This window comes from Barbus barbus, assembly GCF_936440315.1.
Source record: "Barbus barbus genome assembly, chromosome: 42".
Classification (NCBI taxonomy): domain Eukaryota; kingdom Metazoa; phylum Chordata; class Actinopteri; order Cypriniformes; family Cyprinidae; genus Barbus; species Barbus barbus.
Window position 1 is genome coordinate 4,787,358 of NC_136720.1, and position 72,089 is coordinate 4,859,446.

The 72,089-nt window shown below is 38.8% G+C and overlaps 1 protein-coding gene and 1 long non-coding RNA gene across 2 annotated transcripts; one reads left to right on the top strand and one right to left on the bottom strand.

Moving 5' to 3' along the window:
- Nucleotides 1-4,469: 4,469 nt before the first annotated feature.
- On the bottom strand, nt 4,470-33,361 carry LOC306861463 (macrophage mannose receptor 1-like; the record flags this gene model as incomplete). The annotated part of the gene is made up of 10 exons (XM_079403714.1): nt 4,470-4,496; nt 4,847-5,224; nt 14,313-14,413; nt 14,685-15,053; nt 15,236-15,580; nt 15,756-16,046; nt 22,564-22,941; nt 23,120-23,401; nt 25,666-25,968; nt 33,349-33,361. The coding sequence occupies 10 exons, from the start codon at nt 33,359-33,361 to the stop codon at nt 4,470-4,472; spliced, it is 2,487 nt and encodes an 828-aa protein (XP_079259840.1).
- Nucleotides 33,362-64,394: 31,033 nt separating this feature from the next.
- LOC306861385 lies at nt 64,395-66,709 on the top strand. Its single transcript, XR_013783468.1, has 4 exons — nt 64,395-64,477; nt 65,384-65,556; nt 65,688-66,273; nt 66,555-66,709. It is a non-coding gene; the product is annotated as an uncharacterized lncRNA (long non-coding RNA).
- Nucleotides 66,710-72,089: the final 5,380 nt, after the last annotated feature.

Sequence of the window (72,089 nt, forward strand, 5' to 3'; positions counted from 1 at the left end):
CGTTTTCGAAGAGTGAAACCGTTCATTTTTGAAACCGGGTCCCAGGGTGGATAAATTTGAAAACGCCGGTTTCATGTTTTCGTGTGGACGGCGAATCCGTATATTTTCTGAAACTATGACATCATCAGCCCACGTCTCGCCCCTAATCAGACACCGCTACGTCACATAATAGCGACAACAACAACAACAATGTCAGACTACGTGCCTGTGTTCGTGCTGCAGAACCCACTGAGCTCATTAGTTTTATTAAAGCAAAATCTTCTGCTTTGTGTGTTAGTTTGTATTCAGCGCGCAAGGTTTACGCACATGGTCCAAGTCTTCTTCTCTGTTTTTTGTGTATCTCTGTGGCAGAATTACAGCGCCATATATTGGTCTGGCATGTGTACTACATCGTTTTCAGTCGGTTTCAGTGATTCCGTGTGGACGCAGATAAACACACCTTGTTTACGGAATTTGAGGCAAAAAAAAAATTGGATAGGGAGAAATCTGGCTTCGTGTGGACGTAGCCCTAGTCTATTCAGTTTGTCCCTTGTCTGATATTGGCCATTTCTCAAATGGAAGGCTGCATCCTCCGGAGGTGGCTTTTGTAGGCTGCATACAGTATGTCATAAAGATATAATTTCAGAATATTAACAGTTAGAAATTTCACCATTATTCTTAGTTAAGTGTAAATTGTTGGAATATGCATTTTAACTCGTGAATGTAATGCTCTGTTAACTGAAATAAACCAGGCTTGATGATGTATGCAGCCTACAAATGCGGCCTCTGGAGGATGCAGCCTTCTGTTTGTGAAACGGCCATTGTTGCTATGTCCCTATGCATGTCTCCTGCCTGCAGTGTATGGATTTACCCTCTTGTGGATTAATTAAAGACTATTTGACTTGATCTTCTTCTTTGTGTGTTTATATTTCACTGTAGTATGACAGGTATTGTGATAATTCAGCCAATTTTTTCTTTTATTTTTACTCTCTTAATCAAAATAAAGTGATTTCATTAGAAGATAAAGAAGCTTGTGATGGCGATATATCTCAATCAGAAATTCTACAGGATATTAAGAGCTTAACAAATAATAAAAGTCCAGGCAGTGATGCTCTAATCTCTGAGCTGTATAAGATGTTTGACAAAAATGTATCACCTTTCTTACTAAAAGTGTTCGTGGAAAGTTTTTAATTGGAAGCACTTCCACCAATTATGACACAAGGACTCATTACCCTGATACCTTAACCCAACAAAGATAAAGAATGTCTAGAAAACCAAATTTTAGCTTCAGTTTTAGCAAAAAGAATGAAAGATGTCCTTAACACTATTATTGATGAATCACAATTGGGTTTTATGGAGAAACGCCACATTACAAATAATATAAGATTAGTCTTAGATCTTTTAGATTACAAGGATCTTGGCCCTAATGACAGTTTCCAGCTTTTCTTGGACTTCTACAAAACCTTTGATTCACTTGAGCACAAGTTAATATTTCAAGCTCTTGCCAAATTTGTATTTGGAGATCATTTTTGTAGCCATCAGGACATTATTTAGAAATAATAATTTCATATACAAACAAAACTTTACTGGATCCAAATCCCTCTTTTCTTTATACAAAACTGATTTGGAGATATATTTGTAAACTATCCAAAATTCTATTAATCTGAAAGCAATAACATATCTCTTTACTTGTCCTTTGTGTCCTTTTGAGATTTTTTTTACATGGTTGTTGTTTTTTTGTTACCCTGCCACAATATATCTGTCTATGTATATTTTTCCCTTTCTTTTCTTTTTGGCCTGTGAGTATGTTTTGCTTTAATGTTCATAGTTAAAAAAAAAATAAACAAAAAAAGTTCTTACATCCTGTCTGTGTGTGTGTGTGTGTGTTTTGGTGGCAGCATTAAAAGATGTTTAACAGTAAAGAGAACATGATACAATGTAAAATCTTTTTTTTTTCCATTTGTGTACACCATAAAATGAAAGGATTCATATGACGTTGCTAAAAAGGACATTATTTTGTGAATTTGCTGTAATGCAATGTTTATGCGGTTTAAGGTAAAAAAACAACATTATTTTCCACATACTGTACATTATTGTTGCTCTTTTTGCATTTAATGCACTTAAAGGTGCCATAGAATGAAAAACTGTCTTTACCCTGGCATATTTAAATAATAACAGTTCTGTACATGGAAATGACATACAGTGAGCCTCAAACACCATAGTTTTCTCCTTCATATGTAAATCTCGTGATTAAAAAAGACCACTGAAAAACACGCGTATCAGAACATAACACCGACTGTGACGCAACAGTCGCGATCACTACGCCCCCAACATTTGCATAAACCCGCCCTTGTTCTAAGCCGGCCGAAGCATCAGAAGCTCTGCAGGTATTGTAAATAAACAAGCGCGGACAACAGCGAAAATAACACAATAAATGTTATGTTCCAGGCCGTGCAGGGGGTGTGAAGTGCAGGGATGGGTTGGTGTCTGTATTCAGAAAGGCACAGAAAGCAAATAACGCGAGCCACTAAAGGGACATGGTTAGCTCCTTGCTAGCGGTAGCCTGTGACAGTACATACGATTTCACTCTCAGTAAGGAGAGATGAGGATGATGGCGAATGACTTACAGATCCTGAGCACCACTGACAAGCATCTGATCTTGTGAAATGTGTGGTAAGTACTGTTGCTCCATAATGTAAACATAGTTTGTGTGATCGCGTCTCTTGAAAGTGAACTATAACGCGATCGATGGATCGTTCAAAAGCAGTTTCAATGCCTCGCATATTAATAACGGCTCCCTGATGCCCGCGTTTTATATACAGTATAATTACCCGACGATATAACTGCGAGAGAAAGTATTTAAATATATATTTTCCTCTCTGTGCTTCCTTCTTGCTGACGAGCCGTACTGTGAAACAGCCAATAAGAGCAGAGCTCATTATTATTCATGACCCTGCCAAATAAGCCAATAACAGACCGTTTCATTCTAGGGAGAAATCCTAGGGTTGTAAATGGACATGTAAAATCGTTTCTGGAGATTTTTTGCCCTTACCTAAGCCACATACCTTCTGTGTAGATATCAGAGAACAATTTAAAATGCTGTATCAAATGCATTCTATGGCACCTTTAATGCATTTTTTTACATTTACATTTTTATTCATTTAGCTGACGCTTTTTTCCAAAGCAACTTACAATTGCTATACATGTCAGAGGTCGCACGCCTCTGGAGCAACTAGGGGTTAAGTGTCTTGCTCAGGGACACATTGGTGTCTCACAGTGGATTCGAACCCGGGTCTCTCACACCAAAGGCTATGTCTATGCTCGGCCTTTCTGAAAGGTGCCGATTTTTACAAAGCTCATCGTTCTGAGAACCGAGGCGTGCTCTAATTGGCCAGCTATCCAGTGCATTGTGATTGGCCGAATACCTCAAGCGTGAGACGGAAATGTAACGCCCCTCACTGTATTGTGATGCCGTGTCCCAGTGCGACAACACAAAAACAATAAAACCCATTATAAACAAGGCATTTGTTGCATCCAGTGGGGACATAATTACTAATTATAAGCCGTTCACATATCACGTCTTTTGCGCGCTTAAGTTTGTTATTTCAATCGGTATGCGCGCTCATAATGGAAGCATCACGGTGCGACGCGCACGTTTATTCCAGGCGCGTCATGCTAGCCGTTACTTTAGAGAGGGAGGAAGTCAGAGGAAATGGAAGTTCAGGAATGCTCTCAGCTTTCTGGAGCGATTTGTGAAGGAGAGGCCAACGTCATCCAACATCCCACAGATCTCAGATCAGCTAGGCTCTGAATGTAATGAGGTAGCTTTCTACAGAAGTTTGAAGTCAGAAGTTTGGATACTATTTAGAAAGTATGGGTAGTTGTCAGTATTTGGATAATTGAAATATGCAGTATTTACTTGAGTAAAAGCTAATACATAGAAACATACTTTATCAATCTTAAGTCATGATTTGTTTTTCTGCTAAAATAAACTTCCTTTTATTCTCTTAGGACAGTCAAAGTGAGGGCCTCATTACCTTGACCCTACTTTTTGTAGAGCCAGAGCTCCTGGCATCGACCAGCAGCAGCAGTCAGGCAGCAAACATCCAGTCTATGTGTCCTACACCTGTCACCCAGGTCTCTAGATGTCCCTCAATGGGAAAGAGGAGGAGAAGTGCAGAGCCAGACCTCTCTGAATTCCAGAAGAGCATTCTAAGTAACCTGAGTAAACCTCAAGACTACAATGAACTCTATTTCATGAGTCTCGTTGGAACATTTAAGAGACTTCCTCTGCTGAAGCCGAAGTGCGAATGAAAATCGAGCAATTTCTTTATGAAGCTGAGTTTGAGTAAAGTGTGGTGGTTGGGGGGTTTAGTCAGTGGAGACAGAGGTGATTGTCTAACTCAGTGGTTCCCAACCACGTTCCTGGAGGCCCCCCAACACTGCATGTTTTCCTTGTCTCCTTAATCAAGCACACCTGATTCAAATCATCAGCTCATTAGTAGAGACTCCAAAACCTGAAATGGATGTGTCAGACAAAGGAGAGATGCAAAATGTGCAGTGTTGGGGGGCCTCCAGGAACGTGGTTCATTATTGTGTTAATGTTATTTTTTATGTACTTTTTATTTAAATTTTTTTTAAGTGTATTTTTACAATGTTGATTAATACATGTGAATGTTTCTAAAACAATTGAACTGATCAATACATTATAATTCGAAAATAAGGCAATGAGGCAAGTTGTATTAAAATGTAATTAGTTAATTAAGTAGTATATTACAGATTAGTTTATTCTTTGGTTATTCATATAATGTAACATCAAATAATGTTCTCCTGCCATGAGACTGCACCCTCGGTAGATGAGAAATACTGGGTAAATTTCTCTCTTGATGGTTATAGCTTCGCGAGAGGAGTTGTTGCTACTCATCCTGTGGAGATCTCCCATTGCCCTTGCAATGGAGTCAGGTTCTGATGACGGTGCTTGTGGATGGTCCTCTGCCTGATCTACCCTCAGAAGGTTGTGGAGGATGCAAGTAGCCTTAACAGCTTTCTCTGCCGTTTCTGGGGTCATTCCTAGCACTCTTCTGTACAGCCGCCATTGTGCCGCTAGTATTCCAAATGAGCACTCAACCATTCGCCTGGCCCGGGAAAGCCTGTAGTTGTACAGCCTTTTCTCTCTCCCAATGTTCTGGCCAGGATGTGGACGCATCATGTGGCGTCTGAGGGGAAAGGCTTCATCCGCAATACGCTGGAAGCAAAATTGGGCGACAGTAGTAAACAATTTGAAGCAGTGAGACTTATAGCACGGAGGCGCCATCGCATGCTAAAAGCTACAACTCTGTTTACACGGCTCATGCAACTGGGTGTTTCTGAGAGAAGAATGTGGATGTTATGACGTCCTCAAGGGGCTGTATTTTGGTCCAATGTCCTCAAGAACTTTACCACCGATCAGTGGCGGCAGCACTTTCGCATGTCACGGACCACGTTTGAGTTTGTTCTGCAACTCGTTGAGCGAAGCCTGAGACAAAAGACTACAAACTGGAGAAAGCCCCTTGAACCACGCCGTAGATTGGCTATTGTTTTGTGGTGGTATGCTACCCCTGGCGAGTACCGCACAGTCAGTTGTCTTTTTGGTGTGGGGCTGTCGACTGTTTGTACCCTGGTTCACGAAGTGACAGCGACATTGAAGAGAAAGCTTTTCAAACGTTTCATCTCCTTGCCCAGAGGGGAAGCTCTTCAAAACACTGTAAAGGGGTTCGCTGAACGTGGGTATCCATCATGTGCCAGTGCAATAGACGGTAGCCACATTCCTATTATTGCTCCCCAGGAAGATGCTGCAGCTTACTACAACCGTAAGGGATGGCATTCAATTGTACTTCAAGCTGTTGTCAACCACAAGTTCTGGTAAGAATGTAGTCCCTAAGGTATTGTGATCATTACAGAAATTTATGTTTTCACTTGTACAAATATTAACTCCATGTCTCCTGAACTAGCTTCACAAATATGTTTGTGGGCTGGCCTGGCCACACGCATGACCCTTGTGTGTTGTCCAACTCTCCCAGAAGAACAGGGTGGCTACCTGTTTCCTCGTGAGGTAAGCAATATTTGATTTACTGTCATTTTTTGGGTGATTTTTTTTTTTTTATATCAAGATGCAAGTGTATGCAACCACATTGCATGAATAACATCTCAAGTTCAAGTTTATTATCTTATATTCATTAAAAGTCTGTTACAACATACAATAAAATTCTTAACCTGCAAAATTTACATAAACATACAAGCATTGACCAAACATAATGAGCAGTGTAAACATAAGATATACATATGCAAAGTCCTGCAAAGTGAACTGAATAGTCCATTGTTATTTCACATTTATAACAAAGATTGGTGTAGTAATTAGTAATATAAATATTATTTATAGTGAGAAACTATTCATAGTGTTATGTCTGCCTGTTTTTTTGAGCTCTCCTGTACGATCCTGAGCTGTGCGGTTTCTGAACCAGACTGTAATGTAGCTGGTGAGGACGCTCTTGATTGCACAATTGTAGAAGCAAGAATCTGACTTGCCATTCCAAATTTCCTTCTTCTAAAGAAGTGCAAATGCCGATGTCAATATTGAATTTATGCTGAATGTTCTGTTGAATAGCAGGGGAACAGGTTTTTCGGTATTTGGGTTGTCAAGTAAAAAATTTTTTTTAATTTAGGAAAGGTAAAAAAGGTATGTTGACCCAGGTAGAGGCATACATTTCCTACGTTATTTTTTTAAATGAATTTTAATATATGTTTTTATTATATTTATATATATTAAGATTTAAGATGGTCAGAAATTGTTTGCACTGTAGCAAAGCGGAATAGCGTATTGCTTTTTTCTATAGAAAAAAGAAAAATGCCCCCAGATGAGGATGAGCGCTCTAACGGTATTTTTTTAAATTAATTTTAATATGTTTGTATTATATTTATAAATACATGTTCATATTTAAGTTGGTCATAAATTGTTTGCACTGTAGCAAAGAGGAATGGAATATTGCTTTTTTTCCATAGGAAAAAGAAAAATGCCCCCAATGAGGCTGAGAGCTTCACAGGTATGTGTAGGGTTGGGCTGCTGGTTTGATCCACATGCTGGGTTGTTTTATTAACTCAACTGTGGTTTAAAAATTACTCCACCCCAAAATGAAAATTTTGTCATTAATCACTTACCCCCATGTCGTTCAAAACCTGTAAAAGCTTTGTTCGTCTTCGGAACACAATTTAAGATATTTTGGATGAAGACCGGGAGGCTTGTGACTGTTCCATTGACATCCAGAAAAGAATGAAACACACCGATACAGAGAACCAATCAGCTGTGACATGATAATAATGTCATATTGAGTTAGATCTATCAAACTGCTCCATCTAGAGTCAACTGTGGTTGCCAGAATTTTACCATAAAAAATACGGTAGCAACATCCTAGGTTGTATGTGTAAGGGAACTGTTGTGTGTGTGTGTCATGTGTTCCTGCCTCTTGTGCCCATATTTGGTTTGTTTCCTGTCATGTCATTAGTAGTTCATTCTGTTCAGCTGTGTTTGTCTTGTTAGCTATGATTTACATGTGTATTTATAGTTCTGTCTGTTCAGTTGGATTTTGTCTGGTCTACTCGTTAACCCCGGTGTGTGATGTCTTGCCTTGTCCTGCCATGTCCTGTCCTGATGTCAGTAAAGTGTTATTTGAGTTTATATCCTCATCTGCGTGTTCCTGGTTCCTCCCTCGTGTGTGCACCGTGACAGAAGACCAGACCAAAACAGTAAGCGGCGCCCCTTCACCTTGTTTTTTTTTCCGTTTTTGAAAAGTTTTTTGTTTGTTCCTGTTCTGTTTGTCCCTCGCGGCATGGAAGTCGCCACTCGTCCTTCTGCCCTAGCCCGCGTCAAGTGGGCGTGGGAGTTCGGCAGGATTGCCGCGAGTCCGCGAGCCCTCAAGTCTGCCGATCGTGGGAGAAGTTCGCCGCCGCCCGCGGCTCCCAACCCGTTCGCGGGAGTTCACACCGCTTTCTGCGGCTCACCGACCCCGCCGTTCGCGGGAGATCACGCCGCCATCCGCGGGGAAAGCCAACCCGCCGTCGGCGGCTCCCCCTAGTCACGCCGCCGTTCGCGGGAGATCACGTCGCCGTCCGTGGGGAAAGCCAACCCACCGTCAGCGGCTCCCCCTATTCACGCCGCTACCCGCGGCTCACCGACCCCGCCGTTCGCGGGAGATCACGTCGCCGTCCGTGGGGAAAGCCCACCCACCGTCGGCGGCTCCCCTGTTCACGCCGCCGTCGGCGGCTCCCCTGTTCACGCCGCCGTCCGCGGCTCCACTGTGCACGCCGCCGGTCCGCCTCTGACTCAATGCCCGCCGGTCCGCCTCTGACTCAATGCCCGCCGGATTGCCGCTGACTCAAGCCCACCGGATTGCCGCTGACTCAAGCCCGCCGGATTGCCGCTGACTCATGCCCATCGGCCGCCGATACCCTCTCCGTGGATCAAGTCCACATGTCACGGCCAGGAGAGCCGTGTTTGTTTGTTGTGCCCACAGAAACATTTTAACTTACCTTGTCTTGTCCATGGAGACTCGTCTGGGGCAGGCGGCTCCTTGAGTTGTGGCCATGGAGGCCAGTTGCAGCCGCTTGCCCCCCCTGTCGCAGAAGTGGAGGAGGTTGCTGAGGGACCCTGTGAGGGCCCCTGACTCCTCGTCATGCCCAGAGGAAGACTCAGCTTCCTAGCCAGCCCAGGAGGGCTTCTGGTTCCTGTGGGATGTCCTGTTTGTCTGACCCTGGAGGGTTTCTGTCGTGTTTTTGTCTGTCTAGCCCCGGAGGGCTCCTGATACCCCCTGGATTCCCCATGGAAATTTTGGAGGGGGGTAGTAGAGCTCTGGGTGGAGTGGGCGGGCCGTAGGAGGCCACGGCCACGAAGACCACCCGCCATGGCTTCCTGAGCTCCCAGCTCCGCCGGGGCCTCCGTCTGTTCTGCTCTGGAGGTCCCCGTCCTGTGTTTCTGTGGCTGTCTGTCCTGAGGGGCCTCCAGAGCGCCCACCCCCCCTCCCTGATGGAACTGTTAAGGCTCGGGACGAGCCTTTCGGGAGGGGGGAGTAATGTAAGGGAACTGTTGTGTGTGTGTCATGTGTTCCTGCCTCTTGTGCCCATATTTGGTTTGTTTCCTGTCATGTCATTAGTAGTTCATTCTGTTCAGCTGTGTTTGTCTCGTTAGCTATGATTTACATGTGTATTTATAGTTCTGTCTGTTCAGTTGGATTTTGTCTGGTCTACTCGTTAACCCCGGTGTATGATGTCCTTGTCTGCCTTGCCTTGTCTTGCCATGTCCTGTCCTGATGTCAGTAAAGTGTTATTTGAGTTTATATCCTCGTCTGCGTGTTCCTGGTTCCTCCCTCGTGTGTGCACCGTGACAGTATGGTTTTAACTTAAATTTACAGTTAATTACAGTAATTTCATTGACTGATAACAAGGTTAATATACCAACTTATTGAAGTAGGGATGCAACGATACCATTTTTTTCAGATCCGATCCAGTATCGGCCACTTCCGATTCGATACCAGCGCAGTTTTTAAAAAATATTTTTAACAATGTTGAATTTCTACACTTCTGTGTGTTGACCTGATCGTCACTCTTTTGTGTGTTAAACACAATCTACTAAATATAGACAACTTAATTTTAATGAAAAATAACAAAAGAAAAAATATATTATCATAATCTATGACAAAAATACCATTATAAACTAGGTTAGTTGATCATTTAGCAGGAAAAGTTATTCTAGAAAAATAATGAGTGCACAATTTTACAAAATCTAAACGTAGTGAAATAACATTATTTAGTGGGGAACAAATAAAAGTGAATAAGTGTAGGACTAAATCTGGTAAAATGTTACACATTGCTCTTTGTATTGTTGTAAAATACATTTTCAGTAAAGAAAACGAGTAAATGTATTTATATAAATATAAACTATAAAATGAAAAAACATTTCTTTTAAATGTATAGCGTAATCAAGGCAACAACATGTGATAGATGGGAGTCCTGTCTATCATGTTGCTACCTCCATTACTGTGCTATATACATTAGATTATTAATAGCGTCACGCAGTTTGAATGCTGAATGGAGGATGACAGACAGATGCAGTGGAGAGAAGAGTTTATGTGAACTTGAATTTAACGACTTAAATATTCATCTGTACCTCACATTAAACTATGGAACGGCTTCAGAACACTTGGACTTTGTCTTTATGGTGCTTCATAATGTTTTTGTGCTTTCATGGGGCTTAACAATATCCCAGAATAGTATACGCACAATATCGGATTTGGATCAGTCTCATCTGACCGATACCCGGTCCGCAGAAAATAGCAGTATCGGAGCCGATACCGATACTAAGTATAGACCCTTTTTCTGTTAGTAAACATTGTGACGTTTTTCTGTGGGCGGAGCTTAGCTGGAGGCAGAAAGATTCCACTGACCGCTTCACTAACGCTAGCTATGAAGTTTGTTAGCTTGTTTTTTAACAATAACTGGAGAAAATCCGATTTCACCCACATATGTAAGGTCACGCACTGTCCAGGACTATTTGAAAAGGTTAACTTTAATGGACGAAACCAGATCGGCCGACCCGCGCACGCTTTTCCTCGAAGCATGGACGATCTGACCGGATTCCCTCCGGTTGACTGACTCACATCTAACCTGTGTAGTTAAGACAGACTCACAGTGTCTATCTAGTCATGAAGATGTATTTTAAATTTCAGCAGGCAACTATTTTTACAGAAACATTATTATTCCAAGCCACAATTACTCATAACAATACAATTACAAATGATTAAGCTTATAGGTTTGTTGTTTTACACACATGCACACAGACATTATTTCATACACAACATAATCGTGAGATGCATAAGAAATCTATAGACGCACTCATAACAACAAAAGACAATACTTTATTGAACCTTTTCTGACAAGAAGTGTGCGTTGCAAACGCGAGCATTTTGACGGTCGTTTCTGTCCAGTCCTCTGGTTTTATCGCGATTTAATCACAGTCGTCCGTTTTTGTCTGGCAGTGGCAGCAGGTAAGCAATAAAATTTCAAACCAGAGCCTGTACTATGTCGATTCTGGCACCCAACATCACAACAAGACTATATTTAAAGCTCCTTATGTTGCTGAATCTGCACTGGTTTGAATGGGCCGCCTCCAGTTCTCCCTCTGTTTTGCCTCCAGCTTGTGCTGTGACGTAATCGTGACGTCGACTCAAAAAGGGTCTATTGGATCGATGCATCTCTATATTGAAGTACTGAAATAACTAATAACCACCAAAAGCAGGTGGTGATGAGAGTCAGATGATGAACCAAAGCCTATCACAAGCAGCTTTTACATATTAACTTATATAGAAGGTGCACAGTTTCTTTCACACAAACACTAAACACCATCATGGTAACACACATGAAACTTAAATAATGCAATAAACATTAATTTAATAACATTAGACGTAACATACAACCCTAATGTACAAAACTGATCAGAAAAAAGAAACCGTTATTTCAACAAGAAAACATCATATTTTAAATGTAACGCAGGGAATTCTGGGATTCTTCTGTCAATTTATGGTTATTCACTGTAAATTATACATTCTTTTTCACTTCCAAAAAGGTACACTACCTTAAATTTAATGTTATGTCCAATATAGTTTTTCACCGTATATAGTAGGAACTTACCGTTAACCATTTAACAGATTTTTACTATAGCATTTTTACAGTTTTTTACCATTAAATTCATGGTCATTTTTTACTTTCTAGTGCCCGTGTGTTGATCTCCTATGTTTGTGCATGCTATCAAATGGATTATACTTTAAAAGGCTGTGAGTTTGTGTCACGGAGGGTCAGGGAAACAAGGAGGCAGAATCTAAATGCAGCTTATTAAACAAAAAAAAGATAATCAAAGAAGGAACTAAGAAAATTACAGTATTGTAAAAATTACATGGAGCTGTGTTGCCACAATTTAAGTGTCACCATTAGTAATTATTGTTCCCTTTTGAAGATGTCAGGGTTTGTAGTGGTTAGAGTTTTAAAGAATGTCATGATAAAAGTTAAACCCATGTATTTAAAAGCTTATTGTCTATTGTCTGCGTTAAACATGTTGAAATATTTATTCAAAGAGCTGCTACAGGACACTCATTCCTGCTAAAAAATGTTGTCCAGAAAACGACTGAACTTGAAAAGAAAGGCACGCTGGATGCAAATTATTAAAATGTTAATGCAGCCTCCTTACCGTTATTCCCTGGCACATTCATAATTATTACTTCTGCCGGTGTGCCGTGGCAAGCTGTATGCCTGTGCTTGAGCGCTTATTAGGCTATGTAGCTAGGCAATTAAAAGGCTCATTATAATGATTTAAATTGTTTATTAATAAACGTGCAATTAGTCGACTAATACTTAAAATGAACGACTACTATTCGATCAGAAAAATCCTTATAAATTTGTATTTGTATAGGCTACAGCCCCTCCAGTGTGTAATTGTTCATATCATGTATAATGTTTATTGTTTATATCATGTAAAGCCTAATGTTTCTCATATATATGTAATTTGATCTTTTTAATAAAAAAAAATAAAAATACACAAAAATCCAATAAGTAAGGCTTTCAAGGCTATTTTATTCACTTAAACATTGCATGAAGTTATTATTTATTGTATTTTTTGATTAGTCCGCAATGTTAGCGATACTAACGTTACCTGCTTGACGGATAGTAATGTCTACAATGGACACGACCGCTGTTGCGGCACGACCACAACAACTACTAAAACATAGAACTCACAAAACAACCACAACTTACTTTCAGTATTTCAAACTTTATTTAACTTTACACACAACTTTCAGTACCATTGTTATGCATAATTTCAAAACAAACACAAAAACATCTTATTTTCTTATTCAGATCATACTGATGTCATAAATCATTGATATGAGTATAACATTGCTTCACCTGATATTGATCAGACTATATACAGCTCCACTGTAAGCCCAATTTCCCATCATTCTTATATTAAATTCAAGCTAAATTCATTTTGATACTAAACCCTTCATTGAGTTAACAGGTCCATTAAAACAACATAAAACATAATGAAATAACATTTTGGGGGGACTATACTCTAAGTATTGAGCCCACAACTGTATTGAAAACTGCAAAGTGTTGTCCTCCTCCATCATGGATTGATCTTGCGATAGTCTCTCAAATTCAGGGTGACGTTGCTGGGAAGTCCGAGCTTCATCAATTTCTCTTGTAACTGAAAATATATGAGCTTCATGACATTCATGCACTGACAAGATATGTAGTCACACTGTATCAAATTTATTTATTATTCAAATTTAAAAGTATTTATTGTTTCCTAGAAGGTTTTTCAAATGAAATGTTTATATAAAAAATTATATGTAGTATCAATAAACTACAAGTAATATTTGTATATTTGTTTATGTAAATCTTCATTGCTGTAGATGAATGTTTCATATTGACTTTTGAGTTGATTACCTGTATAATCACAAACTCTTCAATCTGAGACTCGGACAAATTTTCGAGACTTGTAAATTCTACTCGCATTCCCATCACTGATCAATGTAAAAAAAAGAAGAAAAAAAAGGATGAAACAGTTTACACTTGATGTATGATGTATTTGATAAGTAACACCCACAATTGTAATAGATTTTATGTTGACTTGCTACATGGAAATTTTCTGTTGGCGCAATTAAATAATGTGAACCTAAAACTCTGAGTTTTGAAAAATCTTTACAGTGCTTTATGTATTGAAGCCAGCAGAAACAAACAATCACACATCTAAGTAAACATACCATACTCATCTGACAAAGGTGGGTTGATATGATGGTCATCAGGTTCACCAAAAACAAACAGAAATATCATATGTTACACTTATGATACAGACTTTTGTTTCTATTTATTTTACAGAATCCACATTCATATCCACATCGTCATTGTTGTTTTCTTGTTTTTGGGTGTAATAGCCTAATGTTTATTCTATTTAATTCTAGAAGGTATATTTGCTCACCACTGTAACAGAAGAAAGGCAAACTGTCAAAGCATCTCTCATCTGTCCACTGACCAAAGTGTTGTAAAGACACAGCTGTGCACTGTTGAGCTCCCTGCTGTCCTGGGACATGTGCACCATTATCTGGTTGTGTAGCATCACTTTGTGTTAATGGCAGCCAATATGTGAAGGAAGAGCTACTCTGATCTGACCACAGTCTGTTTCGGTGCAGACCAATCCATACATAATTAGATTGTCCAATGCTCAGTATCTGTTGACGCTCTGTCTCATTCCTCACACTGGCCAGATCAGTGTATTTCTCTCTGCAGTAGCTCTGAGCTTCAGCCCAGGTCCTTCCCTCGTATTCCCAGACATACTTCTGAGAGGAGTTTTCTCTACCTAAGATAAAAACATAACTTTAATAAGTAAATGCATTCGTTACTTCATCTGGCCATCCATCTTTTAAATGCATTTATATCTACAATACACCTGCATTTACAAAACACACAATTTTTTTGGTTTTTGATCCAAATAAGCCAAGACATGTTCCATAAATCTTACTTACAAGGACAGTGATGTTTGTTGAGACTTTGACTTAAAGTTATAAAAGTGATCAAAGTAAACGCAGTATGTACATATAAGAAATACATTTTCAATTGAAATGTCTTACCATCATAGCAGACAAATGTGTAAGAATTGCCACATGAATCATCAAACCAGTCTCCATTATTATCCATGTAAACACACAGTTCACTTCCAGCATTGTTATTAGGTTCATGAATAAAGTTTCTGAAATCTCTCTCTCCTTCCTGATAGAAATCATTGTCTTCCAGTGACCATCTCCAGCTGTTCACATCATCATACAGTCCAATCCAGGCTAAACCATTGAAACTCCCATTAACTGTGTTAATCAGTCTGTTCATTTCCTCCATGTTATCAATGGTGGCCAGATCAGTGTAATTCTGTCTGCAGTATCTCTGAGCTTCAGTCCAGGTCTTGGATTCATTCACAAAGTGATACTGACGGGACGATGCTGATGCTATCAAGGTGGAGAAAAAATGTAATGATCCAAAAGAAACATGTTTGATTCAATACCTTTATTTGATCAGTCTGTTTATTTTGTGGTGTTCTAATATATCTTTTTCTCATTGGTTGTTTCGTCTCACTTTAAAAATCGCAGAGGTTATTTAGTTGTATTTATTTATTTTCCTGGTTACTCACCGCTGTAGCAAATGAAAGGTAATGCAGTGTTGCAGTCTTCATCAGTCCAGCTCCCAGAGTCACTAAATGACACTGCAGTGCAGTATTCACTGGTTCCAGCATTATCTGGCTGTCCTGTCCTCCAGTTACTGAATGAAGAGTTGCTCTGATCTGACCAAGATCTGGTTCTGTACAGTCCAATCCAAAGACCCGAATTATATGGAAATAAAACCTGAACCCTGTAGTTTTCAATCTCATTCCTGATACTGACGAGGTCTGTGTGATGTTCTCTACAGTAACTCTGAGCTTCAGTCCAGGTTTTATACTGGTCAACAAACACATAACTTGTACTCGCATTCGCTTGTCCTGTGGGAAGCAATTTAAATATGTGATTTATCATGGAACCATAAATAATTTGTTCAAATGACTTCTTTAAAAGTCCAACAGCAGTTCTCACCATCATAGCAAACAAAAGGATATTGAAGGTCGCAAACGGTTTCAGCCCATGCTTCATAATTAAATGGCATGTATACACACAGACTCTGTCCACCGTAGTTCAGTGGCTGCTGAACAAACCAGCTTTTAAAACCTCCCTCTAATGCTGCATTTTCCAGTGACCATCTCCAGCTGTTCAGATCATCATAAAGTCCAATCCAAGTTGATCCATAGAAAGAGCCACGTACTGTTTTAATGAGTCTGTTCATTTCCTCCATGTTATCAATGGTGGCCAGATCAGTGTAATTCTCTCTGCAGTATCTCTGAGCTTCAGTCCAGGTCTTAGACTCAGACACAAAGTGATACTGACGGGTGCATGAAGATTGTGTGCAGGTTCCTGTGAATTGTTTCACAGCACAGAAAACAAAGAAGAAAAAAAGTTGCCATTAGCTGGTAACTGTATCAATAAACCATGATATTGTGAACAAACTGTCATTGTACAAATTAGCTTTTAATTCATTTCTTGTCGCAAATACAATAGATTTTAAAACAGTTTATATAAAACATGAATAAAGATGAACTTAGATCATTTAGAAAGAGCAAATTCACATTTTAAATATCAAGAACAGTTTGTGGTGAAGGTTCCTTTCGAAAGCTACAATCGATGCTGCGCTGCTCAGCGCATTTGGAACGCCTTTAGTCGTGACCAGCTGTGAATATTGTGTGTAACACGTCGATAGAATTGACCGGGAGGTAATATAGCCTCGGTCGATGACGTCATCGGCGCGCACCCGCAACACAAGGCTATAAAAAGATGAGCCACAGGTGCATCATCAGGTCTTTTGTCTTCAGACCATTCTGTGCATGTGTGCGTCGAAGAAACATTCAGGTTTGCAAATCTTTTTTTTCTCTCACGTTACAACAAAGAGAAATGAGCCAACAAATCAGTAAGCGTTGTGTTCCTCCATGCTCCCGTCCCATGTCTGAGCTGGATACACACGATTATTGTTTTGTTTGTTTGGGGGAAGAGCACGCGGTTCTGGCTATAGAGAAAGGCGGGTGCGAGCATTGTGACCAGCTCACAGTTAAGATGCTTCGCTCCCGTCTGAACTATTTCCAGTCCGCACCCGCATTACCATCGTGGGGCTCTCGTATGGATCTGCATGACGAGCAAGAGACAGGTCCGTCCCTTTCGCTTGCTGCGTCACCAGATCATAACATCCCTTCTCGTGATCTCGAAGTGCACTTCGGTGCTTCTTCGGTTCAGGAGGGGGATGATATATCTCTTGGTTCTTCAGATCACGAGCAGCCAGCCTCTGAGCATTCCTCTCGCGAAAAGAAATCTGTCGAGGAATTGCTAGAGGTGGTTACTCGCGCGGTGGCCAGGTTACAGATTGACTGGCCACGTGAACAAGAGACCCCCCAAACGTAGTAAGCTAGAGGATAGGTTTCTGTCCAGGGGCAGGGGGGAGAGACCACAACATCAGTCTCTCCCCTTTTTCGAGGACCTCCATGATGAGCTGTCTAAGTCATGGAGTAAACCATATACTTCTCGCGTCTTTGTGCCTTCGACGTCGACTTTTTCGACTATCGTGGGTGCGAAGTCGCGGGGGTATACGGAGATGCCTCGGGTTGAAGAGACGCTCGCGAGCTATCTCTCGCCCGAAGCCGCATCTTCGATAAAGAAACCTACCCTCCCCACTAAACCTTGTCGTATAACATCATCACTAGTGGGTAAAGCTTTCCAAGCTGCAGGTCAGGCTGGTCAGGCTGCACACTATGGCACTGTTACAGGCATACCAGGCTGACCTGTTGAAGGATTTGAGTATGAGCAGTACCATCGACGAGGAGGCGTTCTCTGAGCTTCGTCGAGCCACAGATCTGTCTCTCCGTGCGACCAAGCAAACGGCCCGTTCCATCGGCCGTTCAATGAGTGCTTTAGTCAGCACGGAGAGGCACCTGTGGCTGAATCTGACAGGTATTAAAGAGAAAGATTGTGTGTTTCTGTTAGACTCCCCTGTTTCTCCCTCTGGTTTGTTTGGCGACTCCGTGAACACCGTAGTGGCCAGATTTAAAGAGGTGAAGAAACACGAAGAAGCATTCGTTCAGTTCCTTCCTCGCCGCACTCAAGGGGAGGGGCCGTCTGCCACCCAGCCCCGCGCCGGTCCTTCAAAAGCTAGGGAGGTTAAAAAGCAGAGCGTGGCGGAGCGTGCTCCCCCTCGTAGAGACTGGGGACAGGCTCGCTGCGCTCAGCAACCTCCCAAGCCAGACCTCAGGACTATTATTAACAAGAAGCGAAAGTCCTGATGGTCTGGCGGGGGTAGTCCCCCGTGGGATGGGGTGCGTTCAAGATCTCTTCGCCCCTTCCCGCTACCCTCACAAAACCACTCCATCCCCGCCACCTCGCGTGCTTCGGGGGGCAGCGGTTTCCAGCGAAATCTTAGATGTTCCGTTGTTTCCGGCTGTCATTCCGGACGTGGAACATCTAACATCCCCTCAAAAGGAAGTATTAAAATTAATACCACTCTCAGAGAGTCTGGCAGCGTGGAAACTTCTGCCAGGCATTTCTGCGTGGGTATTAAGCACAGTGCAGATAGGATACAGAATCCAATTTATTCATCGTCCTCCGCGTTTCAACGGTGTGGTTTTCACTTCCGTGAAACCGGAGCTGATGCACGTACTGTCACAAGAGCTGCAAACTCTTCTGAGCAAAGAGGCCATAGAACATGTTCCTCTTCCAGAGAGAGAGTTGGGCTATTACAGCAGATACTTCCTGCTTCCCAAAAAGGATGGGGGGGTGCGTCCAATCTTAGATCTTCGAGGCTTAAACCGTGCAGTCAAAGCGCTCAAGTTCAAGATGTTAACCGTCAAGACGGTCGTGACACAAATTCAACATCACGATTGGTTCGTCACGATCGATCTGGAGGACGCATATTTTCACATAGAAATATTGCCACAACACAGAAAATTCCTGAGGTTCGCTTTCGGGGGCGAAGCATACCAATTTCGGGTTCTTCCATTTGGCCTAGCCTTGTCACCCCGCACATACACAAAATGCATGGATGCAGCACTGGCTCCATTACGACTCCAGGGCATTCGCATTTTGAATTACATCGACGATTGGTTAATATTAGCACAATCGCGAAAGATGGCGCTCCAACACAGAGACATCGTGTTAGCTCATCTAGTTTCTCTAGGGTTGAGACTCAACACCAATAAAAGTGTTCTTTCTCCTGCCCAGAGAACGACTTATCTCGGGATCGTTTGGGATTCGATAACGATGCGGGCACAACTATCTCCCGCTCGTATCGAGACCATTCGGCAGATCATGAGCAAAGTCAGGCTAGGCCAAGATCGCACTGTTCGTCAGTACCAAAAGATGTTAGGTTACATGGCTTCAGCATCCACGGTGATTCCTCTGGGGCTGTTACATGTTACGATCTCTGGTCTAGGTCAGACTGTAACATAAATAACACTACCACTTCATCTGAGTTGATCATTTTATTTCTCTTTCCTTGTTTTCTTGTTCGTATCTGTTGCAATAGTATCCGCCATTCTCGGCTAAGATACACAAACAATATATTCAAAACATACGAAAACAATCAGAAGCGAAATCTTCAGGGGTGAGCTAATGCCAAAAATAATAAACAAACAGAAACTAACTTCCCCACAAAAGAACTACCTTCCCTACAGATCAAAATAAAAGAAACAAAACATACAATCAAATTCCCTATCTCCTTATCTGCCCAATAAACAGGAGAAAAAGTAATGGCCTAATGGCCTACAAAAGAAACAAGGCACTCACCCCCTACTGCTCCACAACACAGTGACAAATTTACAAACATGGTTCAACAAGACATCAATGTCCTACGATAAGGCTCACACAAGTCAATAAAGGCACTCGGCTGGAACAGACAACACAATCTGTCGCAACCACATAGTCACCAACTAGCACAGTATCACAACAACCTTGAGCAATCAATCAAAGAGGCAGAGAGCTCCCTCCAGTGGAATGCCAGGGAATTTATAGTCCTGGCCTCTTCTCCGGTCCAACCACCAGCAGACTCCCATTATGTCCAGGACCAATCCTAAAAAGGAACGAAACAACAGCAACAACAACAAAACCAACATATAATGCATTAAGTCATAGACGTAACATACACATGAGACCGTTTCAGTTGTGGCTGAAGCCAGAGGATTTCATCCAAGAGCCAATCCTCAAAGGCAAATAAAAGTGACGCGCCGTGGGCTTTGTACACTATCTCTGTGGCTCAGACCCCGGTTCCTCGCCTTGGGTCCCACTCTAGGGGCGCCGTGTCGTTGCAGACTGCTAACGACGGACGCCTCCCTGATGGGCTGGGGAGCGGTCTTAGATGGCCGTCCAGCTCAAGGGGAATGGGAGGGCCATCAGCTCGATTGGCACATCAATTTCCTCGAGCTGATGGCCGTATTTCTGGCTCTGAAATATTTTCTCCATCAATTGAGGGGCTGTCATGTCCTAGTGCGGGTGGACAACACAGCAGCAGTCTCTTATATAAATCACCAGGGAGGTCTGCGCTCACGCAATCTGAACAGAATAGCGAGGCAGATTTTTCTCTGGGACCAGGACAAGTTCCTGTCACTCAGGGCAGTTTACATTCCAGGGCATTTGAATGTGGGAGCAGATTTACTGTGCAGGCAGACACTACCGACGGGGGAATGGAAACTCCACCCGGAAGTAGAGAAACAGATTTGGACCAAATTTTGCAAAGCGGAGGTGGACCTCTTCGCCTCACTACAGACAGCGCAATGTCCCCTTTACTTCTCTCTGAGTCACCCAGCTCCACTGGGTCTGGATGCGATGGCGCACACATGGCCCAAGATGCGCCTGTATGCGTTTCCTCCAGTTTCTCTGCTCCCGGGCGTTCTAGCCAGAGTTCGCCAACAAGGGTCTTGCCTCTTGCTGATAGTGCCACGTTGGCCGAACAGAGTGTGGTTCTCGGAGATAATATCTCTCCTGGACGGCTCGCCGTGGGCGATTCCGGAGAGGAGGGTCCTTCTGTCTCAGGCGGAGGGCACGATATTCCATCCCAGGCCCGACCTGTGGAATCTTCACGTTTGGCCCCTGATGGGAACCAACTGAGGTACACTGGGCTTTCGCCTGTGTAGTGGTATTGAGACCATTCTGAGTGCTAGAGCTTCCTCCACTAGACAAATTTATGCCAATAAATGGGGTGTTTTTGAAAGGTGGTGTGTTTTACACAATGTAGATCCAGTCAACTGCCAGGTTGCTTCAGTTCTGGACTTCATGCAGGAGAAATTATCAACAGGCACATGCCCTGCTACTCTTAAGGTTTATGTGGCCGCTCTTTCGGCTTGCCACGCCTTGGTAGACGGGGCGCCACTCGGGAGACATCCTCTGCTCTCTCGCTTCCTTCGGGGGGCCAGGCGACTGAGGCCTCCAGTAAAAACCAAGATCCCTTCATGGGACTTAGCTACAGTTCTCGAGGGTCTGGTTGAAACCCCCTTTGAACCTATAGAATCAGCGTCTGATAAACGTCTGACTCTAAAAATTGTTTTTTCTCATGGCACCGTTCACAACGCCGGAGCAGGAGAAATCTCATAGACTGTGTCCAGTCCGTGCTCTTCAGGCTTACATCCACTAGCACTAGCCAGTGGCGTAAGTCAGAGCAACTGTTCCTCTGTTATGGTGGTAGTAACAGAGGAGCAGCTGCCACCAAGCAGACCATGTCTCATTGGGTCAGGGATGCTATTGCTATTGCTCTTGCTTATGAGGCGCGCAGTCAAGCTTCGCCTATAGGTCTTAGGGCTCACTCCACCAGGGGGGGTCGCCTCCTCTAGTGCTTTGGCAAGGGGTGCCCCCTTACAACAGGTTTGTGATGCGGCAGGTTGGTCCTCTCCGCACACATTCATAAGATTTTATAGTTTGGATGCTCATGCCACTCCGGGCTCTCATGTCCTTGAGTCAATGTCACAAGCTAATGTCTGAGGCCTTCTTGCGTTCTTGTGGGCACACCTGCACAACCGTGGGGTCCAGACATTTCCAAGCACGGCGGCGTGGGTATTCTCGTTCCCAATGCGCTGAGCAGCGCAGCATCGATTGTAGCTTTCGAAAGGGAACGTTTCCGGTTACTTAACTGTAACCTTGTTCCCTGAGAAAGCGGAACGAGATGCTGCGCTGCTTTGCCGTGCTGAAGATCTTCCAGGACCGCTCTTCAGACAAAATATCCTGATGATGCACCTGTGGCTCATCTTTTTATAGCCTCGTGTTGCTATATTACCTCCGGGTCAATTCTATCGACGTGTTACACACAATATTCACAGCTGGTCACGACTAAAGGCGTTCCCAATGCGCTGAGCAGCGCAGCATCTCGTTCCGCTATTCGGTTACAGTTAAGTAACCGGAAACATTATACCTGACAGCCTGCTCACTTTTATCACTGACTCTGAGTCTTGTGGAAGTCATTTGTGACAGAAGGATTCACACTGAATTTGGTGCAAAATGGATGCACGACATTGGAGGAGTTTGAAGAAGAAGAGTGAAATCTATACTGCTGTGCATTTGCCCCTAATTAACAGTTGTTTGTTCCCTATTTAGTGTACTTGATTATGTTTTGTTGTAAAAAAACAAAAACAAATAATAAATGTGTTCTATTTGAGGTCACCATTATGGTGATTAGTCACTTTGGTCATATTTATTTGTTATATATCATTATAATCATTATTAATCATTATAATCATTAACATGTTAAGGTCTACCAACATTTTACAAAACGTTTTCTACAATAAATTTCAATATAATTTGAATCCACATATTTATAGGCCTTTAGCCTAAATTAAACATGCTGAACACAGGTGCTAAAAGTCTTTCTTATTCCTCAAATAATGACATCCAAAAAAGCAAGATAACTTACTGCTGTAACAGAAGAAAGGCTTGTTGAATACACAGATCTCATCTGTCCATCGGCCTGAATATCTGAATGATACTGCAGTGCAGTGCTGATACCCATTCTCATAAATTTGATTGTCACCATTATCTGGTTGAGCTTGCATCGCAGGAATTTGAGGCCTCCAGTTTTGATAACTGGTATTCTGACTGTTTGACCAAACTCTGTTTCTGTTCAGGCCGATCCAGATTTCATTTCCACCTGCTGTCTCAAAGATCCTCTGGTTCTCAGTCTGATTTCTCACATTGGCGAGATCTGTGTAATGATCTCTGCAGTATCTACGAGCCTCTGACCAGGTTTTCCATTCATCAATTCTGATAAAACTCTGTGTGGCGGTTTCTCTACCTGATATGAAATATGAACAATTTATTTGCACATCAGCTCTCATTGAAAAAATGTTTAATTTATATTAAAAAAAAAAGTTAAATGTCCTTACCATCATAGCAAACAAATAGCAGTGGGTAGTCACACCACATATCAAACCATTTCCCATTATAATCCATGTAAACACACAATTCGTTACCCTCTCTATTGTCCGGTTCATGTTGCCAGTTTCTGAAATCTCTCTCTCCTTCCTGATAGAAATCATTGTCTTCCAGTGACCATCTCCAGCTGTTCACATCACCATACAGTCCAATCCAGCCTGAATCATTGAAACTCCCATTAACTGTGTTAATCAGTCTGTTCATTTCCTCCATGTTATCAATGGTGGCCAGATCAGTGTAATTCTGTCTGCAGTATCTCTGAGCTTCAGTCCAGGTCTTAGATTCATTCACAAAGTGATACTGACGGGACGATGCTGATGCTGACAATAGAGGAAACAAATAATTAATTTATATATTTATTTATGAGAGTATCCTAAATATTTCTAATGAATTCAGTGGACTCCGATCTGAGCATTTTGTAACGTTTATGCATTTTTCTCATTTAATGAAATCTTTACTATTATAAATTATATGATCAGCATTGAGTGAAAAGTTGAATTAAAAAATGAACACAAATTTCAGAATATATAGTATGGTTTATTTCCCTTTTGCTTTAAATACAGTAGCCATTTAACTGCATGAATTTCTCAAGATTGTGTCACACTTGATCATGTTCTCCAACCTGATTTGATCCAGAAAGCATATGCTTCAATAGAACAACATCTGGCTTTCAGTATCACAAATTTGATCATTGGCCATGTGAATGATTATTTAACATCATATCATTTATTTTAGTTATTAATTTCAAAAGCTTTGTTTACTTCCTGGTTTAAATTAGACTTTGAATCCCAGATATTAAAGATAGTCTCAGGCCAAAGGAATTATTTATTTTTATTTTTATTTATTTTGGTCCCTGTAATGGTCACTAAAATCGTTAATGGTCACCAAAATATTTTGGTTACCAACATTCTTCAAAATGTATTATTTTCTGTTTTGTAGAAGAAAGAAATGCATACAGATTTGGAATGACATGAGGGTGAATAAAAGATGACAGAATTAAACATATTGGGTGAACTATTATACATTTAAAGGCCCCTTCACACCAAGAATGACAACGGTAACTATATTAGCACCCACACCAATGCATGATAACGTTCTGTATAAGAGCACAGAACTTATGATGTCTGCCACTTTAAATGCTCAAACTTCTTAAAGTAGAGTGGATTCTGATTGGCTAATTGTTAAATTAAAAGTTTTTATCACCCATCATCTGGAAAAATCATTCTAATATTGATTCCAACTATATTGTTACTTATCGTTGTTATTGTTAAATACAGTGGCCGAGAGAGCTCAACACGTGCTGCAACTGAAAACACATGCAAACAGAAAAAACACCTTCATCAGTTTGACAGGACATGTGCTGCAAATACTCACAATGCAACCAAATACAGAAATGTGCTGCAAGAAGCACAGACCACAATGGAGCCCTTACGAAAATTAACCATGGTTTTACTACAAATAATAATAATAATAAAACATGGTTACTACAGTTAAACCATGGTAACCACGAATTAACCATGGCATTCTACACTTTACCATAGTTAAACCATGATATTCATAGTAAAACTGTGGTTATACAAATGGTAGCAAATACTTAAAATAAAAAAACATGGCTACTACACTTTTATTCTGATAAAACCATGGTTAATTTTTGTAAGGGAAATGATTCAAGGGGACCCCAACAATGCTTACGAAAATGAACCATGGTTTTCTTATAGTTTTTTTTTTTTGGTGTATTGATTACTATTTTTTTAAGAACTGTTGCACACATACCATGGTTAAACTATGGTTAAGTGTAGCAAAACCATGGTTAATTTTCATAAGGGTTCCGTTGTGGTCTGTGCTACTTGCAGATAATTTCTGTATTTGGTTGTGTTGTATTTGTAGCACATGTGCTGTCAGACTGATGAAGATGTTTTCTTAATTTGCAAGTGCTTTTTCTGTTTGCATGTGTTTTCTTAAGTTGCAGCGTGTGTAGCTCTCTCGGCCACCATAGTTACAGTTGTTCTGTGAATTTCCCTATTCTCATGGAATTAAAATTATTAGAATGATCTTTAGGCTTGTAAGATCTACTGTACTCACCACTGTGGCAAAAGAAAGGAAATGCAAAATTGCAGTCTTCATCAGTCCAGCTCCCAGAGTCACTAAATGACACTGAAGCGCAGGATCCAGCAGTATCTGGATGCCATGTGCTCCAGTAAGTAAATGAAGAGTTGCTCTGATCTGACCAAGACCAGGTTCTGTACAGTCCAATCCAAACATTATAATAATAAAAATCTTGTAATAAATACTGGATCTTCTGGTTTTCAGTCTCATTCCTGATACTGATGAGGTCTGTGTGATGTTCTCTGCAGTAACTCTGAGCTTCAATCCAGGTTTTAGACTCGTAAATAACAACATAAGTTTCACTGGCATTTTCTCTTCCTGAAAAATATAAATAAAATTTTGTTCGGAGAAAGGATGGTTTAGTTGTTTTCAGTTTTGTTCACCATCTTATGCTCACCATCATAGCAGACCGTAGCATGAAACGCATTGGAGCAGCTTGCTGTATACCATAACCCACTGCTTATATAAACACACAGACTTTGTTCTCCATAATTGATTGGTCCTGGGTTATTCCAGTTCCTGAAGTCTTTCTCTCCAACCTTAAAGAAGTCACTGTCCTCTAGAGTCCATTTCCAACTGTTCAGATCATCATAGAGTCCAATCCAGGCCAAATCAATGGAAACATCATTCACTGTGTCCAATAACTGGATCGTCTGTTGTTCATTTTCAATGGTGGCCAGATCAGTGTATTTCTCTCTACAGTATCTCTGAGCTTCTGCCCAAGTCTTGGATTCATTCACAAAGACATACTGAGAGGCACACAGTGTGAGGGTAAAGAAACCTGTTAAAACACAAAATTGTCCATTGTCAGACACTAGAGGCCACAATTTTGTAACGTATTGCTACTTTGACTGTCGGGTAGAAGTCTGCTGTGGAGCTCGCCTTAGTGTGGGCTCAGCAGAAGTGCACATCGAGGGTGCAAAGGGGGCATTTGCGAGCACCTTTCTGAAAGCTATAATGTGATGAATGGGACACCTGAATTCATCTCCTGAACTTAACGGTCACGTATACACAGCAGCCATTCGAAGTCTGCATGAAACTTCATTTCTATAATATCCGTGATAACTGACTATTAATTATCCTGATGGGTACAGTATCAGTATAAGGTCCAAACCACATAAATAAAAAATAGTTATCTAAAAGATATACAAATACACCACTGGGACTCTCAAAAAGATCTGTACATTCAAAACAAGAAAAGAAAGAAAAATCTCTTTCTATAACGTGAAACGGTATCAAAATATGAGGTCAAAACTCCCTTTTTTTTTTTTTTTTAATTCCTTCCTTCCTTGGCCATAACAAGTGTTTTGTCTAGATCTACAACCACACATGAACCTTACTTTATATCATACAAATATAATACATAATATTTTTCATAAGAAAGCTTGACAGCCCTAACATTAAAGTTTTATGTGTTTTAGTTCATATGTGTCAACTTTTGGAGACATTAGTGCATAAATGGGATCAAAATTAACTTCTGGCTTCTTTTGGTTAGTTTTAGACTGGAAAATTAAGGAAATTAAATGACACATAAGCCAAATGGTTGTAACTGCACTGGCACATCTGACACATTAACAAGAAAGAGCAGCAGTAGTTCCGGTAGCTCAGTAATGATTTAAGATTTACAAATAAGAAATGCACATTCTGAAGACAATAAATTAATTAATTTTTTAATGTTATAAAGCTGGCTCATCTCAAACTGCACTGATTTTTATCCGACGAAATGCTCTCCAGAATGAGAATGTGCCTTACTTAATACCTTCTGCCACCAACTAGCAAATCATGTTTATGGCTGACTTGATATGATATGATATATGTCCAATTCCAACTTGTTTCAATGTGTCAAAGAAAAGAAAACTGCACTCATCAAGCCAAAAATAACCTGCACATTCTTATCCAGCTTTTTCCTGAACAACCAATGGGTGCCACCATGATAACTCCCTAGTTAAGTTCAACCTACTTAAGTTCCCCTCTCTGTACAGGTCTTTGCCAACTATTATGTTGTTTCATGTTGCTTGTGGTTCCCTGTGTCTGAATTGAGCTTCATCTTCTTGGATTTTTATTAAGCGTTATATTGGACTATCATCGTCTTCATCGTTCCTCTTCTACAAGAGCGTGATGCATGCATCCAGAACGTGATAACAGAAAAGGCAAGAGAACCACCTACCAAAGTATAATTTAAACTGGAAATCAAAATCTAAATATTTTAAACAAAGAAAATGACAAAGTTCTAAATTCTGGTCACAAATCAAAAAAGCCCATTTGTGACAATGAGCCTGTGAAAAGGACCGAGTTTCCTGCTACCATTGCAGTACACACACTTACACACATACATAAGAAAAAAAGGAATAATTTGGCAAGAATGCAGAAACAGAAGTATTTTTCAGTGGTCGACTGCCGGACCCCGTCCCTCCACATATATTTTTAAATAACCAAGATAAAGATTAAAAATAAGTAAAAACATTCCATACCTGAGAGTACTATCAGTGAAAACATGGCTCTGGAGGAAATCATGCCTGTTTTATTGTATTTTTAAAGTAATTAAGCACCAGTTTTGTCAAAATTGTTGTTGACATCAAGTCCCCTGTCTTGCTCACCAGTTTATGTTTGGGGCTGTCTTTATATTTATTGCAAAATGTGGGTGGGATCTTCTTTAAACTCACAAAACCTGTTGGGTCACCCAAGCAGTACGAGTTTGTTCAGCATAAATTTACATAATAAAGATGTAATCTGTATCTTAACACGACATAAAAGCATAAATAGACATGCTGTAAATTGAATACATGAATGGATTTCTGTTCATTAAAAAAAGGCACTGGATCTTCAATAAATATGAAACCAGAACTTGATATCATGAAAAATTAGGGAATCATATACCAAAGTCAAGACCAGACAACACGCAATTAGTCAGGAAGATATATATATATATATATAAATAGTGTAAGTATTGCATGTATATATGTGTGTATGTACTGTATATATATATAATTTTAAATAGAAATAGCAAATCAAAGTAACACCCACATGAAATCTTGCAAGAAACACAAGACCAGTACAACAGGAAGTTAATTTCTTTCAAAAGTTTTTTAATGTTATACCAGGTCTCTTCTGCCATTCTATAGTTAAATACAATAATAATACAGAGGAATATATGTATCATATGTCTGTGAGCCATGGTTGAGTCTTAACAAATAAAGAAATATGATATACTGGCTTGAATGTAGACTATGTTTGCATGTTTTAGTGAAAGAAACCATCCAATAGAAATCATGCACAGATCGTTTCAGAATGTGAACTGTCTGAATGTAGTAGCAACATTACTCTCCTAAAATGGAGCAGCATTTATAGAATTTTAGTTTGGTATTTGCAGCACCAGACCCATTAAAATTTTTTTTTTAAATCAACAACATTGCTGTGTAACTCACCACTATCTTTTACGTTGTTTTCACAGCTATTTTTGACTGGTCTGTAAGTTCTTATTGCATTAATTTGTACTAAATGATCAGGCTGAATGTGTTTTAAAAGAGAAAGCAACTGTCTGCACTCATAGAAGGCAAAACCAGAAGAACAAGGTGCCAGAGATTTTAAACAAACCCTGCGAGTTCACATTACTGGCTGCTATATGAAAACGAAAAGTGAGGAACACATGATATCATATAAAAACGATTATCTCAGTCCTTAATCAAAAACACCTGTGTATGTAAGACATGTCCCTCATGCACCTGAATCTAACAGCTTTATTGATGCTCTGAAGTAATAAGTGCATCATCAATGTTTTTTTGTCCTGTACGCATGACAGCACTAGAGACAAAATTGTCCCATCTAGGGATCCAGCTCTTAACATTACGTGAACTCACAATGAAACGGGTCTTTAAAAATGACAAATATAGCCATCATTTCATATTGTGCTACTTGATCTTCAAGCTATCGCCACGTAAGCAAGTTCACAGGTTTTGTCTGTTAAAATAAATATAGACTCAAATCAATTATAAAGGAATTTTGTGGTTTCAAATCAAGTTAAGCTCTACTAACACCATTTGTGACATGCTTTTGATTGTCACAGACATATCTGACAAATCTCACATCGGTTTTAAAAACAAACAGAAGTCAATTGAAGTTTTATGCATCACAGAAGGTTTTAAAACACAAATGTTGTAAAAGTTGTGCGAACCATCCTTTATAAAAATGATCCTGAATACAATTAGATTGTTGTTTACAACATGCTTGGACACACTAGATTTTTTCATCATTAACTAAAACTATTAAAACATTTATAATGATTAGAATTAAAGACAGTAAGACATCGCAGGTGATTTGGTCATCTTATAATGAATAGGGTTTTTTATGTATGATATAATCCTATCAACCAAATCTAACATGGTTAATTAAATTATGTTATTAAAGGCCTATGTGTCCTGTATTTATATCGACTGAACCAGCAATGCCATTAATTATGAATTCATCAGTCTTTTGCTCGCCAAAGTCAATTCCTGCATATAAATATTACGCCAAATTGGAACAGAAAATCGTGCTATACGCACTTTCATGAGATCGGGTTAGTGTCACGTCGTAAAAAGGATCAGGAAGCAGTAGCGAGGGAAACGAGAGCTTTATTAAAAGCCAGACAGAAACACAGGTGGAAACACAGGATGATGGTGATTGACGCAGGAACCTTGATGGACACACAGATGTCCGAAGTGAAGAGATAATCCGTGAGTGCTGAGTGATCCGGAACAGAGAACGCCAACAGGAACAGGAAACAGGTGACCACACTGGAAGACATCAACAACGATCTGGCAACGGATAGAAGAACTGGTGAGTATAAGTAGCTGAGATGATGAGCTGCAGCAGGTGCTGCAAACGAGACACAGCCGAGACAAATCAGTGGTGATGGGTGTCGTGGCACGCCGGAGTTGTCTAGTCTGGATCTCAGTTGGTGCAATTAGAAAGGCTCAAAACAGCAGAGTTTCAAATGTGAAAGAAAAGACTTTATTATAACAAGATAACAAAGCCGAGAACACAGCCACCACATCAAACTGCTTCTCAGTTTTGTGAGTGTCAGTACAGGATATATATGCTTTTTATTGCCCATATTTGGTAGTTCCTGTTTTTCTTATTTGGCCTTGTCTATTTTACCACATTTAATTACTAGTCCACCTGGTCTAAATTCTAATGGTGTCATCCGTTCATATTCGCCATTTTTTAAAAAGTAAAAGTTCTTTTTCTACTCCCATTGGTTGGCAGTGCTCCCAGAAGACATTCATCACAGTTGTTTACACGTATTTGTCATATTCTGGAAGTCACCCAAAGTTCCTCGGGTTATTCTAAGTTCACAGGCAACACCTGTACCCTTGACCGTCGCACATCCCTCAAAACATTTTATACTCAGTATGACCAGTAGATGGCACTCCAAGACCATTAATAGTAGGATATCACACCTTGCATTGGCAGTACATGTATTACATTTTTAAACATGTCTATTATTTTGAATAAGATAATGTTATAGTGAGTAAACAAAATATACAATATATTATTCCCCTCTTTGAGACTTACTAAGTCTCACCATCACGTCCATTACCTAGAGTGCAGTTCCATGAGTCCACCCCTCAGTTTATACCCTCTTTCAGCCAATGTGTGGCCTCTCATAACCTCTTATCAAATGGTTTCTTCATGATACCGCACTCCAGAGGAAGCCAGACCCAAACATCTCTCCTCACCCTTGACTAGAGGAGAGTAAAAGAATCTGTCTTCCCATCTAAACATACTTTTGGGGAACAACAATTCAATCATCGATATGTGTGTAAGCGTGTGCACAAAATGTTCAAGCCTTGCCCATGGTTATCATGGTCATGTAGAATATATGAGTGATTAATCAACACATCTGGAAAATCGATTTAAAACACTGGTTTGTCCCTCACAGCCAGAGGAACTCTAGGCATTTCCGGTAGCCCAGAGCGCTATCTGGTGATGTTATCCTTCGTTGCCAGAGGAGCTTCCTCCAGCCCTATCTGGTGTTGGAGTAGATGGTGGGTTTTTAAACCCCAGTTGAATCTACTCATGTTGCCAAGCACTGAAGTGCTCGTCGATCCTTCATTCTTCCTTTCTGGCGGCATGTCCCAGTGTGTACAGCAATCATTGTTATAGTAACTAATGGAATGTTAGTGTAATAGCATAAAAAATAAGTATAGAAAAAATACATATTGATCTCTGAAGGCTGGGCTAAATGAATAAACACTGTTATTGCACTCCTGACTTGGGTCAGACCCTCAATCACCTTTCAGATACCAATTAATCCTTCTTTGTCATTCCCTTTTTCTGGTTGCAATGCCTCATAACATGGACAATGACCTGCTTCAGACCCTTATCGTTCCCTTTTTCTTTCATTAATCACATTATACATTTAAGATTAGCAAATAAATTTCAATATAAATGAAATATAAATGATATAAGGAGTAAATGACTTCAGGAAGGGGCATATGCCAAAGGAAAATACATAGTACCCCTATCTCTCTCCCTACACTATCCAACACCTCTAATATATCTACAAAAGTGAAAATAAAGAAGTATATAAAAAATTAAAAGGCACCCCTTCCCTACCACTCCGTTGTTCTTTCAGGAAAGGTTTCACAGAATAGTCTCTTCCAGGTCAAAGTCGTCTAGTTCGTCCAGTCCAGGGCCCACAGTGTATCCGTGAGCATATCCAATGTCAACTCCGGTTGGTCTTACTGATATGCTTAGCATCTGTTTGGCTGCAGCACTGGCCAGCATGGATCTGATGAAAGGTATAACACAACAAAACAATACAAAAAACACAACAATAGCAATAGCTATTACGATGCCCACCTTAATCAACCACCCTTTCCAAGACCCAAAAATTGAATTTAACCAGTCTCCAATCTGCAGATCTGCTCCAGCATTCAAGGTTACTTCTTCTCTCAGATTTTTCAGTTTGTCCATCGCTTGGGTGAATGATCCATCTGGTGCTGTATTATTTGGGATATAGGTACAACAGTCAGAACCAAACATCACACAAACTCCCCCTTTCTCCGCCAATAGCCAATTCAATGCTTGTCTATTTTGCCATGTCATTCTGCTTGTTGCATCTAGTTGCTCTCCAAGAGCACTTAAGGCATCATTGGTGTAATTAATGAACCTCTGCTGATTATAGTAAATGTAATTAATCCATTCAGTGTTTTTGTTTGTGGCTATCCATATAAGTATAGACTCAAAGCCAGACTTTACCTCATTTCTCGCTTTAAATTTTTCTGGTATTCCTCTAGGTTGGCCAATTGCATCTAAGTATACATCTGGATCTGGAGCATACGCTCTCTTTGCTCTGCTTCCTTGTGGTTTGGGATCCTTTACACTATCTATGTCTCCTTCAATTATTGTTATTCCTTGCAACAATCTTACTCTAGTACAGATACCTTTCCAATCTTTTGGGAGTGTGATTAGTAATCTTTTTCCTCCACACATCCAATAGTAATCTGCTACTGCTTCTGTTTGATCCTGTAGATAATAAGTAACAGGGAAGTGAATTGTAGCTGCTGCACAATTGTCTATTAATCTCACAATTGTCATATTTGTTTTTACAGTTGCAGTAGCATACACTATACTATCAAATTTGACTACATGTGGATCTCGAAACATAAATACATCCATATGCCAAGTTACCGCACAGTTGCCCCTGAATTCTCCCATATTATGTTTTCCTTGGGTTTTGTTGAAGCATTCAAAATCTAATGTGTAATCAATATCATAAGCTGATGGGATCTCTCTTTTATTTTCAGCAACTCTAATGTTCATCTGATTACACTCTTTTCCTACTCTTATTTTGCCAAAATCTTTATAGAAGCCCTTATTTCCTAACATAAGTAAACATTCTGCTGGACAATATGTGGCATTTAGATAACGTACCCCTTTTTTAGTGTCTTTACAATATTGAGAATAATGTTTACCACATTGGATAAAATCATAGGGACTTGGCACTACTGTTAATTTTTCGAGAGGGGATGGAGAACAAAACACACAACTATCTTTTCCTGCTCCTTTTGCAGTGAATTCTGCCCATTTGAACCACTCGTTGTCATGAGCTGCTTCTAGCAGTCCTTCTTTCTTTAAATCTAATGTTTTGGCATTATCGTGATCCCTCCTTGCTGACCTCTTTCTAGCATGTTCGTTTGCATAAATACCTGATTTCTGATCAGTCCCCCTAAGAGAATAGTTCAGCAATGGTGTTTGGATCAAGCGTGAGGAATTCATCAGGTTGATATCTGGGTTGAGCACTAGTTGATGGCTGTGGTTCGAATGGTCTTGTGGATTGCTCCGTGTCTTGGGCAATCTCTGCAGCAGATATATCATCACCAAGAGCACGATCAGTTTCACCCTGACCTTCATGTTCCACTTCTGGAGACTGCACCCCATCTTCAGTCAGTGCTGCGGCCTCTGCGCGCTCTGTTTCCCTGAAATGAGGTTCGTCAGCATTACTACCTTCTTCCCCCTCCCCATAACTTTCAGGACTCTGCTCTCTTGGAGGGGGTTCTACTTGCCCATTTTCTTCCTCATCTACTATCTGTTCTTCTCGTCTTCTGGGTCTCAATCTGGGTACTCTAGTGCAATGATTTAAATGGTACCAAGTTGTGCTACCTTCCACCTGTACTGCTGTTGGGGTTGCTCTTTCTACAGTGTATGGTCCTTCCCTTCTTGGCTCATTCCATTTTCGTCTAAAGACCCTCAAATATACCTGATCTCCAGGCTGTATAGCACTAGGTGTTTCCTCTTCCTCTCTTGGACCTCTATTCTGTTCTTGTGTATGGATGGCTTCATGAATTTTCGTCAGTTGTTTCATATATGCTTTTAACTCCATTTGCAACTGTTCAAGGGGCGGTCCTTCATATGGACCTCTCAAATATGGGACTGGCATTGGTCTACCTGTCAACATTTCATGTGGGGTTAAGTTTGTTATCCTATTTGTTTGCATACGGTAACTCATCAACGCCAAAGGCAGTGCATCTACCCAATTCAATTTTGTATCGGCGCAGATTTTGTTCAATTTCGCCTTGAGAGTCCCGTTAACCCTCTCCACGATCCCTTGCGATTGAGGTCTATAGACGCAACCTAGACGTTGCTTTACCCTTAACTGTTGTATTACTGCCTTTACTGTTTTTTGAATGAATGCTGATCCATTGTCTGAACTAATTTGGGATGGTATTCCAAATCTGGGAATTACTTCTCTGGTCAAAAATTTAATCACTGTTTGAGCCCCTTGGTCTGCTGATGGAACAGCTTCCACCCATCTACTAAATCTGTCAATTATCACCAGTAAATATCTTTTACCTCTGATAGATCTTATCATATCTGCAAAGTCCATTACCAAATGTTTGAAGGGTCCTTCCGGGACAGGAATATGACCTACCGGAGCTGTTGTTCCCTTTCTTACATTATTTTGGGCACAGACGTCACACTCAGACAGATACTCATCCACCATTGCTTGTAGATAAGGTGACCAAAATCCTTGGCGTTTTACCTTTCTAATCACTTCCCCCCTCGCGCAATGGTCAAACCCATGCGCGTCAGAGATCAGGATTGTAAGCAAAGGTGTAGGAGCTATCATCTGTCCTTCATGTGACCGCCAAAGCCCATTTGCATCTCTTGTCGCCCCTCTCTGTTGCCATACACTGAGTTCATATGGGGTAGCTTGTTGTTGCATCCGTGCTACATCTGCTAATTGAGGCTGAGGTTGAATTAAAACAGACGGAGCCATTATTGCTGTAGTGCAGCCTGAAGCTTGTCTAGCATATTTATCTGCTTCATTATTGCCCCTAATCACAAAGTCATTGCCCTTCTTGTGTGCCTGGCATTTAATGATGGCCAATCTCTTTGGATGCATCATAGCTGTTATTAAATCAATTATCTGATCACCATGTTGTATTGGTGTGCCATCACTTTTCCTAAAGCCCCTTTGTTTCCAAACTGCTCCAAAAAGATGACATACACCATGAGCATATGCAGAATCGGTGTAAATATTTCCCGATATGCCTTTAGCCAGTTTACAGGCTTCAGTAAGGGCTTTCAACTCTGCCAGTTGTGCTGAGCATGGTTGTTCACAATGCTGCACCACCACTGGAATAAAGTTATTGCTGTCATGTCTTACAATTGCAAATCCAGCATGATTACCTAAATGGTCTCTGAAACATGATCCATCCACAAAATAATCAACATGTGACTCAGAGATGGGTGTTGACTCCAAGTCTGGTCTTAATCTTGTGAATGCTAAGGAGTCAGCTACACATTCGTGAGGTGTTCCCTCATCTTGCAAAGGCATGTGATTGGCTGGATTGACTGTTGTGCATCTCTTTATCGTTATATCTGGAAAGGTCAATAATGTTGAATATGCCAGACACCTAGAAGGGGTAAGAACGAATTTACCCTGTTCCCACAACTCTACTATCTTATGATGTGTATATATTATGACTGGATACCCCATAGTTATTGTAGAGGCTTTTTCATATGCAAAGTATACTGCTGCTAATCCTTGCTGATAGCATGGCGGGTATCCTTCAGCCACACTGTCTAATTTTGTGCTGTAGTAGGCAATTGGTTGTTTTTTCCTTCCACTACAAGTCTCTTGTATAAGTACTGCAGATGCATAGCCATCTTTTCTGTTTGCAACATACAAATGAAATATTTGGTCATATACTGGCGTTGCTAATGCAGGTGCAGTCTGCAATTCTCTTTTCAATGATTCAAATGCTATTAATGCATCTGTTGTCCATGTCAATGGTGCCCTAAGATTTTGATGACCCATTTGTTTCATTATGGCTCTTAACGGGGCTGTCTTAATGGCATAGTCTTCAATCCAATCTGAACTAAAACCTGTCATTCCCAAAAAAGTCATCATTTGCCCTACTGTTTGGGGTTGGGGCACTTTGCTAATGCCCTCTAATTGACTAGGTGATATCGCTTTCATCCCATGTGCTATTGTGCGTCCTAAGTATTCAACCTGTGGCAGGCAATATTGGAGCTTGTCTTTGGACACCTTATGTCCTCCTTCCGCTAATTTAGTGAGCACTTTAATTGAGTCCTGATGACACTGTTCCAGAGTTGCAGAAGCAAGAAGCAAATCATCTACATACTGTATCAAGGTACTATCTAGTCTGAGATCTTCTAGATCTGTCTTTAATACCTGATTAAAAATGTGGGGCGAGTGCTTGAAGCCCTGGGGCATTCGAGTATAACTTAATTTTTTACCTTGATAGGTGAACGCAAACAATGGTCTGCTTTCCTCTGACAGGGGAACACTGAAAAAGGCAGAACAAAGATCAATCACAGTGTAATAATTAGCAGTAGATGGAACATTGGTTAGCAGCGTATGCGGATTTGGAACCTCCGCAGGCCAATCCTCCACAATCTCATTTACTGCTCTCAGGTCATGCACCAGACGCCACTTGGATTTATCTGCTTTAGCTACTGGCAGTATTGGAGTGTTGCAAGGGCTATTAGTTTCAATTAGTACTCCTGCTGTCATTAACCCTTCAATTGTCTTTTCTATTCCTTCTACAGCTTCTGGTTTCAAAGGGTATTGTTTTTTCCTAGGTACTGTAGCTCCAGGTCTAAGTATTATTCTAACCGGGTTAGCTGACTTTACTAGCCCTACATCAGTTTCATGTTGTGACCATAGTTCTGATGGCACTTGCCTCTCCATTTCTCTTATTAATTCAGTCTGTTTTGTTTGATGTTCCTCAACCTTTGGTTTGTTTTCTGTATTTACAATCATTCTAGGACCTCCCATCATTAGAGTTGCACATAAAATCTTAAGATACAGGTTATCTGTTGATTGAAATATTAGAGGATTTTCTGTAGCTTCCCATTCACTTTTTTCTGCTTCTTTCATCATGGGGCCTAAGTCTTTGGAAACACAGTCTTTATTTACATACAGAGTAACATGGGGAACTGAATTAGGCACATCAAACCATTCATCAATGAATTCTTCTCTATCTACCTGCAGAGCTGCACCTTTTGGTCCTATCACTATATATTGTGACATCATGGGGATGATTAACCCTTTTGTGTCTTTTAGCCACCTTTTTTCAAATTCTGGGTCTTTGCTTTCATCATACTTCATAGTACAATGAAATTCAGTTTTTGGTAGACTTGGTTCACAAAGTTGTTCTCTTATGTATCTTCCCCATTTGCTAAGTGTTTTTTCTACCTCTTCATTCAAATCTCCTAACCAATATATGTTAGCACATGGCTCTTGTGTCTGTTGTAAATCTGTCAGATTCATTTGTCTCACCGCCTTATCATTTATATAAATTCCATCTGGAGTACACCATATTTGCATTTTCAATTTACATATAGCATCCCTACCCAACAAATTGACAGGTGTATGTTCTGAAACTAAAATTGGTAATCTTATTTCTGTGTCTTCTAAGCTTATGCTTACAGGGGCCGTCATAGGAAGTAGCTGAGTCACTCCCGAGAATCCTACTGTCTTTATATATTTTCCAGACATGGGGAGGTGCGAGGCATATCTTGGATTTAAGCATGAGTACGATGCCCCCGTGTCGAGCATAAGAGTTATTGGTTTTCCTTCGATATTAACTCGCAACATTGGTTCTTGATCAGCATCCGAAGATATCATTGGAAGTTGGTTCTTCCCTCAGGATTCTCTGGGCAGCCCTAGTAACCTTGATTAGGACCTCGCCACGGGTTGACAGGTCCTTGAGCTCGGGTCTGTACTGGTTGTTGTTCATAATTAACCCCTGATGTCATCAGTTGGTCTTGCATCCAAGGATTGGAGGGACAGTCTCTTTTAAGATGTCCAGGCTGATTGCATCCCCAGCATATTCCTGGTCTCTGTTGATTGTTGTTAAATCTGCCTCTACCACGTCCTCCTTGTTGCGGTCTGTTCCAATTCCTGTTGTTTACTTGCTCTGGCTTGAGATATATGACCACTGGTTGTCCTTGTGGTCCATTGTTTGGTCCAGCAGGTGGCGCCTGTGCTGTCACAATCTGATTTGCTGGTGCAGCAGTCACATTCATTGGTGCTGGTGGATTGACTGGCACTGAAGTGTTGACAGGTGCCATAACAGCTGATGAGTCTTCCTTTTGTACTGCTTGGATCCTTTTCTTCTTGTTCAGGAGCTCTTCAAGTTGCATTTTGGTCAGCTTTCTTTGTAGTTCTTTTTCTTGGTTTCTCATCTTCAGTTCTTGCTTTCTGTATTGTTCCACAGCATGAACCACATGGTCTCTGAATTCTTTGTGTGACTTTGAATTCAGACCTACCACATCTTCCAGCTTCAGCTTTACTGATGCAGGCATGGCTTCCACAATTGCAGTCCTGAAGAGTGCTGTCAGTACTCTGCCTTGTTCAGGATCTCTTTCCAGTTCTTCTTTCCATCGTCTCAGTTGTTTCTGAATGTAAGTGGTGGGATTTTCTGTTTCTCCCATTGGCTCCCCCTTCAGGCAGCTTGGGTCAGTTTGCATTGGGTACTCAGCTCTCAGTACCCTCCAAATATCACGTCGATGTTTGTCAAAGGAGGTTCCATCTGCTTTTGGTCTGTCCACTGCATGCAGAAGGCCAGACTGCTTTAGAATGTCATTCATCTTGGAGGCTCCTAGGCACTTTACAAGCAATGCTTTGATGTCACCTAGTGCCAAAAGTTTTCCAGTTGTTTCTTCTTCCACTGTTTTGATCCATTTTCCAGCTCCTTCATGGATATCTGGGAGGCGGGATACTAGAGAGTCCAAATCTTGACTAGCCCACGGTATATATTGGGCATGCCCTTGCTTGATGAGAATAGGGCACTGATGTCTTGATTCACCATCCTTGGCTTCTTCTGTTGTTCTTGTTGGAGATCTCATCGTCCGTGCTGATCTGTCTTCATTTCTTTGCCTTTGCACTTGATGCTGATCTTCCAGTGGCTCTATGTCTTGCAAGGTCAGTATCCCCTCAATTTGTTTGTACTGTTTCCGCTGGACAGGGTAACGTAGACTTGAATGAGGCTGCTTTGATTGAAGATGCAGTAATTCATCTGCTTCTTGTTGTAATGATCTCTCTACTTGATCATATTCTTCTCTTGTCATGTTGATAGCTTGCTTGATTTTCTCTCTTGTCCTGTTGCATCTTTCCTCCATCTCAGCCAGTTCTTCCTGTATGGAGTCAGCAGAGGGCGCTCCTTCCTCAGATGATCTTTCAGACTCACTCTCCTCACTTCTCTCGCTGTCTCCACCTGCTGCTGTTTCGTGTTTATAACGCTCTTCCATTTCTTTTAACATTGCTGTAAGTTCACGGTGTGTGAGAGGCTCACCTGATTTCTTTTTCTCCTTGTAGTCTCTGGCCCCCCTTCCTTCAATCCTTGACTTTTCTTTGTAGGTTGCTCTCTTTCTCTCTTGTCTTGGCTGTGGCGCTGGTGTAGATGTCCACTGCCCCTCCTCCTGTGGCTCCAGCCCCTCCTTCACGACCCTGCAAGCATATTCTTTCTCCCTACTCTCTAATGACAATGATTCTGGGCAGCTCTGCTCTTCTATCTCTTCGTCTGAGCTTGTTTCATGTATATACCCCTCAAATTCTATGGGCCCTTTTATATCTATTTTTCCCTGTAATAGAGGCATCTGGTTAACCTGGTCACAGCAAGGTGCATATGGAGGTGGTCTTTCTTCTTTTAATTCACTCTTTTTGTTTCCCCTTTCCGATTTCCATAATTTAATTCCATATTGTTTGAATAAATTCAACACCCCTAATTCTTGTTCCCTTTTTTCATTTCTTTTTCTAGATTTGTCATTGATCTTGTGATTTTTAATCAGCACTTCCATTTCTTTACACACAGCCACATTAAATGTTCCCTCCACCGGCCACTTGGTGGCCAATTTCTTTGCTCTTTTTGCCCACTTTTTTGAGAGTTCCCCTATTTTTTCTTTACATGCTGGATTTTCAGAGGCCAATATGTTTACTGGAGTAGACATTGTGAAATTTTTCCCTATTAATTTGTTTATTAAATTGTTTTTATCCACTTATTTCTCTCTTTATTAGGTGATTTACCTCTATAATCCCAGTGGTTTAAAACTTAATAGCTAATCTTCACCAAGCTCATCAGACGAGGACCACTAAAAGTATCCGACCCCTGATTACACCTGGACTTGTACTGGGCTGAGGACTTTTATCACCTTTTTAAGAAATCTGTTTGGAGTGTCTCAAATATTTCAGAATAATCACAATGTGTTTTCTGGTTAATAACTTAAAAGGTAACCCAAAGCCCTTTGTCTCATTTATCTGAAGATTAGCTTTTGTCCAAATGATGTGTTCCCCCAAGCTGAAAGCTTCAAAACTCCACAGTCTCCTCTCATGAAATTTGTGACCTGTCGCTGTCAGTCCGCCTGTCCAAATTGAATACGTAAGAGATGGCATTAATTCTATGCAAAACTGTTTTATCTTGCATATACTGATACACAATTCGTCTGGGTTTATGGGTTCCATATAATTAATCAATAACCTTTTTTCCTGCATTGTTAGAATTTTCCTACCCCTTTTTCCCCTTCTCTTTTTTCCCCTTATTTGGCCCTCTGCCATCCTTTCTTTTTTTTTTTTTCCTAACTTAATTGAGTATTGTTCTTAGCAATCCGTACTGGGATGACTCCGCTTTTTCCTGCTCTCCGTGAATCTCCACCCACACGTGACGTATGCACTGAGGCTGCAACCTCTGTTCAATCGTCACTAGTAGGCGTCTCAGAGTTCTGCCAGTCACAAAGAGCGGCTGCGCACTTCCTATCTCTGGTGATCCGAACAGTACTCTGGACGTCCAAATTACTTCCCTTGTCTCAGCTTCCACTCTGAGATGGATGTTATCAAGAATTGTAGCTCCTTTTTCGAGCACTGGCCAGGGTGCCCAATTATTTTTGATATAAGGTGCTACAACTGATTCAACTGGAATGTCAATTGCATTTACCTCAGCTCCCATCCAAGGAAGAGCTGCATCCCAAAGTCTAAACAAATTGTATTTCAATTGCCGAATCGTTATGTGTCTCAATACCACATCTCCCCACTGTATCCCTGGCCATTCAGCTGATTTTTCTCCCAAATTTGTAATCTTAATCAATTTTCTGAAAAAGACATTTTTCTTGTATTCTGTTAATTTTTGTTCATGCCCATACAGATCAATAAAGCTGGATTCCAACCAAAAGTGGTTGCTAATGCCTTGTGTTTGTGCTAACACTGCTTGAAATTGATTTTCTTCAGAGTCAGGGTTATTAGATTCAATATGTTTTATCTTTTCTGTCCGCTTCATAGTCTCCGTATGGGCAAGCTCAAAACAACAGAATCTCTCTCTCTCTCCTTCCTTCTCACACACACACACACTGCTCGAGCTCTCACACACACACTCTTATCAGTTCACACAAACACAGCTGCAGCCGGCCTTTTTTCCTCCTTCTCTCCTGCTCAAAGAGTCAGAGCTCAACTGTCTTTTCTCTCTTTCCACAAAGGTTAATTAATTCTTCTCTCTCTTTATCAACAATTTAGTCTCACAATTTGGATCACAGCGTCGACACTGTGGAGAATGTCCAAACAAGCGACACAGCCAATTTTTTGGAGTGTTTTTAGTTCTTACAACTTTTATTATTCTAATATATTCCATTCAATATATTCTCTTTCAATAGTTAAAGTGATTTTTCTCTGCAGTTCTATCAAATAACCGTGCAATTGCAATTTCAGACAAACATATATTGCTCAAGTGTACCAACACTCACATATAACATATAACATATAACGAACACAGACCAAAGGTCCCGTTTGCAAACAACCTGTCCGAGCAGCGCCCTCTCTCTCAGGGCCGGTAACCACAGGTTCAACGCCTCTCAACTAGGCGTTTGCCGGCATCCAGCGCCCCTCTTAACTAGACGCTCACACTTGCCCTTCTTCACTAGGCTTTTTCACTACTACTTTATATTGGCACCATCTGTGCTCTTTTAACTAATGGGCGTATTCTTTAACACTTGAAACTCATCAATCTTATACGCACCTTGTTTACTTTATTATTTTAAATTCGTTGATTGGTGAGGCCCTATCCCTAAACCACCATCACAGGCGCCACCCCAGTCAACCACGCAAACAATCTTATAACCAATATATATAAGCAAAATTAGCTTACCTGAGGCCTCGTTAATTTTCGGATTGTTTGCGTGTTAACTCAGGTCCCCTGCAACGGTCCTTCAGGACGCCGGGGCCCCAATCCAATCCTGTTCGTGACGCCAAGCTATGTCGTGGCACGCCGGAGTTGTCTAGTCTGGATCTCAGTTGGTGCAATTAGAAAGGCTCAAAACAGCAGAGTTTCAAATGTGAAAGAAAAGACTTTATTATAACAAGATAACAAAGCCGAGAACACAGCCGCCACATCAAACTGCTTCTCAGTTTTGTGAGTGTCAGTACAGGATATATATGCTTTTTATTGCCCATATTTGGTAGTTCCTGTTTTTCTTATTTGGCCTTGTCTATTTTACCACATTTAATTACTAGTCCACCTGGTCTAAATTCTAATGGTGTCATCCGTTCATATTCGCCATTTTTTAAAAAGTAAAAGTTCTTTTTCTACTCCCATTGGTTGGCAGTGCTCCCAGAAGACATTCATCACAGTTGTTTACACGTATTTGTCATATTCTGGAAGTCACCCAAAGTTCCTCGGGTTATTCTAAATTCACAGGCAACACCTGTACCCTTGACCGTCGCACATCCCTCAAAACATTTTATACTCAGTATGACCAGTAGATGGCACTCCAAGACCATTAATAGTAGGATATCACACCTTGCATTGGCAGTACATGTATTACATTTTTAAACATGTCTATTATTTTGAATAAGATAATGTTATAGTGAGTAAACAAAATATACAATATGGGCAGGTCACGCCCACAAGCACCTACACACAACATGACAACACTGACACGAGACGAGGAGAAAGCAATGGATTAGTGAACCGTGACAGTTAACCTACAACAATTCATTTGTATTTTACGAATGGGAATACAGCAAATTCATGACAATGTTTTACATTCAAACTACCCATAAAATGTAGAAGTTCTTTAAAAGCATCTGAATGCAATAAAGTAATCTTTAAAGCGGTTTTAAAGCATTTGCTGCATTGATTAAAAAATTATAATAATAGGCTAATAAATAATATCAGAAAAAATTGCGTTGCAGCAAATCCTTTCAATTTTAAGATATTCAGAGCAGAGCAACATAAAAATCATAAAATATAAGCAGCTATACAATTAGGATAGAGGACACAGTTTTACATATGCCATGGTAATTTGTGTTTTATTTTTGAAATTGTATACAATTATAAAATAAAACGCAAATTATAATCAGGCCTGTTCCCAGCTAACAGGGAACGTTCTCAGAACATTCAGTAACGTTCTTTAAAAGTTGTGTAAATGTTAGTATAAAACGTTACTAAAATAATGTTTTTGGAACGTTCTTGTAATGTTGAGAGAAAACGTTCTTAGAACAATGTTCTTGGAACGTCTTTAGGACGTTATTTGTACTTGATGAATGTTCTTATAAAGTTGATAGAAAACATTCTTAAAACAACGTTCTTGCAACGTCTTTAGAACATTAGTTGTACTTGATGAATGTTCTTATAATGTTGAGAGAAAACGTTTTGACGTTATTTGTACTTGATGAATGTTCTTATAAAGTTGATAGAAAACATTCTTAAAACAACGTTCTTGCAACGTCTTTAGAACATTAGTTGTACTTGATGAATGTTCTTATAATGTTGATAGAAAACGTTCTTAAAGCAACGTTCTTGCAACGTCTTTAGAACATTAGTTGTACTTGATGAATGTTCTTATAATGTTGATAGAAAACGTTCTTAAAACAACGTTCTTGCAACGTCTTTAGAACATTAGTTGTACTTGAATGTTCTTCTAATGTTGAGAGAAAACGTTCTTAGAACAATGTTCTTGGAACGTCTTTAGGACGTTATTTGTACTTGATGAATGTTCTTATAATGTTGATAGAAAACGTTCTTAAAGCAACGTTCTTGCAACGTCTTTAGAACATTAGTTGTACTTGAATGTTCTTATAATGTTGATAGAAAACGTTCTTAAAGCAACGTTCTTGCAACGTCTTTAGAACATTAGTTGTACTTGATGAATGTTCTTATAATGTTGATAGAAAACGTTCTTAAAGCAACGTTCTTGCAACATCTTTAGGATGTTTTTTGTACTTGATGAATATTCTTATAATGTTGATAGAACAACATTCTCAGAATGTCCTTACAATGTTATTATTTCTGAATGTTTTCATAATGTTATCATGAAACAACATTTATGGAACATCCTTATGTTATACTCGAATTATGAACATTCTCATTCTTCACTCTCATGTTGAGAGAAACATTCATGACATTTGTTAAGTTTCTCATTAAAATAAGTTGATAAAAATGTGTACAGAGAAAATATTGAGATGGCTTGCATAAGAAGTGACTTCACCCTCATGGTTTTATGTACTGTTCTTTTGCATCATGGAGTGTTTAAAGAGCAGTCCCTTACAATCAGAAAAACGTGTTCCTTTTAATAGGAAAAGTGGACTTCAATAAACCTGATGTAATAGATTATTACAAAAAGGGTGTGAAAAGGGATAAGCAAAAAGAAAATTAAAATAATTGTTCGATCCCCTGCTGATTTTGTACGTTTGCCCACTGACAAAAGAAAAAAAAAATCAGTCTATAATTTTAATGGTAGGTTTATTTGAACAGTGAGCGACAGAATAACAACAACAAGAATGCATTTCAAAAAAGTTATCAATTGATTTGCATTTTAATGAGTGAAATAAGTATTTGACCCCTTCGCAAAACTTGACTTGGTGGCAAAACCCTTGTTGGCAGAGGTCAGACGTTTCTTGTAGTTGGCCACCAAGTTTGCACACATCTCAGGAGGGATTGTCCCACTCCTCTTTGCAGATCCTCTCTAAGTCATTAAGGTTTTGAGACGTTTGGCATCTCAAACCTGATTTTCTCCACAGATTTTCTCTGGGGTTAAGGACTGGAGACTGGCTAGGCCACTCCAGGACCTTAATGTGCTTCTTCTTGAGCCACTCCTTTGTTAACTTGGTTGTGTATTTTGGGTCATTGTCATGCTGGAATACCCATTCATGGCCCATTTTCAATGACAGAAAGAGGTTCTCACCCAAGATTTGACGGTACATGGCCCCGTCCATCGTCTCTTTGATGCGGTGCAGTGGTCCTGTCCCCTTAGCAGAAAAATACCCCCAAAGCATAATGTTTCCACCTCCATGTTTGACGGTGGGGATGGTGTTGGTGTTGTTACCAAAGCTTTGTGTAGGTCTACAATCTTGTCCCTGACATCCTTGGACAGCTCTTTGGTCTTGGACATGGTGGAGAGTTTGGAATCTAATTGATTGATTGCTACTGTGGACAGGTGTCTTTTATACAGGTAACAAACTGAGATTAGGAGCACTCCCTTTAAAAGAGCTGAGATTGCTCCTAATCTCAGCTCAATATCTGTATAAAAGACACCTGGGAGCCAGAAATCTTACTGATCGATAGGGGATCAAATACTTATTTCACTCATTAAAATGCAAATCAATTTATAACTTTTTTTTTTTTAAATGCGTTTTTCTGGATTTTTTGTTGTTGTTGTTGTTATTCTGTCTCTCACTGTTCAAATAAACCTACCATTAAAATTATACACTGATCATTTCTTTGCCAGTGGGCAAACACACAAAATCAGCAGGGGATCAAAAAACTATTTTCCCTACTGTATATGCTTTTAATAATTTAATAGGACATAATATTGGAATTACTACTAATAATTAAAATATTTATAAAAAAAATAGTACAACAATAATAATGATAAAAGTAATATTTTTTATATTCAAATTGTGTTAATCTGATTTTGTGAATGCCCATGTGCACGGAATCAACCAAATCCTCCATCAGAGAGCAGCACACATCATAAGAAATGGTAAGTCTGGGTGGTTTATTTTCTTATATTACATCTTAGCTTTATTGATTACCATGGTTTACACTGTTTATATTTTTTCAGCTAAATATATCACTGTTTATTTTAATTAGAGGGTTTTCATTACAGGTAAAACTGGGCAAACCACAGTTAAAATTAATTTGAATTAAGTCTCAGTTTTCCCAAAGGAGAAATTGCTCTAATGCAACCAAAAAATGTTGTTGTAAGGTTCTCTTTAAACAATAAACCAATATTTTATTTATATTGTTCCATATATATTTCCAAAATAAAAACCCGATCGTCTTTTTCTAATTTACTTAAAATTTAATTAAAACATGAATGGACATCAGAACGTATTTTATTTAAACCGCAGAACGACGTCAACATAATTTTTCAAGTTTAAATCCACCGAAGTAAATCTAATCTCCTCCTGTTACTTGTTGGACAGAATATGGCGGATTCGGCGTTCAGATCGCCTGTCAATCAAGTTTGCTACACGGTTTGCGACGGGTCAAATTACACGAAATGATGTACTGCACAAAATGACAATTTTATATATATAAGCATTATAAACTGTTACGAAACGACAAACAACAGTTTAGGCATTTATCCTAATTATCCTTTAAATAAATAAATTAAATAATAATAATCCACTCCATGCGCATATCCAGGATAAGTTCCGCCCAATGAAACCGAAATCTCTGGAAAAATCTCAGAAACTAAAAACTTGTCGCCATTTTGTGTGGGTTCGCGGTGGTTCGATCACTTGATGGTAGGTCCTGTTGGTTTTGAAAATATCTTTGATTACTTCGATGCTTTCTGTCTATGGGTACCAATCTAAATGTATGGTATATTATAGATGACAATCGTCTGCAATATGCCATACATTTAGACTGGTATCCTGAGTTTTCCTACGATGTTAATTTATCAGGACTCTTCGCGCCATTTCATGAGGCGTAATGTAGATATTAGCCGTGTAGATAATTGTTATAATGTGCATATTATTAAGAATTTGGGTAGGCAGTTAGTGTGATGATATCATGACAGCGATAACTTTAACTTTATTTTTATCTTCAAGATCATGCATTAGCATAAATGTTTTGGCTCGTCCTGTAAGGCGATTTGACAGATGTGTGTGTCAGATGTGTGCTATGATTCCACAGCACAAAACTTTCATTTTATGATTTTATGCTTATCTGTAAATTTTACATATTCTTGTTTCTATTTCTATTATATATGTAGTTGTCTGTTTGAAGGGCAGCTATGGGCAGCATGTGGAATAGTGTACTTTGTCAATAAAAAAATTATGATTTGAGCTCAATTGAAATTATGTGAAAATATATCTAGGCTGAAAATTAGGGGAAAATATATCTATGCTGAACTTGTACTTTAACACACACTGGGGATGAAAATCTAAGTTTATTAGCCAGTGGCTAATGACAGACATTATTTAGTTGCCCAGAGTTAAGATTTAGTCACATATATGAGTGTTTTACTGACATTGTAGTGGGTTGGGTAATTTAATGGTATGAGATGTTGTAACATTATTATTATAAACTGTTAACTAGGTGATGACGAAGACTCGCCGCCACCAAAGACACGCATTGTAAGCACACCTAAATGTAAGTTAATTGTTTAAAATCTTTTGTTACATCATTACATAGCTGTGCTCAGTGTTCAATTATATATTTATGTAGAGGTTTTTAATTTTGTTTCAGTCACCCCAAGAACAGAATATTTTGGAGAACAAAGAAAGTGTGAGTTTACTTGTTCTTTCTTTTTGGGAAAAGAAAGAGAAGAGAATCCTTTGATAATACAGCATTGTCATGACTGTTTTTTGTCACTTTATTTGCTTGTCAGTAAATACTTCCCACTCAACAAAGTGAGTGCCACACCACCATTTATTTTTCAATAACAAAAAAAGCATTCCTAAATAATTGCCAGAAAACACATTTTTTGTTTTTCAGGTTTTCCAAGTGCTCAAGAAGCAGAAACCGCCCTGTCTGACAGGGAAACTCAACATGAAGGTGGGACAAGATTTAAATGATTATACAATTTTTGTGCAATTGTATGTTCATGTTAGAGATGCAAAAACCAGTTAGGGATCTGAATCAGACGATTTTCCACATGATTGGCCCAGACCTGTGACTGGCCAGTCAATCTCATGTCTTTCCGAATTCAAGCCGTTTGGCAGTGGCGCATGCAATAATGTCAGCTGCATATTCTCGCTCTCTTCTCTTCGACGGAAAAGTGACACTCACTCGTCTCGAAATGCAGAAAAGTACATATTTGTTTGTATATGCTGTCAATTTTAGTTCTTTGAAAGAAAATCTGAACTGGCAAAAATCTACATCAGGTAGGTCACCCTTACAAAAAAAAAAAACAGAAATCGGAAAACAAAATTGTTATCGTTGCATGTCTAATTCATTTATATTTTTGAAGCAGAGTACAAATGCAAAAATGATTTATTTGTACAATAAAATGAACAGATACTGTATGTGTGTAATGTATTATGAGCTTACAAAAAATTGTATAATATTTTCATAGACTTGAGATTGTATTTCTCATTTTCAGCTGATGTGACTGAAGATGTTCCTGCATCAGCCAGGGAAACCAATTTGTGTGAGTACAAGTTAAAGAAATTTTCTTTCATTCAAAGGTTTTTGGCCAATAAGGTTTGTTAATGTTTTTGAAAGAAGTCTCTTTTGCTCACCAAGGTAACATTTATTTGACCAATAATACAGTAAAACAGTCATGTTGTGAAATAATATTACAACTTAAAATTTAAGTACTTACGGAGTTAAGTAACTTAAGATTTAAGTAACTCTTCCGTTTTAATAATTCAAAATGTAATTTATTCATGGGATCAAAGAACAATTATTCCTCCAGTCTTTAGTCTCACATGATCCTTCAGAAATTATTCTGATATTCTCAAAATTCAATAATATACAGTTTAATGTTATAATATTTTATAAAAGAACAGTCATGATGTACAGTTTTATATAGTGTATAACAAAGGTCCCGCTGTTGTGTTTATCTCTTTCTGTATCTTTATGGTCTATAACAGGAACCCAAATATAATATTTAATTATAGTAATTCTGTAACATTTCCTTTGCTGTCAATATTATATAGTAAGTCTATGTAAGTGGCAGTCTTAAGTACATTCATTAATTTTCCTGTGACTAAACATAAACATTAATGTTTGCCCATAAAGCAACATTATTAATATAACTAACTGAAACTATCTCCAGAACTTTTCAACATTTGGAAGAAAATGTTAAATATTAAATTATATAAAGTACATCAATAAATGTAGATACATTTCTGACAGGTACAGTTATTTTGACCTGCTTCTCTTTTGCATGTTAACATGTCAACTGCACATTTCAGACAACACAGAGTTAAAGAAACTTGAACGAGCCATGATCATTCGACTTGACAAAATGGACTAAAAGCTGTCAATGATAGAAACACTTTTAAGAAGTGTTACCCAGCCAAGTGACATTTCTGAGTTTCTGGTTAATCCTTGCAAGAGCACACAGGAATTGGAGGATTTGTGCATGAAGATGAAAAACAGTGAATTTAACTATTGTGAAGTGCACATAAATATGCACACAACATATCAGTTTGCATAGCAAACTAAGAGAGTAACAGATCTCATTACTCACGGTTCACAGTAAAAAAATAAATAAATAAAAAATAACTACCCTTCTCCACATGCAGTGGCGGCTTAGTATATCTCCTATCTGATGATGAATGTGCATCTATAATATGGTTTGTTGAAAATAAATAAAGCAAACGGAGTTAGGCTAATGTTTCCAGTTTCAGTTTTGCTTTAAATAAGTATATTTACATTTGCCTTTTATAAAAAAATGTTGATTATAAAAGAATGTCACTATTTGTTTATTTTATGTTTTCATTTTTCAGTCTTCTTCTGTTCTGAATACCATTAAATGAGTAGAATTAAAATACACATTTACAAACATTATAAATAATTATTTTTATGTTTTGGCATTTTGCTTTTTTCTGACTAGTAGTTTAATAATAAAATGCAACTTATACACTGATGTGACTTAACCTGGTGAACCTTGTTTTCCAGGAAAACATGGTAGTTTTCTTACTAGTCTCAAGCTTACTTTTTAAAATGCAGGTGTCCACAGTGATACATGGATTAGGAATGGAAGTAGCTATCTGTCCCAAAGTAATAATTTTTTTTTTTTTTTTTTTACAGGTCCATTACTTGAGCCTCCTTGGAGGCAGAACCCCTGGAGACGCCATCCGCAGGGTACTGCGGACAGTGGGAGTAAACAGCCTTTGGTCGCAGTACAGCATGAAGGGAAGGAAGGGGAAAAAAAAATTTCAAGACCTTGACATTTGCAGTGTGATCATTCGTAAGTATTACGTTTTGTAACACTCTCGCTGCATTTTAAGATGAATTTTCAGTGACCAGATCTGCCAAGACACATGAACACACAGAGTAGGGATCATGCTGCCCACACACACAAACAATCAGGAGCACTAAAACTTGTCATCAATGCTTCCCCGCAAAATTTAGTAACAAAATATCTTTGCTACTGAGTCACTGCATTATATTACTCAGTAGCTAGAGGGTTACATTGCTATTTTGAAGTAATTAAACGGTAATTAAATGTTGTTAATCAGACCCTCCAGTTCAAAATCAGCTACATGTCGCATTTGTCATGATCCTGCATAATTTGCCATTTCACCGCAAAATAATTGCAAAAATGAAGATCTTGCAAAAAAAAAAAACACTGAATTATAATTATTAACTGAAATATACCAAATTTTACTATAGCTGTAATGTATTATTTTAAACGGATCGCAGTTGATCCATGATACATATGGACCAGGGGTGTGTTTCCCAAAAGCATTGTTAGGTAACTATGGTCGTTAGTTCCATTGAACTCTATTGGTAACGACGAAACTTCCGACCATAGTTGCTTTCAGGAAACACACCCCAGGTCAAGACCAAACCTTTGGCAATGTGATTCACAGATTAATTTGCCAATTTACACGTTCAAGGTATTTAAAACCACAAGAAGAAGAAATGAAACAGAACTCAATTCGTTACCTACACGCTGTTCTCGCACACACCCGAAGTGCGCACAGACATAGAGACCTGTTTCAGACAATGTGGCATACCGAGTTGATTCCTCTTTTACGTCTCCCTGCATTTAAGATACATACGCATGGGGGTTTGAGGGTGCGTTGCAATATTGGAAGTATTTCTGTTTTAAACCACAAAGGCAAGACAATGAATAACAAACTTTGCGCAATAGTTATAGTTCATAGTTGCACAAACGTCTTAACTTCAGTCAATTCACTATACAGAAAGTGAAAGTAAAAAAAAAACGGACAGTTTTCCAACGCTGCATTCACGGCGCATATTCCCTTAGGGTGTTTTCACACCTAGTTCGTTTAACCCTTTCAAACGCTCTCGGAGCGGTTCAGCGTGTATATGTGAACAAACCATGTGATCTCAGACCCCCCTAAAAGGACCCAAAAGCGAACCGTACTCAGACCACCTCCGGAGGTGGTCTGAGTACGGTTCGTTTGTGGGTCCGTTTGCGGTTCGATATCTTCATGATATGCGAAAGTAATGAGATCCCGGTCCGCTTTGCGTTTCGTTTCGACATTTGTACCTGGAGGCTTGCCATACCTGCAGCCATGTTACGTCACTGCTGTAAAAACAGAAAAAAACTTTTCACCATGGCAGGTCGCGGGGTTGTGTGGTCCCAGGAGGAGAGTTGTGCACTTATTGAAATTTGGAAAGATGATTACATTAAACGCCAACTCTCCTCAACCCATAAAAACATAAAAGTGTTTCTTTTATTTGCCCAAAAAATGAAGGAAAGGGGATATAACAGAACCGCGCTACAATGCCGCGTTAAAGTCAAAAAACTTCGTCAGAAGTACATGAGCACCCGGGACAAAATCCGCCGAAGTGGAGAGTCCGCGGAAATAAAGGATTTCTGTCCCTTCTACGAAGATTTGGATGAAATTTTGGGTGCAAGCGCTTGTGCTTGCCCCACAAATGTTGTCGAAGGTGGAAGTGTGGATATGGAAAATGAAGAAGAACAAGGTAAGGGAATAATTTTGCATCCATATGTAAATGCTTATAATATATTAACACTATGGGATTTACTATTGACGAGTCCATATTCATAGAACTATTTACAATGGTTGCATTTATTAATATAAGTTTGCTACCTACACTCATTAAAGGGACAGTTCACCCGAAAATGCAAATTACCTCATTTACGCACTCTCAAGCCATCCTAGGTGTATATGACTTTCTTCTTTCAGACGTATATTACTATTTTATTATAATAAATGCTGTTCAGTTCATGATATCTAAATGTATAACCAATCGTAATTAATAGAACCTTATTGTAATGTGTTTTTATTATTGTGAGCTACAAAAGATGTATAGCGGACATGAAGATTACAGTATCAAATGAGGTTGATTTAAGTTGAACAAATAGAGTGATGAGATCAGTTCTTTTGATCAGTTATCCACTGCTTATTTTTCTGTAATTTGTGCCTTTCAGAAATGGAGAGATGCAGCACTGTTAATGAAAACAGTAGTGCGAGTGAAAGCAACAGCAATCATGACGATCAAATGATTACAGCAGACACTCCAAGACGTACACATCTGCATTCAGTTGAAAAACGACCAACCCGACGTTCCAGCACCACAGAGGTGACATCTATGCTAAGTAGCATAATTGACCAACAAAGACATTACTTTGAGCTCTTTGCCGCTGAAGAGGAGGAACGACACCGCAGAGAGGTTGAACTGGAGCGAGAACGCTTCAGATTGCAAATGGAGTTGGAAGAAAGGCGTCGGCAGACCCAGATGGAGCATGACCAAGCTATGTTGCGTATGTTTGCCCAAGTGATTAGTGCATCAACCCATACTGCACCTAGTCAAACACCTTTCTCTGCTTCAATCTATGCAACAGAGCAGTCAACCACACTTCACACACTCACCCGTGATCACCAGTCAAGTCAAGGATTTCCAGTGTATAACCAGGAAGTTTCCACTGATGCTTCTACTGAAGTGCCACTCTCATCAGTTTTACATGAGATAAACAAATTCCACTGAAATATGTCTTGTTCACTGGATTGTTGTTGTTCATGCAGCTCATGTTAGTTTTTGAAAACATTTTTGTTTTTGTTGCTGCATTACAAATGTTTCACCATATGCACATAAGAAACCAGAAACCATATTTTCTTTGTAAGAGAAGACATTTGAATGTTCTTTTTTTTAATACAGGCATAGTATCTGAAATATTTTCAGATATGGTTTTGAATCAAATTTTTTTTTGTATTGACAAACACAACACAGTAATGCTTGAAGTTTAACTAAGCACTTTATTTTTTGTGATTATATTATTTACAGATGTAATGTTCAGACGTTGAAAATATTCTGTTCAGAAGTCACTTGTTACATTTTTCCAAAAATAAATAATAATAAACAACTTAACTGGAATAATACAAAACAATTCTGTTGTCTTTTATTATATAATTTCTTTGAAAAAGAAACAATCCCTAAAACAATGAAATGCATCCTATTGTGAATTAAAAAAAAAATGATATGAACAAAGAAACATTTTAACATTCAACTGTAACTATCTTATCTGAGATCAAAGGAAGTTGGATTAACTTTACACAATGTTCCCTTAAATTTGTCTGAAATGTGTTGTTAAAGCTGTGCGAATATCTTGACCAGTGACATGATCAGGGATTGGCAGCTCTTCTTCACCCATTTCGATGTCCACTTCATCTTCCAAATTTTCCAGTAGGTCAGACTCCAGCATTTCACCTCTTTCTGTGAATTATAACACTTAAATTGGCCTACTTTGCACTGATAATAACAACAAAACTATATAGTAATAAATGAATAAAATTATTACAGTTCAAACGACAATATGTAATTATGTAGTTTTCTGTTTATGAAACTTTTCTATACTAACCGTTCAAATGAAAGCTGAAACGTCACAAGCAGTCCTGTGGCAAGCAGCAGCAGCTGTTGAAAGTGTTGGAAGAAAATTCTCTTTTTAGTTGCTATCCTTTTCCTTTTCCAATTTTTCAGATGCTTTCCTTTAGTTCTGCTTTGTCTGACTCTTTCTCTGTTTGTCATCTGCTTCAAAATGTGCCACATCCATGTGATGACAACATGTGAAGACGCCATCTTGAATACCCAAAATCCACTGCTGCAAAGAAAGCTGGGGTCTGAGTTCTTATAAAGTCGTGGTGTGAACAAGAAAGGGTCTGAGATCTCTTCATTGCTGAAGAGGACCAAAAAAAGAACTGGGTTCTCTTTTGAGTCCACTAGATTGTAAACACCAAAAGGACTGAGGTCACTTTCGGCTGGTTCCCTTTCTGGTTCACTTTAAGTGAACTGGGTTTGGTTCTCTTAAAACGAACTATATGTGAAAACACCCTTAGAGACGAATCTACTTCAACATGTGCTGATAATGGTATATAACTGTCTAAAAGTCTTAATAATTTTAATTTCAGGCCTGTAATCCCCCCGGTCTGCGACAATATTTTCAAAGCGTGACCAGTACGTGGTAAAAAAAGTTTAAGCACCCCAGCTGTAAGCCTATTGTAGTTTCTTAAAATTCATTAAACGACAGTAGCAGCAGAAGCAAAAATAATAGTTTTCATCTACCTTTATATTGTACTTATTTGTCCTGTTTTCATTTGTTTCTTAGCAAAACAAAGAAACGTCATACATTTTGTTTAGTCTTTGTGTCATGTAAGACTATTGCGAATCTAACATAATACAATCTGATAAATGTGTTATTATTATAATTATAAAAAAAAATTGGAAATTACTACCACAAAATCAATCAGGCATTTGGATAGCAAAATTCACCAAAACAAATTGTGAAATCCTGGTGGGACTGGTTAATAGAGAGAGACCCTAAACAAACACATGTACAAATCTGTCTTTCTTGACAATTCAAATACTATATTTCATTCATTAAACAAAAACAATTCTTACACACTACTTTATCTCGGTGTCTGATTTAAAGTGGGCAAAATGTTAGATCTAACGATCTGTAACTGATGAAAATGAACATAATTTTTACTCTGCCAGTTAAATATTGCACTGCAAACATCATTAACATCTTTAATTTTCAAAGCTAGCAAATGACCATGGTACAACAGCATAATCTAGGGCTAGCTGTGCATTAAACAATTTTAATACATGACACTGAGGTATTCAGTGTGACAATACAGCTTTGTATTGCTACTTTGCACACAGCCCTACAGTGCAATGTAGTCAGTGACATCATGCATTTGTGGCTGCTTTCATGTGGTCTGATCGTAATTTGAGACATTGTTTACACCTGTATCTAGCAAATGTTAAAGTAAGTTGTAAATGGGGACAAAGGTTTTTTAAAAATGTCATGACGTGTATATTTTTTGTCTTTGAGCACCATATATTGGTTTTCCAAACATTTTTACTGTAGTACTTTACTAAGATGTTGTAAACTTCTGTTTAGAGGCTTGTCAAAGGATTCACCCGAAGGTACAAGTCAAGGTGTTTGAGGAATACATTGCAGAAACCCTGAAGTATGCTCCTCATCGTGATTCAAGGGTGAGTAACATTCAAGAAATATGGCTTGTTTTCTTAACACTAAACATTTGTGTTTGTTTGTTTTTTGTATCCTGTGGGATACAAACATTTTGGGATGGGAGTACTAAATGTGTTTTTGTATTGTTACCTAAACAGTTCAGTTTGTACATTATCATTAAAAATACTTTATTAGTGTACTTTCAGCTTACATACTTATGCATAAGCAAAATAATGAAAAACATGCCAGAAACACCTATTTTATCCCTTTCACAAGTGAGCTTAAAATATTCTAGCTGAGCTGAGTTTTTTCTGAGCAATCGTTATTTTAGAAAGTATCGCCTTACTGTTTCCATGGCGTCGCGTCACGCGTTTCACACATACTCCGTATGCAGTGCTTATGCGGTGCATATTTTGTTCTGCACCCATGTTAATGGATTAGAGCGTTCACACTGCATGTGGTTGCTGTCCGGCAGTGCGTTCCAGCAGCGGTGCGTCACATGACACCACAGCCACAATAGAGCTGTAAGACACATGGATCGCTTTTGTTTAGTTTAGAGCTTTGCGGTACTTTGATGTCATACGGTGATCATTCTGCGCAGCGCTGCTTCAACGAGGCGTCAGCATCAATGCTTGACGGAGGGCGTGTCTGAAGCTTGGTGCTGACGCGCCGTCATAGTGATAACAGCCAATCACATACTTTTCTGGTGCTGCATGAACGGGTTTGGCTAGCGTCTGCGCTAAGATATTTGCATAAGGCGATCTGATTGGCTGATGCCTGCGTTGGCGCTTGAAAAGTTGGAAAGTTTTCAACTTCTGCCGCGTGAACGCCAGTAAAGCGATGCAAGGGACCCACAATTCAGTTCGGCAACGCTTGACGCCACTCCATTCAAAGTAAAGGAGAGACGTTGACACCGACGCCCTGTGTGAATGTGAATATTTTTATTTATAATTGTTAATGTTCTCTTATGTTCAACAACTTAAAGCTTTAAAATTATTCACTTTAAGGGGTCTAAAATAAAGAAAAGAGACAATTTTTTGTTACTCCAGCACTTTATTATACTGAATGTCCTGTGGTTTTTTTGTACTTGAGTGCAATACATTTTGGTTGAAAAAATGAGAATCGTGTAAGAGAATCGTGATCTCAATTCCCATGGAGAAAAATCGTGATTCACATTTTAGCAAGAATTGTACAGCCCTAGTTAAGGCCCGTTTTTATCATTCATCAACTGGAAAAAAATAATTCTGAAAGTGATTCCAATGATATTGATTCTGTGTTTATCATTGTAGCTGTGGTGTGGACTCTTCTATTCTTTAATATTGAGAAAGATTTTTAGAACTTTATCTTTATCGTTATCTTTACAGTTATTGTTCTTGGTGTGAACAGGCCTTTAGTTTACTCAAAAATTAAGATTTTGTCATTTATTCACTCACATGTTGTTCCAAACCTGTATCGGTTTCTTATGATGTTTTATTAACAAGGTTCGGGAGGAGCACGATCTGATAATCAACTAATTTGGCACAGGTGCAACTCGTTTAGCTAACCATCCTAACTAGCGCAATACGTATATATATATGCAGCCTAACTTGATTCAATGTTGATTCAGTGTTGGTCTGCTATCTGGGAATGGTTTTCTGTTGTAATATACTTTAAAATATAATGTATTTCTGTGATGCAAGGCTGAATTTTGATCATCATTACTCCAGTCTTTAGTGCCACATGATTCTTCAGACATTCTAATATGCTTATTTATTATCAATTTTGAAAACAGTTGTGCTGCTTAATATTTTATTATTATTATTATTACCTGTGATTATTTTTTTTCAGGAATCTTTGATGAATAGAGAGTTTTAAAAATGAATATTTATTTAAAATATAAATCCTTTTTAACAATACATTACCATTCAAAAGTTTGGGGTCAGCATCTTTTCTCTTTTTTTGTAATAAATTAATACTTTTACAAGGATGTGCTCAATAAAAATATAATATAATAAAGACTTATATTGTTAGAAATTATTTATTTTGAATAAACACTGTTCATAAGTTTTATTCATTTTTAAAATGTGTATTAATTTGCATATATGTGAGCCTAAGATCAAACAAAATGTTTATATTTATGTTTGTATATGATACAGTTTGATAAATTTCCCCAAATTTCCAAATAATTCCCATAAATTCCCAAAATTTCCCGGCAAGTTTCAAACTTGGAATATTTCGAAAATTCCCCAGACAAAGTCCCCTTTGCAACCCTAGTCATGCATCACATCAAGTCCAGTCTCCCAAACACGCTGGACCCATTCCAGTTTGCATACCACCCAAACCGTTCTATGGACGATGCAATGTCCTCCACTCTCCACCTGGCTCTTACTCACCTGGAACTGAAAGACTTTTTATGTTAGAATGCTGTTCATCGACTTCAGCTCAGCATTCAACACAATCACTCAGCAGCTTCTCAACAAACTAAACTCGCTGGGCCTTACCTTATCATTCTGTAATTAGATCCTGAACTGTTTAACCAGAAGATTTCAGTCAGTTCGTGTTGGTCACAACACCTCCTGTACTACCACACTAAACACAGGTGCCCCACAGAGCTTTGTGCTCAGCCCTCTGCTCTTCACGCTGCTGACTCACAACTGCACTGCCAAGTTCAGCTCCAACCACATCAAGTTTTCTGATTACAAAACTGTGGTATAAGCCTCATCAAAAACAACGATGAAACACTACAGAGAGAAAGTGGCACAGCTGGCCGAATGGTGTGGTGCTAACAACCTGGGCCCGGTTGCATGAAAACCCTTAAGATAAGAAAACCCTTAATTATAAGGTTAAGGGTACCCTTAGTGAAACATGGGTTGCAAGAAAAAACCCTAAGGGCTTACTTAAGGGAAGTTAAGGCTGTCACTTAAGTATTTCCCTTAATTGCTTAAGTGTTCCCTTAAGTTCTGTTATGCGTTGCTACAAAGTCCTTAGTAACCGTTTCACCTTAAAAAATTAAGGGACCAAAATAGCTCCCTTAAGTTATCTTTTACTCTAGCACGATGGCTGATTTCATGTTCATAGAAGAGGAGCAAGTACCTAGGCGCATTTTTAACGATCGAAATAATCCATTGGAGACTATGAATGATGCGCAGTTATTGAGAGAATATAGGTTTGATCGTCAGTCAATCCTTCATCTCACCGCAACGCTTGAGCCTGACCTTGAACACCAAACCCGACGAAGTCGTGCACTCCCAGCACTGCTTCAAGTTTTTATTGCTTTAAGGTTTTTCGCTTGCGGTACTTTTCAGTCTGTCATTGGCGATGTTTTCAGAGTACACAAATCCTCTGTCTGCAGAGCTGTCCATCGAGTGGCCTTAGCCCTGTGTCGCCGAACTGACACATATGTCAAATTTCCTTCCAGAGATGAGCAGGACGTATTAGCGGAGCGTTTTTTTGCAGTTGCTGGTTTCCCACGCGTTTGCGGAGTGATAGATGGAACACATGTGCGAATTCAAGCCCCACACCTATATGAAGATCAATTTGTCAATCGCAAAAATTTCCATTCTATAAATGTACAGCTGATATGTGACCCAGACAGCAAAATAACAAATGTTACTGCTGAGTGGCCCGGCAGTACCCATGATGCACGCGTGCTGTCTGAAAGTAAAATTTATCGGAGTTTTGAGGATGGAACACACAGGGGCTTACTTTTGGGGGACAGCGGCTATCCTTGTCGTGCATGGCTGATGACACCTTTTAGAAATCCAGTAGGAGCTGCACAGGTAAAATTTATTTAAATAACATATTTAAGCTATTTAGATAAATCAATAAAAGTAGTGAAATATTTGTAGGACTATAACTTAACGTGAATAACTTTAAAAATGGTTAATTTATTTTGACGAGTTAAAGTAGGCTAATGTAACTTATTGGCCATCATTTTTGTGCATGTTTAGTCATCTTTCGTTTTTATATATATATATATATATATATATATATATTGCAGGAACGATACAACACTGCTCTAACAAAAACTAGAGTAATCATTGAAAGGACGATTGGCCAGCTTAAAAGGAGATTTCACTGTCTTCACGGAGAACTACGTCTGGAACCAACAAAAGCAGGGAGAGTCATCATTGCATGTGTCATCCTCTTTAACATATCAAAAGACTTTGGTGTGCTCGTGGATGAACATGCTGACCCCGATGAAGCAGAGCAGCCAAATCAAGATGCGGAGGATGCAACGGAGGGACATGCTACCCGAGACATGCTCGTGCAAACATTTTTTTTTTAAAGTGGGCTGAATATGTTACAATAAACTGTATATAAAGTTCCAGATTAGATGCTGTATAAATTAAATATATGTATAAGTTAATAGCAAAACAAAGTAAATGTAAACAGACTTCAAAATATGAAACTACATTTTTATTTATATATTAAAAACAGACATTGAAACATTTACAATAAGCAATTCACACTGGATTATTATATAGAGAAAATTAATATTTATGTAGGCTAGTATGTATGTATTTCTGTATATTACAAATCATTTGAATAAAAGATTAAGGTTTGTGTTATGGTTCACTTATTGGCTGTAAAGCTATTAATCCCTCTTCAGCAAGTTTGTTAATTTTGTGTTGGAGTATTATGTTCTGCATATTCAGGTTTTCCTTTTCCATTTCTAATTTTGAAATTTCCAACTCTGCTTTCCTCTTCTGCAGCAAAAGAACTTCTCGCTGAAGTTCAGCAAGCCCTGATGTAACTCTTCCCAATCCTTTCTCCTCAGATGAATGTCTGAAAAAAAAAAAAAAACTTATTTAACCTAATATTAACAAATTATAAAACATTGTTTTACTCTTTTATTTGTTATCAAATGCAACACAGATGTCATTAATAACCTATAGCTGTCGCTAACCTCGCGGATGGATGGCTAGGGGTGGGGTTTGTCGCTCCTGGAACATTTTCCCAGTTTGGGGGATTATGCTGAAAAAAGAAAAATATGTTGTTGTTATTATTATTATTTTAGTACATACCCAACTCTGTATACTACAAAAGAGACCATATTTCAAAGCAAAAAACATTTAACAAACTGCATTAGTGTCATCTGTTATTTTACCTGACTCCCAAACTGCTTTGAGGAACGCCAGCAATACCGACTATGGTTGGAGAATCCTTCCCAAGTATGTCTTGTACCAATTTCGCTGTCTCGGACAGATCCTGTGGTGGTGGCCCTCCTCCTTTATACAACACAATTTGTTAAACTGTATTACACCAGGCGCGCTACTTTTTTTACACAATATATCCAGTCACGTATCAATTGAAATGTAACTCGTAACTCACCGGTTTTTCCAGATTCTTTTGTATAGTTGTTTATTTCTTTTCTTGAGCTCACAACTACGTTTTCATACTTCTTCATGACTTCTTCTACTGTGCGCTTGACAGCAAGGTTTCTTGAATTGATTTTGTCCGTTATCTCCTGCCAGGCTTTCGTCTTGTGTAAATGAGTGATAGATGGGTTATATCGACTCTTCAGGGTGTTTTTTCTTTTACCGTATTCTTCCAAAAGAATGGCCTTTTCGTCCTCAGTCCAGTTGGGTTTACGTTTTTTTGTTTTCTGTAATTTTATTACTCTCCATAACGCCAAAAATATTTTATAGCTGTAGTTGTAAGGTTATTTTTGCGGTCCGTTATGAGTAACTATGGCAACCGCAGCTCACGTTGCCGTGCGCTGCCAGAAACTACAGTGAAACGCTTAATATAAACACTTAGGTAAGGGTGACGGTTAAGACGTTTGTTGCAACTCTCTTAAGGAAATCCCTTGCCTCAGGGATCTTTTCCCCTTCAGGGATACCCTTACTTAAGGGTTTTCATGCAACCGGGCCCTGGCCCTCAATGTGAGGAAGACAAAGGAGGTTGTGAAGGACTTAATGGAGAAAACTCTGTTGAACACCCCTCCACTAACCATCGACAGCTCGGTCTTGGAAAGAGTCAGCAGCACTACATTCCTGGGAGTGCACATTATAGAGGACCTCACCAGGGGCCGATTGCACCAGCTGTGCTTAAGTTACAACGTAACCTAGTTGCGACGTAAAAAGACACTAAGTTACAACTTACGCACTACTAAATATTTTGGCGTTGCACCAGTAAACTTAGTTTAAACGTAACTCTACGTTCCAACTAAATATTTAGGGAAGCCTCTGCCCATGAATAACGGTCGAAAAGAGATGGCAGCCAGATTAGATCACATCGATGAGCTCGTGATCGATAATGAAGAACCGCATTTTCATAGATGAATTTTATGAGACAGACATTCTCCTTTTATTTTTGATGATGTTGACATATTTGCTCGTTTGCGCTTTAAAAGAGAGGGAATACTGCACATAACAGACTTGATAGCGTCTGATATTCAACACGAAACAGACCGAAACTGCGCTCTCTCCCCCTATAACTTTCATTAGTTGTCAGTTATAATCGTCAAAATGAAAGGAAATAAACATTTGAAATATATCAGTCTGTGTGTAATGAATGAATCTAATATACAAGTTTCACTTTTTGAATGGTATTACTGTAATAAATCAACTTTTTCATGATATTCTAATTTTATGACCAGCACCTGTATATCTTGACTCCATATAGTGGTTATTTTGGTAAAATCCCAGGTATTTTGAGCAGTAGGATTATAAAAATATGTGCTAATATAAAATTCAATCAAGTAGTCTATATCAAATTGCAAAATAAATCTATCAGTACTTCTTTACTTAAGTACATAAAAAATTGAGTACTTTTGTACGTTCACACGAGTTGAAAAAGCAGTACTTTTACTTTTTTAGTATTTTATCATACGTATCTGTACTTTTACTCAAGTACTTGATTTGTGTACAGAGTAGGGATGTCAATTTTCGATCATTTCCACAATCGATCGTTGTTTAAATTAACGATCAATTAATTAATTAATCGTTAACCTTAATACTGCAAAATGCGTCTATTGCAATAGCATATAGTCACTGGCATGACAGGATGTGCAAATGCCACTCAAAACGCCAGCTTCCTCACCCATTCCTCATTTTTAAATGGTTTCATGGTGCTTGTTGTTTTATTTTAAAACATCGTCGCAATGTTTGCAATTGACATTATCAGGATTTAAAATAAAATGTTCCCAAACAAGCGCAAGTACGGCACGTGGGGTCAGTGATCCGTTTCCAAAACCACCGGCGTTGCAACAGCAAAACACACCGTTACCCATTTGAAACATTTTAATGCGAGTATTATGACACAAGTGAGGTACAAAGCTTTGTTAACAAGAGAAATAAATGGTTAGCAGGCAAATGTTACATCGCGACCATGCTTTCGGATTCATGCTGTTCGAGCGCATACATTTAAATCAAGCCATTCGTGGCTTTGTGTTCTGTTTTGCCAGATGGTCACGAATTGAATATTATTTGTTTCTTTTCCCGAATCCTCACTGTCTCACCCTCTAGATTCGCAGGTTTATTTTATTGTTGTTTAAATCGCATCTCTTACTGTGGTAAACATGTGGGGGGGAATTAAAGATGAGTTAAGAATTCGTTACTATGACTTAAATTGCTCCCGCATTTAAATTCATGGGTTTTCTAGGGAACAAATTAATGAAACCTGGACAGTGGCCACAAATTAATATGTCGTAGGAACAAATTAACAATTTGTATGAATGAATAGCCTGTAGTATTTGTCCTGCTCGCGTCCGCAGTCCTGTCAAAGCGAAGTGCCCGATATGCAACAATTATCTAGGGAAATTATAATTGTACATGACTTCCCAGCAAACATTGGTCCGACGGCGACGTCCTGTCCCTGGCCAAAAATAGTCACGGTAGGACGACAAAATATGCAAAAAATTGTAACAAAAAATATTTCTTAAAAATGCATTCAAATACGTTTGTACATGTCTACAATTCTCTGTGGTTGCATGTAAAGTTGTTACTTTGACTTTTAGCTGCGTGTAGTTCAAAATATACCCTGTTGTGATTCAGTTGTGAAAGGACGTCCAGCAGGTGACGTCTTCTACACGTGCATTTATAGTCCATCGTCAACCTCTTTAAAATCCTTATGAAATATGCAAAAGCCATTGTGCTTACACATTCACATTCACATACTACAGTAATTTATTTAAGTGCCCAAGTAGTTTCTTAAGAGGTTGTTAATAGTCGTCCACTGACGTCCTTTAAACATTTAGTAAGACCCATACAAACCAGCACGGAAATCTTTATTAAAAAAAAAACTTCAGTTTGTTTTACATCTTGTTTTATGTCAAATTCTATTCACAAAGTGCCCCTGTAGTTAAGTAATTGTGAAATCACTGCATTTACTCATTATTCCACCAGTTTCCCATACATTACAATATGATTTCATTATTTTGTTTATATAATTATTAAATATATATAGGCTATATCCATAAGTTATTCATACGTTATTCATAAAGTCACAATTTAAAGTCTTGAGCTGGATGCAAAAACTGCTGCCAAGATGTTGTAACAAATCTCGCGATATGATATCCCTATAGCAGATAATCTCGCGATATGACAGTTTGTATACTCAACATTCCAGATCAGTAGGTGGCGGTAATGCATCTTTTTATGCTGGTTTGGCAAAACCGCCAAAAACACCAGAAGAGGAGTGAGCGGTAACGTATTTCTACAACACGAGGAGAGTTTTTTTGCGTTTACGAATCATTAAAAATTTACTGGTGGGTAAGTACATTTTGAGGTATTTTATTAATGTATTTTATTTTTACTTGTTTTACTCGGAACAAAAATCCAAAAGCAAGTATAAGCACACTGTCAAGTTAAATTAAGTTTGGCTGAAGTTAGCTAGTATGCTAAAAGGTAATGTTTAATGCTAGGGCCTTTTTTAACCCTTAAAACAAACTCATCTGTGGCAAAATAAAACGTTTATGGAACTTAAAAATTTAAGTAACCACCTTTCGAATATTTTCACAGAATGTTAAAGTGTGTTTGTGTTATGAGATACATAAAAAATGATATATTTAGTATAGTACACACACACACACACACACACACACACACACACACACACACACACACGTGTGTGTATATATATATATATTTCTTTATTATTAGGAAAACTTCTTGAGAAAAATGTGGGATTACTTTGCTTAAGCAAACCTCTTGGTGGTAAATTGATTCAGTAAAAACAAAAATGTGCATAAAAGGAAAAAAACTGTAGTTAAATGGATATGTACTTTGATATCAAAGACATGCAGCACACAAGAGCACATTGGTTAATTAAACATGTTTAAAGATTAAAATAAAAAGTGCTACTCAGATGTAGCATTCTGACAGTTTATTTCTGAAAATAAATGAAATGAAAGGCACTGCAATGTTAAAACTGTAGAATCTGAAGAATAGAGCTGAAGAATAATTCACTGAAATCTGTAAATTAATTAGAACATGGCTGACTTCAATAAGTGCTTTAAAAGTATTTTGTCATTTTAGATTTGCTAAACATGTCCTCTGACTATCAAATAAAGTGGAGACGCAGTGTGACTGCAAGTCTCATATTAAATTTTGTGCTTTAAGTACTCAAGTGTCCAGATACGTGTAAAATACATGTTAATGTAATGATTTCTCTATCAGGATTCCAAAGGAAAGTGTTTAGCCTGCTGTTTGGCCTAAAAGAGGAACTTCAGCAACTTGCTGCCATTCTTGACCCTGGAAAGTCGTCATCATCGTTTACGAGACTAGAGTCTGAAAGTGACCTGAAATCCTTTGAAGAGTGCATGAAAGATGACCAAAAGAAGTGGATCTGTGTAAGTTTAAAATGTGATGAGGATTTTGGGTATATTTCCAGATATACATAAATGCATATGTACGTGCACACACAGATAAGTGTTATTTAAATATCATATTACATTTCTTTTGTTTGTGGTGTCACTTTTAGGTTCAGCAACTGTCCAGAGTTGGCGGAATGTCAGTCAGAGACTGTGTAAACAAAGTCATGAACAGATATGTATTTACCTAGCATTGTTTGTGTGTTTAGCTGTGTCATATTTCAGAAAAAAATGACAAAAATAACAGTAGCTACAATAATGACCTCAACCTTTGATAATACTATAATTCTGTCACACATTATATCTACTTATATAATTGCCAGTTTTTGTGTTGAAGTTTTAATGTCTGTGCTAAATCAGGCTGTTCGTAGGACTTTAAACAAGATACAAAAACCATAATGTTAGTGTAAGAAATGAATGAGTCATTACGTGTCACAAAAACTTTGGATAGGGACAGAGCACTTATTACATGATAGACTAGTGGTTGTGAAAGTGTATGTTTTAACACTGCATGCAACTGGCAAGCTGCACAGTACTGCTAATTTGCAATGCATTTTAATATTATGAAGTAAATCCTGAATTGTTTATTTCTCAGAATCATGTCAAATGCCTTAATGGCAAAATTCAACATGAGGGGTGGTGGCCAGCTGGAAAAGAAGGCATTCAAGGCTACACCTTTATATAATATAATACAAGGTCATTTGTGACACACATTGTATGTTCCTTGTGTCTTATTTATTTAAAAGACCTATTTTTATCAGAAATGTCCAAACGCATAATAAACATGTTTTTAGTCCCAGTGTACTCATATGTGGACATGTATGAAATCAACATCCTGTGTCATGAATTAAGTCTTCATTTTGAATTTTGAAGTCTTGTTCGACTGCATTGTATAATTCGTTTGATAAACAAAAACACTTTCTAAATAAGTGCTTGTTTAACTTCTTGCTTTTTACATTCATATTCTCTTCCCTCAGATGCTGTGAAGAGGTGGAGCCCAAATGCTACTGACTTGGAAATTGACGTAGCAATGGCGGAACACTTGAAACATGCTCCAGGAAGAGCTGGGGGTGGGGGTTATAAGAAGTAAATGGTGGTAAACCCAATGGCAAAGTTACTGAATCAGTGTTTAACCTGTTTATTGTTATACTTTATAAATAAATATACATACACACACAAAATATGCAATTATGTTGTGGAGCACTAAAATAAAATATATTTTTTTTGGAAAAGAATGGTGTGTTTATACTTATATCCTGTGTTTTTGTTATGTTGTTTGATTAAAAACTACACATTTAATTTAAAAATATCCTACAATTGTACACTAAAGTCTGCTATATCAGAACAACTCGTTTTGTGCTTAATGCACTTAAATGAAATTTAAATAATTGTGTGGAAGTAGCGCTTAAGTATACTAAAGATATACTTCAGGTACACTTTAAATATACTGAATTTAAGATCATGCCATTCTTATTCATAGTGATATTAAAACACATTATGTTAAGAAATGTGCATTGTGCAATAACAAAATACTCCAAATGGAGATAAACTATCATTTTATCCGCCTATCTGTAAGTGATACGTCAATAAATATATTAATGATTTTAATTTTACTTAGTATGAAATAAATGTATTTTAAATAAATTATGGCAGAGCTGTATTATTATTATTTTACTGAGGCTAAGACCCTTATCTGTTCCTAAACTTTTATAATTCACTAAAATTAGTCTCTCTTACTCATCAGCAGATGCGCTCAACTCAAAATAACCGTCATTAATATCACTGGAACATTTTAGCGTTTCATTCGGTAATGATTCATTTCACAATTTCATATAATTTTGTTGATTTAAACGCTTTAAATGGATAAACACACACCTTTCTTCAGACGAATCACAGACGCGGGAGCGCGGCACAGCTTTATTACGTCATATCTCCATAACAAAATACAAGTCTTGTTTGCTAAAGCAAAATAAAAGTCTTGTTCGCTAAAGCAAAATAAAAGTCTTGTTCGCTAAAGCAAAATAAAAGTCTTGTTCGCTAGAATTTTACATCAGAAAACAAATAAAAACAATAATGTATTTTAGGAATTGCAGAGCTATCAAAACCCCAAAGATATCAATACCGTTGATATTTAGTTTTATATTTAAATATTATAATACTCATACCTAAGTTAATGATAAATTACAGAGCATTTTTGATATTCTCAATCAAGGATAAACTACAGTCTCTTGGTCTTAAAATTACAGGATAGGGAAGAACTTATGAATATTACAAGTTCATAAATATTTGTAGATCAAAATTTAATTTGTGTTTGTAGGGAGATTTAAATATTTCGTTTATTTTATGTCAATGTATTTATCTTATTCCATCTCAGTTTCTCCCCAGAACATAAACACAATAAATCAAATTTCAGCTTTAAAATGGATTTCATTAAACGTCCATGACTTGAGTTTAAAACAGTTGATTTTGACTGTCTTTGATTGAAATGGTTAAAATAATTTATTGTAAATGTAAGTTAATTGTAATTAAAATTGCTTAAAGTGTTATTAAAATGTGATTATACACAAGTTACCTATTAAGCCAAAACAATAAATTTTTTTATTATTAAATCACGTTTGCACTTGTCTAAAAATACTTATATTTACAAAATGAGCCTGCAATTGCAGATATAATTAATAAAGTAATGGTCCGTGTTTAATATTAACATTAATTAAAAGAAAACGTGTAATGAATAAAAAAAAAACATTTACATTTAGTCATATAGCAGACACTTTTGTCTAAAGCGACTTACAAATGAGGACAATGGAAGCAATCAAAACCATCAAAAGAGCAATGATACCCAGGTCCTATGAAAAGTCTCAGTTAGCCTATATGTAGTAAGGTTGTTTTTTTTTAATTATATAATAAAAAGAAAACATTTAGGATAGAAAAAGAATAGAGCAAGCTACCCTGCAAACAAGCCTGCGTTGGCACTTCATGAGCCCACTTAGGGCTAGCCTAAGGGCCCCCCGCGGGCTGCCAGTGCACGGCCCCTGAGAATTTGCTTACTGGCAAAACGATGGTCCCTTACTGCAAGCCCTACACAGCAGCCCTCGCTTAGCCCCCAGGAAGCCCTAACTATGGCCAACACAGGGCCCGCACTATTAATCTACAACAATAAATCTGTTTCACTATAAATACTTTTTAGCGACTATAACTGAAGTCTTTGGGAAAAGCAGTTATTATACATCTGAAATGGATGCAGTTACCACATAACTAATGTCTGTATTGTCAAAAATGTACAGAAAACAAAGGGATTTCAAATCAATGGATTTATTAAATACAAAATAGAACAGGTTAATACAGCTAATTTAACACTCTGAAATGGACTACATATCTATACAAATTAACATAAAACTAAAAAATACCAAATTATTACTTTGACCTCTGCTGAAAATGTTTTGATGTGCTAAAGTATTCATTGGTGAAGCTCAATCTTCCCCCGAGTTCTCTCGACTAGTCAGCAGACCTAGTGCTCCTTTCCTTCACCAGCTCTGTCTCTTGAATTCTGCAGCCACACCTGGGGAAGTCATGGCCTAATGGTTAGAGAGGCGGACTCGTAATCCAAAGGTTGCGGGTTTGAGTCTTGGGCCGGCAGGGATTGTAGGTGGCTGGCATCTAATGGGGAAAATTTGGTTCTGCGCGCAAACAAAATTTTACTGAAAGCTAATTTTTTGAGATATCAACCTCAAATTTGAGCAAGGCACCGATCCCCCAACTGCTCCCCGGGTGCCGCAGCATTGGCTGCCCACTGCTCCGGGTGTGTGTTCACTGCTGTGTGTGTGCACTTTGGATGGGTTAAATGCAGAGCACGAATTCTGAGTATGGGTCACCATACTTGGCAGTATGTCACTTCACTTTCACTCTCAACTTCAGAATCAGGAGGACTTGGCTGAAAGGGAGCATTTTTAACACTTGTGCATCAATAAAAAAAAAAGTTGCACTTAGGTCCATAGTGGACCAAAATGTCCATGTCAAAATAAACGGTCATAAAAATTGGAAGCTTGGGAGCAGAGACATAAGTGTGGTCTCATTTTAAAGAAGATCCATGGCAGATTATTGTTGAAGTAAAAAAAAAAGTTTAAAAAGTGAAACCAAAAACGATATACAGGTTTAAGTTAATGAAAATGATTCATGAACAATATTTTATATTTTATGAATATTTTATATATGAAACATGTTAGAAACCTGCTAACCTGCTAGAAAATCAAAGCCATAAATCTAAACAAGTTGTGTTCCAAATTTGAGGTTGATATCTAAAAAAATGAGCTTTCAGTAAAATTTTGTTTAGGCGCAGTACCAAATTTTCCCCATTAGATGCCAGCAAAACTCTGCTGCTGCACACAGTGCTTGGATTTATGATTTGCAGTAGAGTTTCTCTCTCTCAATTTTTACAAGAACACACACGTACATACAATTTTTTTATGACACATACAAACCACACTCTGACATCCATACCAACACACCCACACAATTATAGCTGCATTATTTATCCAATTGGCTCTATAATATGCAGAAGCAGAAAACAGGAATAAAGCAAGTATTTGCTTTATAGACCCTTTAGATTAGATTAGATTCAACTTTATTGTCATTTATGCAGAGTACAAGTACAGAGCTAATGAAATGCAGTTAGCATCTAACCAGAAGTGCAAGAATATAGTGTTTTATATACATATAAGTGCAGAGTAAATGAAGATATGATTTACAGAATGTACAGTGGAATTGCTATATACAGTATTGAGCAGAGTATATACAGATATAAATAGGAATGCAATGTAGGGATTGTATGTACATTATGAACAGAGCAATGTGGGATTATATATACACATTATGAACAGCAGAGACGTGAGAACAGTGGTAATAAATAAATAAATACAGCTGGATGAGTGTGCAAAGTATTGATAGAACAATGTATTCTATGCAAAATAACAGTAGTGCAATATTTTATAGAAATAGTTTGTAAAGTCGTGACGTATTGTCAAGTATGGTGACCCATACTCGAAATTGGTGCTCTGCGTTTAACCCATCCAAGTGCACACACACAGCAGTGAGTAGTGAACAAATGCACGCACACACACACACACACACACCGTGAACACACACCCGGAGCAGTGGGCAGCCATGCTGCAGCGCCCGGGGAGCAGTTGGGGGTTCGGTGCCTTGCTCAAGGGCACCTCAGTCGTGGTATTGAGGGTGGAGAGAGCGCTGGACATTCCCTCCCCCCACCTACAATTCCTGCCGGCCGGGGGCTCGAACTCGCAACCTTTCGATTACGAGTCCGACTCTCTAACCATTAGGCCACGACTTCCCCCAGTTTACTGTGCTTTGTACAGTAACAACTTTAGACAGTTTATATTGTAATAACTTTAACAATGTGCAGTCTGTGCAAAATATGAGTAGTGCAAATGCATGTGTGTAAAGTACTGTGACCAGTGCAGTAATAAGCAGGTGCAGGTTAGATTGGTGGTGTGGCGTTCAGAAGTGTCACAGCCTCGGGGAAGAAGCTCTTCCTGAGCCTACTAGTGCGAGAGCGTAGGCACCTGTAACGCCTGCCGGATGGAAGGAGGGTGAAAAGTCCATGGTTAGGGTGAGAGGCATCCTTGATGATGTTTCTTGCCCTGCCCAGACAGTGCTTATGATAAATGTTCTCAATGGAAGTTAACTGGGTGCCGGTGATCCGTTGAGCAGTTTTCACCACCCGCTGGAGTGCTTTGCGGTCAGATGCGGAGCAGTTGCTGTACCATACTGAGATGCAGTTCGTGAGTATGCTCTCAATGGTACAGCGGTAGAATTCCACAAGGATCCTGGGATTCAGGTGAACTTTCTTAAGGCTCCTTAAGAAGTAAAGGCGCTGCTGTGCCTTTTTGACCAGAGTGGAGGTGTTATGGGACCAGGTGAGGTCATCAGAGATGTGGATGCCAAGGAACTTGAAACTCGACACACGCTCCACTACAGCTCCGTTGATGTAGATGGGTGTGTGTGCATGACTCCTAGTCCGCCTGAAGTCCACAATGATCTCCTTTGTCTTCTGAGTGTTTAGTTCTAGATTGTTGGTGGCACACCACACAGCCAGGTGCTGCACCTCATCCCTGTAGGCTGATTCATCGTCATCCTTGATCAGACCTACCACCGTGGTGTCATCTGATACCATATATCAGCTTTATAGACCAAACCTGAAAAAATGGCACCATCTGGTAAAAAATGTAATTTTGAAGCCTTGCCAACAGAATGAAAGCCTATTAACAAAAATTGCATCATTTTACAGTTAAACAGCACTGTGATTAAAAATAGCTTTCAATGGTTTCAATGGGGACATTTTTGTCCAAAAGGTCCTGAGTGTAACAATGTTGTGTACCTAGTGTAAAATAGATTTATTAAAGGAAATGAGGGTGGAATATTAAAATTCCAATAAAAATACACACCTGGGCCAAAATTTATGCAGTTAGCATTAACACAGGCAAAATTATAAAAAA